Source organism: Mercenaria mercenaria, chromosome 15 (assembly GCF_021730395.1).
Source record: "Mercenaria mercenaria strain notata chromosome 15, MADL_Memer_1, whole genome shotgun sequence".
In the NCBI taxonomy this organism is placed as follows: domain Eukaryota; kingdom Metazoa; phylum Mollusca; class Bivalvia; order Venerida; family Veneridae; genus Mercenaria; species Mercenaria mercenaria.
This window is the reverse complement of record NC_069375.1, coordinates 27120581-27182119: the sequence shown is the minus strand read 5'-3', so window position 1 is coordinate 27182119 and position 61539 is coordinate 27120581. Positions and strand designations below refer to the sequence as shown.

At 32.1% G+C, this 61539-nt stretch overlaps 1 protein-coding gene across 1 annotated transcript; it reads right to left on the bottom strand.

Moving 5' to 3' along the window:
- Positions 1 to 11090: 11090 nt before the first annotated feature.
- On the bottom strand, positions 11091 to 58491 carry LOC123551156 (uncharacterized). The gene is made up of 24 exons (XM_053524145.1): positions 58272 to 58491; positions 56863 to 56957; positions 54868 to 55017; positions 53990 to 54163; positions 53575 to 53655; positions 51548 to 51718; positions 50633 to 50902; positions 48787 to 48978; positions 47841 to 47900; positions 47483 to 47602; positions 46856 to 46963; positions 45765 to 45847; positions 22282 to 22544; positions 20054 to 20148; positions 19270 to 19419; positions 18555 to 18728; positions 18312 to 18392; positions 16713 to 16886; positions 15939 to 16208; positions 14853 to 15044; positions 13699 to 13758; positions 13280 to 13399; positions 11851 to 11964; positions 11091 to 11259 (listed from the first exon to the last, which is right to left on the bottom strand). Exons 1-24 carry the CDS (start codon positions 58456 to 58458, stop codon positions 11185 to 11187), a joined length of 3459 nt encoding a protein of 1152 aa, XP_053380120.1. The 5' UTR covers positions 58459 to 58491; the 3' UTR covers positions 11091 to 11184.
- Between the last annotated feature and the right edge of the window lie 3048 nt (positions 58492 to 61539).

The window sequence follows — 61539 nt, the reverse complement described above, 5'->3', positions numbered from 1 at the left end:
ATAGTTTAAGATGAAAATATGATACAGAAATAAAGAAGGTCATACCAAATAGAGTTAGATGTAAATTTTTGAAGGTAAATATTAATCGATTAGTTTATAAACAACGTCTCCTTAAAATATACTAGCTGTCCCTATAGTTATAATCATAGCTGATATTTGCTCTTTGTCCAATACAGTGTTAGGAATACCTCTCAGTAGCACAGTTATAAGTCCTAGAATAATTGCTTGTTTAGGGTAATGTCCCAAGCATTTTTGTGAACTTAGAAAAGTTTAAATCAGGTTACCCTAAACAAACAACTTTTAATTTTAGGCGTAACAACCCTTTCAATATTTAGCTAAAACCGTAATAGGTTTGCCAGTATTTCACTCTCTAGCACACATGTCTTTAAAATGTCTAAGTACACAGGATTGGCTTGATACATTTTTATCTGCCTTTGTATGTATTCTTGTAGTTACATTGATGAGTTTCCTCCAACTTATAGCAGCTAATTATGAAATGTATTACATAATTAAAGCAAAGTACCAGTTCTCTTGGCCATTTCTAGTTGACAGGATTAGCAATGTCAGTGTATGAGCAAATGCCTGTCTACAACCTGCTTGATACAAAGATATTTGCTACATCTGTACATACGTGAACATCTCTTAGGGGGTGCTTTCAATACGTCTAATTGCTTAAGAAAATATATTCTCTGGCTTCATTTTGATATTTCTGCAAAGGTATTGAGACAGTATCACAACCAGATAATGCATTATAAAGAATGTTAGCTTTAAGTCTTCGTTCTTTCATGTGTCTTTTCCTGTTGGATTTTTGTCCTTTTTTTGCAAAAAGGACGGCTTACTACGGAATTAGTCAGCATGTACCAGAACTGTTTGAAACGGCCAAATGAAGCTACAGCTAACAACTAGCAAACTGTTTTACTATAGAAAGTAACAGTGTGTATCAGTGTTGGTTGCTCGTAACATTATGCCTTTGTGGTTTTGTTTTTATGCATCTACGGCAAACAAATGTGTACCATGTCGCATACCAGTTAGTGCACCACATGTTGTGACTTCAAACTTTTGGAACAATACATGGTCATGTTATGAACAAAGGAATCAAGCTGTAAGTAAGTAAATGGTGGCAGATAAAATTCTAGTTCCTAAAGGAAATAGACAGCATGAAAACATCTAAATTACCTGAAGTTCACATTTCTAATATTTATATATGAAGCCATGTTTGTGGAGAGACATTAAGGTATGGACATACTAAACAGCTGGCGTTCTTTATTCTAAATTGACTAATTTTAAATGGCTACAGCACAGAGCAGAACCCGTTTCAAATGTCTGTAGCTTACATTTTTTCATTTTCTTAAAGAATATTGTCAGTGCTGAAAAAAACATCAAATGGAGTCATGTACTTCAGTCAAACAAACCAACTACAATATCAACTAAAAATGATATCCCAAATTGTATGACCTACCGGTACATTTCCATAAAAAATCTGTCATGCTATCATATTATTGCGAAAATGCTTCCTATATATCAAGGATAGATCTGTTATGTGATTTCAGCAAACAAAATGTAAAAAGGGAAGGAAAAAAGCTCTACAGAGCAAAGAAAGAGACTCTTTGAATGCGCCATTTTGCAACTACCATGATTTTTTCCGCGCCAGTTTTCTATTTAGTGTCTGTATACCTTAATTGTGACCCTTGCATTGCTTAATTCTGTTGAATCTGGACTGACCAGTAATGACACTTGACTTTCATTACTATGTACACTTCATAGAACGAATTAAAGTCAGTGCAATAACACATTCATGTATAAGAAATATAAATGTGTCAAACAAATGTATTACAGAAGTACTGGGAAACCTGTTACAATTCTTAGATATCTATTGAATGGGTGTAAATATCAGTTTCTTTTATTTTAGAACCAATTAAATGCCAGTGCAATAACACATTCATGTATATGAAATATAAATGTGTCAAACAAATGTATTACAGAAGTACTGGGAAACCTGTTACAATTCTTAGATATCTATTGAATGGGTGTAAATATCAGTTTCTTTTATTTTAGAACCAATTAAATGCCAGTGCAATAACACATTCATTTATATGAAATATAAATGTGTCAAACAAATGTATTACAGAAGTACTGGGAAACCTGTTACAATTCTTAGATATCTATTGAATGGGTGTAAATATCCGTTTCTTTTATTTTAGAACCAATTAAATGCCAGTGCAATAACACATTCATGTATATGAAATATGAATGTGTCAAACAAATGTATTACAGAAGTACTGGGAAACCTGTTACAATTCTTAGATATCTATTGAATGGGTGTAAATATCAGTTTCTTTTATTTTAGAACCAATTAAATGCCAGTGCAATAACACATTCATGTATAAGAAATATAAATTTGTCAAACAAATGTATTAGAGAAGTCCTGGGAAACCTGTTACAATTCTTAGATATCTATTGAATGGGTGTAAATATTTTATGGGTCTTTGGATGAGTCATTTGATTTGAAAACATGATTATGTCATATTATACTGTTATGTAACATACAGAAATAATCATTTGAAGGGCCTCTCTTTTTATATAAATCTATTGCCCTAATAAAATACAGATATATAGGTTAACTCATGGACCTAAACATGTGAATATTTTTTACTTTTTTTGATATTTTATACATTTGATCCATGAATTCTGTTTTTTTACTTATGGTAAGTTCAGAAATATGATATTTTAACGATTGAAATAAATCAATTTGCCCTTAAAATGTGATTTTTAACAATTTCCCCTTTAAGGACCTCATATTATTTTTCCCGAGTCATGTATATTGAGTGTGTATAAAATGTAATTGAATAAATTTTGTGTCAAGGGTTATAATTTGTTTAAGTAATGAATTAACATTTTTGAAATTGTTGTAGATATATTTAATTGAAATAAATAAAAGGTAGTCCCCCTTTGGGGCCTCATGTTTTGGTCTATTCAAGCCAGCAAATCATATATGTAGTTCATTTCTGATCAGTATACTTTATAACACTTTATAATACAACTTCCATTCTTTCTTCATAAGAAACATCTCTTCACACACAGTTTTGACATTAAGGTAGTTCTGCACGTTTGATATACCGGAAGTGATGGCGTAACGTCATTTATCCGGAAAACGTAGAATAAAGCCTGGATTCGGCGTACGGAAATGAAAATCATTCTATGAATTAATCGAAGCCTGTGAGTGCATTTATTGCAGTGGCACTGTTGCTATATTTTTCAAGTCAAAATATGATACTAAAACAAAGGATTCGTTAAAATTTTCAAAATAATGTCTTAAAATTAGCGTGAAATGTCCGGTTCGCTTTAATTATGGTCAAATATCTCAAAAATAAGCACACGGACCTATACATTTTATTTCAAAAATTTATAGGCCATATGTTTATTTACAACTGGGAGAAGTTTCATCAAAATCTACATTGTAGAAAAATTTCTATTCGCGAAAATGTTATGAAAGTTATGATTTTCCCATAGACTCTCATTATAAAATATTGCGTGAGGTCCATATTTTTCAAATCAGTCTAGCAAAAAATCAAGCACACGACCCTATCTTTTTTATTTGCTGAATTTTCTAGGTATACTCTGAAGTTTTGAAAAATCGGGGTTTAATCAAATTCTACATTGTAGAAAAAAATTCGATCCAAACGTGCAGAACTACCTTAAACATACAGTAAAATCTGATTACGTCCCTTTTTAGTATTACCTTGAGAAAGAAGAGTATTTTGTAGTAAACTTTATATATCATCAATATCAAATGGTTGTTTGGCTATGCTAGTGAAATGTTATCCATGGTTAGATCATATGGAACACTACTTTATAGATAAATTTCAATTTAAAGGAAAAAATATCATTATTTTCAAGACATTTTTACCTCCCTTTTTTAAACTGATTTAAAAGGAGGTTCCAGGGCAGATATAGCGTGTCTCCTCCTCTTGTAGGATTTGGGATACCTTAAAGTAATTTCATGCAAACTTTGGTGCTTTCTTCACAAAGGGGAACATCTTTGCTATTTTTTGTTCCATATCTTACTCACTATTTGGTTAGAACAACCAACCTTCCTATACCGAGCTGAACAGTTGCTTTGCAACATTTGCGGGATTTTACGTCAACAGAGATAATGGTCCTATGTGATCCAAATTCAGCGACCCTCTCAACACCCTGAAGGAGCAGGTTTTAATTTGACTAGAGTTATAAATCTGCATAAATATCTATACGTTTTATCCTCGAAGGAAGACAAAAAAAGATGGAAGTTAGGCTTCAGTTTTTTCTTTAGTATAATTAACGGCTTGTCATTATTCATTGTTTCGGCCTGTTTAAAAAGATGAATAGTTACGGACAATATTAATCGAAACAAACTAGGTAAGAAGATGTTCTCACTTGGTAAAAATGCGTAAAGATACAGTGAAAATACAGACACCTAGACGAAATGTATAGAAAATGTAGAATGTTGTTGTTACTGCTTATTGTCATGCAAAATGCATGCATGTGATAATGATTCTGTTATCTGAAGAATGTAAGAAGATAATCCTTAGTCTAGTGACTCATGTTTACCTGACATACATGCATTGAATTAGAGATCATCCAGCTACACGGACCTATAAGTTACTTTGTTTACCGTGTAAAATAAAAACGTGGGTATGCCTTGATCGACATAATTATTAACATAGGTTATTCATGTGTACAAATGTAAGACGTTCTTTCTGAGGTTTACATTTGTCAGTCGTTCTTTCTGCGGTAATTTTTCTGCCAGTCAGTCATTCTTTCTGAGGTTTGCATTCGTCAGTCGCTCTTTCTGAGGTAATTCTTCTGCCAGTCAGTCATTATAAGATTTACATTTCTATTTCTCAGATGGAATTTGCCATGTCAGATTTGATGTGAACGGAACATGTAACCTTTACACGGGCCTCGTCAATACTGGATGATAAAATTACAGGGCTATAAATACTTACTCATATTTGTCCTCATTTTGAAACTCTCGAAGTTACCAGTTCATCAACTCTAACTTGAGTTTTGATCGTCACACTTCTAGAATGCTGTAGTATTGTAAACGCTAATATTTGCATACATTATAAAGGGTCATCGTATAGTAACTTAGTTTATTTTCTACGTTATGGTTTTACGTGACCATATCTATTGGATCTTTGTCCTTGTTTTTAACTCTTACCCTGCTAAATTTCTATAATGAACATGTCCATCTTTCAATTTGAACAGTTCCATTACCTGTTTAAAGGGTTGTTTACCAAAAAGATACTGACTGAATGGCGATCAGATCTTGATCAGACTGCACGGATTTGCAGGCTGACCATGATCTGCACTGGTCGCAAAGGTAGAATTAGGCGTGTCCAGCATGATAAAGGTTAACATAATTTATCATCAAGGCTCCGACAAGTTTGAAATAATAAAATGCTCTTGAATGAAACTTTTAAATACCTTCGGTTTAAACAATGACTGATGTAGAAATATTACAATGAGTAATAACACTAAGGATAATCGGAATTAGATAGTCTCAAATATGCTTTTTTTTGTTTTTTTTTTTTGAATTTTAAAAAAAATGTCTTCCTCCGCGAAAGCGACCTTCAACGAATGGAATCATGCCTATCACGTGTGAACTGTATGTAGCAATGCTAGTATTCGCGTGGAAGCAGCTTACGGATTAATCGAATGGAATCAGTTCCGTTTACAATCTTGCCCCTTGAGATAGAATAGATACCAAAATAGAGTTATTATTTTGCAATGGTAATACAATTAGCCAATATTAATACAATATATATATAACAAATACGCCAATACGGGCCATTTGTTATTTGTTATTTGCGCAAGTTTCGGATTTGAAACAAATCCTTTCGAAAACAATTTCCCGGGATTCTTAAAAGGTACATATATACTGGTATTTATATGCGTTTGAACATATATGAAAATATGAAATGTCACCTAAGTAATGTGTTTACAAATTGTATCAGTGCGGTCATTTTTAAATACTCCCGGCCAGCAATTCATTGAGCCATTTCATCGTTACTATTTATTAATAGTAGTGAATATTTTTTCACATGAAACAGCACATACTTTGTGTATGTATTTCCGGCATGCTGTAATACACAACGAACTGTGGTCGAATTTTGTACTATATCATTATCATCTGTACTAGACGCATGTGTACTTTAACTCTGATTACTGAAGTTGTCACACAAAGCCTGGATAAGCGTAACTCCCAAAAGTATGCAAGGGCATTTATTCAAACTGCATACAAAGACAGAGCACCTTAAGGGACAGTGCAGTGCCAATGAACCATGTGTCTGCCAGTTTTCGTTTTAGAATTATGTCCCTTTGATATATGGTACAATGCTTTTCTGGAACTTAACTGGAAAACTAATGAAGGGATTACGTTGATATTTCATACAATGATAGAAGACATTGAGAGGAAGTACAAGTACTACTGACCAAGAACTAGAACTCTGTCGAGCCATATTTCTCAATAATCTCCCTTTATTATATTTTATTATGCTTGTCCAGAGCAATACAAATTATCCAAGGGATTTTGTTGAAACTTTACACAATGAAAGGGAACATTATTATAAATGAAAGTGTCCAAGAACCATAACGCCGCCCTTTATTTTTTAAAATATCTCCCATTATAATTTGTATAAAAGTTCATAACTTGTCTGAAGTACAACACAAAAGGTTTGCAAGGGAATTTATTAAAACTGCATACAAAGACAGAGGGCCTTAACAGGCACCGCAGTGTCAAGGAACCGTAACTCCACCTTCATTTTAGAATTATCGCGCTTGGTTATACGTTATGCTTCACTGGAACTAGAAAACTAATCCAGGGATTATGTTGGTAATTCATGCGACAATAGAGGACCTCTCAACTACTGCAGTTTTCAATTGCTTGCAGTGAAATATAGCATAGTCAACATGATATGCATGAAGTTGTTTGCTTCTTCCCAATCCACTCTGTTGTCCACCAACATTGTGTATACTATCTTGTTTGTTCCACTCCAATATTATTCATTATACTGACAAAACAAGGTGCTGTCCAACTGACATTCATGATCTGCGATGAGCCCCTTGCTGTCAGCACTTTCAGTGCTTTGATTTTTGCTTATGTCGTTATTTCTGTTTCGCAGTATTTAAAGAGCAGGCATCATCTGATTGATCAATATCCTTTGAGACCGGCTTCCATATAGATCAAATTGATTCATTAAAGGAAAAAAATGCCTTTATTCCTATAGGCCATGAGCAAATGACCTTACGTTTATTGTGCTGACGTCATTATTTTACGCGTGACGAAGCGAGTAACGTTTTATTTTTTATGTTTGAAATGACATAAAATAAAAGAAAATAATAAGTTTTTTATTCAATATATTGTATTAATATCAGGCATATGATTCGAAACCTATTTGAAAGTGCTACCCCCGGTACTATGATTTCCCAACCAAAACCTTCTCGTTTTAACGCTATTCCTGTTCAACCATTTTCGACATTGTGCGCTCTGAGGTGTTCTCACTGCAAGTCAATTGAACAGGAATAGCGTTAAAACGAGAAGGTTTTGGTGGGGAAATCATAGTACCGGGGGTAGCACTTTCAAATAGGTTTCGAATCATGTGCATGATATTAACACAATATATTGAATAAAAAACTTACGCCCTGATTTATAATTTTTGCTTACCTTTCCACTTTCACTTTCGAGCTCAAAATGACGTAGCGCGATCACGTGATTGGGTACACTGATTTTAATATCGATAAACATTGAAGATTTCGTTCAATAACAAAACAACAAACAAAAAGGTAGAGGTATATAATAAAAGGGTCATTATAACTGTAGCTAGATCTGGGATTTTGTATTCGGCTCTCGTGACTTTTGCAAGGTCGGATCATACTTGGCGCTTGCGCGCCTCGTGAGATTCGATCTGGCAAAAATCCACTCGAGCCGAATCCCAGATCGGCCTACTGTTATGATAACCCTATTTTATTTCCCACAAAATCTAATCTATCGGAAGAGAAGTTGTATTGTTCAACGAAATGTCATGACAGTCAGTTATCTAATAATTCAGTCTTATATGAAAGCCATGGGTATTTTTGACCTGGAAGCAGTGAACACCTCAAATAAATCAGGTGTCGTAAACTGAGTCGTAAACCATGCATACTACTTGCCAAATGTTTCTACAAACGGGATATAAATTTAAAATATAATTTTAATCGGGCTTCTCAAGTTGTATATCCAGACACATATTATTTTCAATACCTACATGTAGGTTCCGTACAGGCCAGATAGATACTTAATTGTTACAGATTGAGCTGAGACAGGCCGCATGTAAATTATACTTGTCTTAGGGTAGGCTGAGACGGGAAGCGACAATGTTTTTCAGGGATGAATGAATAAATCTGGCGGGAAAGGGTAGTATGAGACAAACTCAACTAGGATAAAGATTAAGACAGACAGAATGATCAGTGTGAAACAAACACGGTTACACTTATTGTTACACTTATTCACAAGAATTACGTGCAATCGCGCTGAGAAGGAACAAACGGATGTACTGACTCTTTTAGCTCGTACATAAAAAGGTGTATGGTGTTGTGTTTGTGATTAGAAAAATGAATAAATTAACAAAGTTTTAAAGTTTCGCGTTTGTTTCAGCTGTCAAAAACGTGATTATGCGAGGCATGATAGTCAATAAATTTCATGATATAATATAATGTAACCATGTAAACTCAAGTCTTGGTGATGCATAAAGCTAAAACCTAGAGTAAAAAAGCAAGGATACATATCAAACAGGGAAAGCCACATTCAAAAAAGCGTCTCCCCCCAACTGCAACTCACAGCACGCGGACTTATACACGACCAACACGCACACACTCACACACATACACTCAAAGCAACAGACGGGAACAAAATGAACAAATAAGGAATTCAGTAAAGCATCGCCTTGGAACAGTCAGTGGCAGAAACACCACTGGGGAACTTAAATCGGTTTTTGGTGCATCTAACCTCACTCTTGCCCCTTACCATGTTCCAAAGTCACAAGACAATATAAATAAAAATTATCCCCGTCAGCCAGGTGAATCTCTTACACACGCAATGGCAACAGAACTCAAGCTATGTAAAACACAAAATGCTCTTGTAAATTTATATAAAAAGCAATCCTAAGGAACCAAAAGTTTTAGAATCTTGGCTTGTCCCAGAAAGTGTATTTTCAACATGGCAATGCTATTTTTAGGATAAGCTGCTTTAGCATTGATGAAAAAATAACCTCAAAAGCCAAGTGTTATTGAAAATTCCAAATTGTTTTATTAAGATCACTGTCATTTGCAATTTACGTCAGATGTTTATGATGTCGATGGTTTGATCAATTTATAAGTGACTTCACATGTTTTATAGTGCCGAAGGTTTGATCAATGATTCAGTGGCGTTACATTTTCTGGTCCTTTATAATTAGGATCATGGTGCCCATTTAGTATGTGAGTAATATAAATTACCTTAAGCTGGTGCCAGGGTCATACGGGGTGTTGCACTTTCCATTGCCGATTCTGAACAGACACATCCAAACCGAGTCTGTTATTCTTTTGCATGGTTACATTCTTAGCGTCCAAGGAAACGTTTTAAAGCTTTTGTTGATCAATACGAAATATTTATTTTTTGTCGTTATATATCAGAATAATTTGTAGTTTTGATGTATTGAAAACGCGATACATTAGTACAGATAGTGCTTGACTTAATCTGCATTCTATTATTGCTGTAATTACAGCTGAATTGTTGTAAATAATTGAAATTGAGTCATTTATGGCTGATTTGGGTTAATTACAGTAAGAGCTGGATCCTAGTATCGTTGTGAAATATTCTGTACGAATTTGGACCAATCAAAAAAAGTTCTATAAATAGCACCAATCAAAGCGCATTTCTACTAGGGCATAGATAGTTAGACAGACGACACATCGAGGATTCAACTTATAATTTATCCCAGTACCTTGATAAGTGAGCTATTGCAGCTACACTGTCAGGGCGAATAAATTATGTAAAAGAAGACGTTTGAGACTAAAGAAGAGCTGCAGTATTGTAACTAGGTCCCGGACTTTAGGGCCAGTGCATAGAAGCTAAACCTTTACGGGATAGACGATAGCAAATACAGGCTGAGCATCGGAAAGCTGAGACAGAGACATATGGTTTGGTAATCTGCTGAGACAGTAGGACAGTTCCAGCTTACAAGACGAGGTTCAAGTACAGTCAAGGCATTGGGGTCATACCTATATGGTAGTTGAATGCTATATGTTCTAGCATATAGGCGCTGAAGCATCCAGGAGTCAGGGCAATCATATCGAGTTGCGGCTTCTATTAAGAGGACACAGGCTTAACATCTATGCGATAGAAAGACATCGTCTGATGGGAACTTCAACAGAAAGATCATTCAAGTATAGTATCTCCAGCCTAAAGGAGTTTGAACTGTTTATCATTAGTTGAAGGTTGTTTGTTTGAAACATTGAGCGATTTGCCTGATACTTGAAATTATCTAGTTCATAACTGAAATCATTCACGAATCAGTGGTACACGAATCATTTAGGCGAGGTAGCCAGTGAGAGAAAAATTTTATATATGAGATATATGGTCTCACAAGCTCTATGTTTTAACAAAGGACATTCTACATAGTTTGTCAGCTAGTCTGAGACATGGTCACATTAGCGATTGGACCCAGTTCATGGCTTAAGATACTAAAGGCGTAGGTACTTCCCTGGGTCATATAACTCGTACCCTGACAGTAATACGTACAATAATTTACATGTTTGTACACGTAAAATAATTATCTCCATTTCATGTTTATTCCATAAATTGTCTTGCTTACTTTAGCTATTCTTTAACACAATAAGCTAGCTTTAAAACATCATCTTCCTCCTTTCATTTCAAACACTTTTTCACAGTTTCTGTAGTGTACAAAGTAGAATGTATATTCAGTTAAAATACAGACAAGCATAAATTCAAAGTCGATGTTTTCATTGATAAGCATTTCTGTTGGACATGAGCATAAATCTTACACCAATGAAAAATAACAGAAATTTCAAGCTTCAAAATTTCTAAAGTTTTATATGAATGTATGAAGTTCATCTGACAATAAGACAAAATATGTGGTTAAACGTTTTGCTTTTTATGCACGAAAATTACGAGCAGTCTGGTGGTGGAGGAACATACGGGTGCGCTGGCTCAGTTGGCTGATACATGTGAGGCTGGTGTGGCTGAAAGGAGAAAAGTGAATCAGTTAAGCGTACAAAGTTATAAGCATACTCATTTGTTTAATCTGTTAATGATAGACTTTATTAACTATGACAACGGCATTCTTTTAAAAGCTGGTGCTAGGGACGTGAAGGATATTTTATATATCATTACCTCTGATGAACAGACTCAAATGAACCGAGTTTTTATTGTAACTTATTTTGGTTGCGTTCTATCCCGTTTAGAAGGCGATTATGTACTTCGACTAATATGAAACTTAACCTTTATAAAATATGTTAAGGATAGACTTTATTAACTATGACAACGGCATTCTTTTAAAAGCTGGTGCTAGGGACGTGAGGGGTGTTTTATATATCATTACCTCTGGTGAACAGACTCAACTGAACCGAGTTTGTTATTGTTTTACTTGTTGTGTTCTATCCCGTTTAGAAGGCGATTGTGTACTTCGACTAATATTAAACTTACCCTTTATAAACTTATTCTGTTGTAAATGATTTGATACTTCATAACTCTGCAAAACCCGAAATTTTACGTATATTCATTAAACTGTCCTTTATGGCTTAGAAGCTCGCATTTATTTATTGAAGTCTTACCTGAAGATGCGGTCCATCACATACTTCATACACCTGACTCTTGTCGATGTGAGACACAAAGAAGTCAACCACCGTCTTGTTTTGCCAGTCAACAGTGTCAATGACATGTTTTAACTGTAAAGAGGAAAAGCATGAATCAAACAATTCAACACGCCTTTTGATTAAAGAAAACTGAATTTTGTCATTTTTTTTTCTGGCGTGAAACCCTTTATAAAGTTTTATTCACTAAGGTTTGAATCTGTTTTGTTATATTAAGGAAGTATACAAACCTATACATTTCTGGGAAGGTATTTCAAAGGTTTAAACCCTTTAACGCAGAACTGATTATATTTATCATGCCTACAAAAAGATAAGTCACGAAAGGGAATAAAATGTCTATTCTGTCATTACTTTTGGACAAGTCTTTATGCTATAAGTACCCACTATACCAAATTGTGTTATACATATTCCTTGCTTGAGGGAATGTTGCCACATTTTTAAAAATAATTTATATTAATTGTATGACATTTTTGATATGGCGAGGATGCCGGTGTCAAAAAATGTGGTCTCTATTGTGTTCATAAGCCAAAATAGCAAATTTTGGCCCTTTAAGGGGCCATAACTCTGGAACCCATGATGGGATCGGTCAGTAACTCTAATTAGTTTGAAGACTATGAAGTCGGGAATATGACATAAGAACAATAATACTTTAAGGTAAAGTGGGGGGGGGGGGGGGGGGGGGGGGGGGGGGGCACCTCTAGCTGTGAGTCGTAGTCAAAAATTGATGATAGGCGAGAGAGTTTATTCCCTTTAATGACCTTATTTTTTCTGTCGTTATAATAACTAGAATCAGTTTTGTGTTATCAGTACAGAGATTTAAATACCTTTCCAAAATGTGTAGGTTTGTATAATTTCTAAGTATGCTAAAACATACAAACATCGAATAAAATGTCGTTTTATACATTAATTTAGCGTGTATCGTTTTTTTTTTTTTTAAATCATATTAATAATGTAATACGTCCATCTATAGCTAAGACTATGTCATGTTTTATTTTATCTACGAGTAGCCCGAGTTCTACTTAGCTTACTAAAACTTCATATAGGTCTCATATTTGTTACCGCAATGCGTTTTACAATATAAGAGAAGATGTCATCTTAAAAGGTTGTTGATAAACGAGCTTGTGCATTGCTTATTGTAGGTTTAATGTCAGTTTTAACAAAATTTCAATTATAATGGCGGTGTCTCTTGACACAAGTAATATGTGAAGACCACACTTTTAAGGAAAATTGCCTGCCATCAGAAATTTAAAGAAAACATCTATTGCCTCCAAAGTGATAGCGATGTCATCCGTTTAGCTTGTCGTGTGTGTATGCGGTCAGCACAGGCAGATTTACACGGAGTATGAACATTGTATTGCCTTCAAAATAAGTTCAGTAAATAATTACAAACCTCTTGATAACTGAATGGAAAATTATCATAGATTGGCTGAGAGACGCAGTTTTCAACTTTCATTTTCGGATAGTAGTATGCGAACGTTAAACACATTTCTTCTCGGGTAGACAAACCGCCCTGAAGTGCAATATCTAACATTTTCATATTAACTTTATGATGGAATAACCTTTTAAATTTAATTTCTAGCATTTTCTGTATAATTGATATAACGTGCAAAATTTCTTTAATCAATCATTTTTGTTCAATTTGTGATTAACACATTATGAAAAAATGATAGAGAAGCGCCTGTTACGTAAACAGAGCTGTTATGTTACTACCAGAAAAAAAATTCTATATAATAAATGAATAAAAAAATAAATAAAATATGTAATTAGATACATAATTATCATGTGCATTGAATAATTAAACAAACGAACCGTGGCTACATTTGTGCGACCACTTGAGTCGTAAGTGCAGTCAACTTGGAAACTATCACCCTGGAAAAAAGCAAAATAATTCATGTATTTGTTAATCTTATATCTACATACGTAATTTAAACTATAACTTACCCCCAAATGTCATAAGGAGAGAATTTTACTTGGAGCTCTTAGATTATTTTTTTTTCTATTTACTTTGCGTGCTATAGCGTCATGTTAGGTAGAACGTGAAAAGATTATATCTCTCCCCCTTATAATGTGGTACCTAATTGTTTAGAAGAAAAATTATAAGCTTGTTTGTGTTATCGCTCAACATTTTCATAACTTATTACCAAGTACATTGCAATTTTGTCCCTTTCTTACCAAGAATGAAAATATCTAAAGAAAAACTAAGATAAAATATAAACCAGAAATGTTTTCATAAAAGTTTAAAATGTATTACAAGTATCTATATCATATTCATGTATTGCAAAAAGGCATTTTACATATATTGTCTGTTACTATGGTGATAATTTGTAATTTCGTAGATGAAATAACTCGTTGTTTAGAGGTTTAGTTCTCTTTGTTATGTGTGTCAGAGTGTGTACACGTGCACATGTATGTATCACATAGTTTTACATCAAATTATGTAAATGAACCGCACCAAGAGAAAACCAACATAGTGCATTTGCGACCAGCATGGATCCGCGCAGTCTGGTCAGGATCCATGCTGGTCGCTAACGGTTTCTCTAATTGCAATAGGCTTTGAATACGAACAGCATGGATCCTGACCAGACTGCGCGGATGCGCAGGCTGGTCTGAATCCATGCTGGTCGCAAAGCCGCTATGTTGGTTTTCTCATGGTGCGCCTCAATTTCTTTTTATGAAGTATTCTCTCCGTCACCGAGTGGTACTTAAGGTCACTGACTCCGAATCACTTGTTCCTCACTGCTGTGGGTTCGAAACTTCACATGGAGTGCGCTTCTTTCATATTAGGAATCCATCCAGCTGGCTTACGGAAGGTCTGTGGCTCTATCCAGGTGCCTGCCCGTGCCTGAAGTAATTCACGAAAGGGCACCTAGATTCTTGCTCAGCCGGAAACAGCTGAAAAGTCACCGTACTACCTATAATTGTGTCTTTGTGACAATAAAAGAGTCAACATGAAATTGCCTTACCGGGTATACGGGAACTTCCTTCGGCAACATTCGGACTTCTTGGAAGTCGAAATCATAATGCGGGTCAGTCATGAGCGGTTGAATCTCAACTCCATTTCTGTAATGTCTTGTTGTTATAGCAACCCCAAGTAAATGAGAATGTTGAAGCGCACCAATAACCTTAATTTCTGTCAGGTTGCTCTGAGTAAAACCCTGCGCATGAATAATATGTAATAAATCAGAGAAATATGTAAATAGTTAATGAAGGAACGGTACAAGTAATCAAAATTAAGAAAACCCTTCAAAATAATTACTGTACTCAGAATTTGATTACTTTTCAGTAATTATTGTACATGTTTGTCTTTTAGATTTTAGAATACTTTTAAATTACGCTTTGTTCAACAATTCTACATGCATATAATTATAAGAAATATAGCTATTAATATCTAAATGTTAGTCATCTGTATCAATTATAGCAGGGTATGTCATAGATTTGTCAGTCGCATGTGTTTATCTCTGCTTCTGACTGTGTAACTTAGGGGCCTCCGTGGCTGAGTGGTAAAAGTCGCCGATTTCAAATCGCTTTCCTATCACCACTCAGGGTTCGAGCCTTGCTCGGGGAATTGAATTCTTCATGTGGGGACCGACTCGCGTCATGGCGGATTCAATGCATGCTTGTTGTGTGCTCTGAAGAGCATTCATTTTTAAAATATTTGTCTATGTATGATTTTCTCTTGAAATGATTGAACACCAACTTTCAAGTTGGTAACTTAGATTTAACACCATAACTGCAGCTCCGATCTAAGTTTGACATATAGTATTACCATATTTTCCGTCACAGACATTTAAAGAGGATCAAGGTGTACAATGCAGGCCCCAGGAGTTGTGCACTTTTATGTGTGTTTTTTTTTTGCCTGTAATATACTATAATGTAATTTATGTAAAGTAAGGACCTCGATTTTGTATCTCCTAAAATGAATCCAAAGGCAAGTTGCACCCTTGAGTTGGCGCCACTGGTATTCAAATATTGAGAACGTTTTTTTTTTTTCTTTTTTTTTGTGAATGGTGAAAAAAATCTTGGAATGTACTAAAAGCTCAGACTTGTACCTGAGATAAACACTGGGAACTGCAGTATGATTTCGATACAAAGTTATTTAGTCCCGGCGGTATCACTTGGAAGTAGCTGACCAGGTGACCTAATTCCAACATGCCGGCCTCGTGCTGACGCAGTGTTGGTGTTATAGTTATTCGGATTCCAGAATCATCGATCATGTCCGACTTCCGGGTAGGATTATCATAATGCGTCTCCATGATGTAGAAATCATCATCGTCCGGTCCGCCAATAGAAAATCCCACGTGATCGGGGAAATAAAATGGCTGAAATATTTGATCATGATAAAGTAATGAAAAATTAAGGTAAACGTTGTACCAATATCAGTTTCAGCAGGAGTTCATACTTGAAATATACAGGTATGAACGAGGCAGGTCAAAGTTCTCTTATTTACTTTCATTTTACTTTGCATTAAATTACTTCCCTTTACCATTAAAACATGGTCAATACAGCCATATATCCAATAGACAATAATCTCCTGAATGACAGTACATCGACTCTAAAGTGATGAGAACATAATACAATAAGCATTTTAGCAGACTAGTAGCTAGCCTAGGGTATTATCATCCTAGGAGATTTGTAATAATTCATTATTTGTAACTAATAAATTAGTTGCATTTTCGGACCAGCTGTTGAAAAGCAAAGTCTATATCACTGTGTTCATTTGCTGTAACTGTCACTGTTTGAATAGTGCCGGGATTTTTTAAAAATCATATATTAATTGGTACAACATAGACAATCTACGTTACAGGAGATAAAACAGCATTTACCCCTCCGCCTATTGCCCATGCAATGACGATGTTTTGACATTCTGGAAGAGTTCTATTCTGGTAATAGCAAATGCCCGCTTTGCCATTCCAGTAGTCGGGTTTGTCAATCTTACATCGGTATAATACAATATGATGAACATTCAGTTCATTCCCTGGCGTCACAACAGCTTCATACTAGAATGTAAAGACGTGTTACACAGTCATTTAAATAATGAGCGCAAAGGCTCATGTGTAAAACTACTTTTTAAATCGAAAACAAAGTTGCAGTCAAACACATTTAGGTGGAACAAATTTGGATAGGAACGAATTAGCAAAAATGACGTCAAATTAGCCAAAATGACGTTGTGCCAGAATAATCAAATGCAATTGACCGCATAAAAACAGTCACTTATGTGAGCGTCTAAGTTTGAGGTGGATAGTTTTGTAGTTATTTACTGAAGTTATTGGTACTACAACTTATCAAGTATATTTTAAAGGTAATATGTTGTAAATTGTGTCAGTGAATTGTTACTGCTTAATATCAAAAGACCTTTAGACATACAGACTACAGTACATATATTCAATTATTTATTAATAAAAGTAAAGGACAAACATCTATAACATATGCAAGTACACACATCATTTATTATTTTGAAAGTAACTGTTGAATAAAGCAAGACTGTAAGGAATATACAAGGTCGGTAATTCAGTATACAAGTTAGTAAATAAATTTATCATATACCTATTGATTGTATTCCACAAGTAAATATGACCTGGCAGAACAATATCCGTATTTTACCTTTTGTATTGTATGTTGCCGGACTACTTTCATTGAATTTGCAGGAGCTGACACAGTTATATAAACAGCGCGCACAAAAAAATCATCAACATAAACATTTAAGATGTCATTCGATTACAAATAAACAAAAAAAAATGGAGGTATATAATAAAAGGGTCATTACAAAAGTACCTAGATCTGGGATTTTGTATTCGGCTCTCGTGGATTTTGCAAGGACGGATCACACTCGGCCTGGCAAATCCACCCGAGCCAAATACAGCATCCCAGATCGAGCTTCTGTTATGATTACCCTATTATGTAACTTATATCAATGTTTTAAAGATTAGTGATACCTACCCATTCTCATCCATCAGATGTTCGTCAAAATCCCGAGACGAACCTCTGATTTATTTCTGTCGTTTATTTGGTGAGCATGCGCACTCGTAATTACTACCGGGAGAAGTTTCAGCCAATCAATGTTCGTCACTATTTGGCACGCCGAATTGAAATTTCAAACAATATGTAAGCAAGGTAGTTGCTAACGACGGATCAAGACGATATTCCGTTTTTGCGATTAATAAAGATTTATTTCTGTTATTTGATGTTAAGAAATTTACCTGAAGAAATATTAATATTCTTCGTAAGTCGGCATCGATATGAAAGGACGCGGTCACGCTTTTCACGGACGATTTTGATTGGTTCGCTACATTTTGTCGCGAAACGACGCTGATTGGCTGAAACGTTTTACCTGTAATGTAACCAAACCACAAATATCGGCGAAATGTGCCAGAGGTTCATCCGGGGAATCACGGTAGACCTCTGGTATGCGAGAATGTACCTACCTTGATCATATGATGTTTTCCAATTGGTGGCATCTTAAATCCTCTACACCAGTAGGTCGTCGTATCTGATGGCACCAGGTACTATAATGTATTTACAGAATTAATTGCGGTTAGCCTTTAAACATAGTTTTATTACATAGTTTCATGACACTTTGTATTATATTAAGTTCTTTGGTCAAACAGAAACATTCAGCTTTATTAAACAAACAATATGCACAGAGTAAAAACGATTTTTAGACTTACATTTCCGTTTAAGAAATCGAAGTGTCTGCTGTCAGCTGGAAGGTTGTCGTTCACAGGGTTCGGGCTGAGTAATGCCACACTCTTTGTACCCCTGGTGGTTCCGTGGTAATTTATCGAGTTGTCATCGGCAGGGTCATGCTCCCCGTAAGCAAATATAATTCGATTTGTACCCTCCTGGAAATGTCGTTGAAATGTTAAAAACAGTTTTTCAAATGTTTTAAGGCACAAATGAATTAAAAAATGTAAAACTCTTATCTACTATTGTAGTTTTAACTAAGACATTTCGTCAGGTTAATAATCCCTTTCGCTCTCGGCCTACAAAATGATGTTTTTTCGATTTTTTCGTTTAAATGTGTGTTTGTTGTGTGTTTTTTGTTGGTTTGGAAGCCGTTTACCAACAATATTCAAGATATAAAAGACCCCACCAATGATTCATTGCCAGTATCGCCATGTTCTCTGCATATAAAACATTTTACCACACACATCAGTCAAAAGGCGATCAAAAAAGAGATATACGCCTCTTACTTAAAAATTGTACTCTCACTATTAACCTTACCGGGTAGACAAATGCTACTTTTTAAGTTTTACAAAAATTACTAAAATGAGTTTGAAATAATTCTTTTTCAATAAGAATCTGTATTTTTTTTTCACTTTCAAAATATTTTAAAGTTGCATTTCTTTCAATACTACGCTTCTAATAACTGATTTCTTTTACCTGAATAATTTCATCCTCGGCATCATCACACGTATTTTTCTTTCTTATAAACTTGAGTACCGTACCGAACTCATTTTCTTCTCCAAAAAGTAACTTCCAGTCCTGAGACTTGTCCATCACTGGCATTCTGTGACCGACTGTGTGACGATCCTTACAATATCAATATATTTTAAAGACACTGATACCAGACGAAGTAAATTCTTTTTCCAGCTTTGTTGTTATAAATACATTTCCCAATAACAGAATTTGTTCAAACTTTGTATATGAACACAGTGTAATGTTTGAAACAGTTATGATAAAAATCGAAGGTCACCATGCTTGCTCAGGAGTTATCTACCTTTGAATATGCAAATTTGAAGAACAATCTAGTTTTAAGGGCAGATAACTCCTAAACAAGCACTGTGACCTATGATTGATTTTGCATTTTTCTGTTTCTAACATGAAACTGTGTTCATACACAAAGTTTGAACAAATTCTATTATTGCGAAATTTTTGCCTCATCTCTCATATAAGAAACTGCAGCAGTTGTCTTTAAAAGGATTGTATAATTTAGTTATAGTGATAACAAAACTGACTTTATCAGTGAGAAGGGGAGATATGGTGCGCTTAACCATAAAATGCTGAATTTGGTTTTTAAAAACGAAAGTGAATTATGCTATAATTTCGTTACAAATATATTGACACTTCTACAACATAAAGTCGTACATTAAACTTTTGTTCTAAATAAAAGTGTAAAAATTGATCATGACATTTTAATATTGCTTGCTCCTATAACTAAACTTACGGAAAAGTGGATTTTTCCGTCATCTTTGACCCATCCGACTACTACATCACCTGGATACATATTACCATTGTTTGAGAATCCAAAGCCTACCCATCCTGAAACAAAGCAAGTGGTCGCATCAGTTTCGTATACATTAGCATATATCGTCATGTCAGTGCAGTAACTCAGTAAGTGTATATGTATTATATAAGCACTTATTGAGTTATTGCGCTGACATGACGATATAGTATACACTTGATAAATCACAGGCAGATCAGCTCTGAGATCAAAATTTAATGAAAATTTCTGATACTTCATAATCTGACATCTAAACCTAACCTTGTATCACTTAAAGAGAACACGATTTCCCAAATTCTTTTTCGCATTAAAGAGGACACGATTTCCCCCATTTTTATGCATTATAAAGTAATTGTAAAATGTGAAAAGAGTGACATGGTATGGTGTATCTTAGCAGTATTTATTTATATGAACGCTCGCGAAGTCTGTAAAGTATGTAAAACGCTTTGGAGGCAGTAAACAGTAACTGTTACTGTCAGCTGATAATGTCGAATGGGTCAAGTTTACAAATAGCAGGCATTTTATACAATGGAATGTATTTCAGTGGTAAGTGAGTAAGTTCGGTTAAATAACACTGATTTGCGAACATATACCTTCATTGAGCAAACTTTTAGAGGAGCTGAAAAATAAAAAAAATGACAAATACTACTGAGCTTATTTTAGTTTCAACAGTGCTGTTATAGTGAGACACAGTACAGCAGTTGTTGTTATCATTTGTAGTGGATTTTCAGCAGCGATATGAAAATTGGCAAACTGAGCTTTTTTTCATCGTCAGATTTCGCGATCGGGAGAATAGAAAATTCATGGCTTGCAAAATGAAGACGGAAGAGTGTTAGACGGTATGTAATAAGCTGAATACAGTTATTTAAGATAGCAAAATTTTCATTTCATGTGTGTTTTTAAGACTTAAGTGTGAGAGTTTGAGATTCACATTTTCGATTCCCGTTAGAGAAGCTTTGAAAACTGCTTATTGACTAGTCTATCTGTATAGCAAGGTAATTTAGCTTTACTAAACTCACAGATATCAAATGAGATTTATTACTTTACATATTTGTTTATAAACTTTGTTTATGTTTTAAAACAATGATATCATGATTGGATGCATTGCCTTTAAAACACATAGTAAACAACTGAACATAGCAAAACAGTAAAACAATTAGAAAATTCGGAACGTTAACTAAATGGTTATGCATGAAGAAAACTGTTAGCAAGCAAAAATGTTATTTATGGAAAGAAGTTCAGACGTTAGCAAGCAAAAATGTTATTAATGGAAAGAAGTTATGACGTTAGCAAGCAAAAAAGTTATTTATGGAAAGAAGTTTTGACGTTGGCAAGCAAAAAGGTTATTTATGGAAAGACGTTTTGACGTTAGCAAATAAAAAGGTTATTTATGGAAAGAAGTTTTGAAAAGTTTAATGCTAGCAAGCAAATTGGCAAATCATAAAGAAAATTTTAAGGTGCGTTAAAGACTTAAAAGCTTAAGTCAAAATACATCAAAACTCAAGGCCGATTGATATGCGTTTTATGTTTTCGTGAAAGATTAATAACTTTAATTATAATAAGTAATTATCCAAAGATAATTAAGTCATTATCCAAAGATAATTAAGTATTTTCCAAAGATTAAATTAAAATCATGTGCTTTCATCCCTGTTACTCATAAACTTGACAGCGTTGTTTTGTCTTGACACTGTTAGTTCTTTCTGTAAAGATAACTTACATTTCTCACACAGTTCAAAATAGAGCACAAGTATTTTGGTTGTCGAGTTTGTTAGACCCTTGCACTTTAACTTAAGTATCATACGTGATGGTAATCCGAAAGTTCGGTAACAAAATGGAAACAAATATTTAAACAAATTGGTATTATCTGAGGACTGTTTGAAATAATTAACATTCCATTTTTTCACATAGATATGACACAGTTATTTTGGAAGAGTCGTTCTTTAAAGTTTGATTGTTTGAATCAAATTTTACAAAACAGATAATAAGACAGCAATTTTGAAAAGGACATGTTGAGTTTTTTTTTTAAAACAATATCAGTTTAAAAAGTGGGTAAATAATACAGTAATATAAAGGAAAGTAATAAAAGAGTTTTTTAATCTGCAAAAACACGTGCAACTTTTACGAGAAAACTGAAAGCTTTCAGTCATTGTATTGTTCTCAGCAACACATACCTTTAGTGCGCACGTGTACCTCGAAAGTCACATGCGTATCATTGAAGTTCCAGAAAAGTATGTAGTTTCCATCTGTATCTAAAAGCACAGAGTGGTCAAATTTTTCTGATGTCTTTACTCCAGCAATGTTCGAACACCAAACCGCTTGGACAGTAGCTAAAAGGACCAAAATCGCTTCCAACTTCATCGTAAGGTCTTGATGGTCTGTTAATCGAGTGCGTATATATATGCTACGGGCGGCCAAATGAGGTTCGTCAGGCATGTATTTATTCATTTAGTAACGATAAACACTTTGCTTAGTTACATCAATTGTATAAAAGCGCTGATCGACGATTCAACATTAATTTGTACCTTACCTTAAACAGTTTATGCAGCTTTCTTAAATATTATTTAAAAAGTAAATCTTCAAACAATTCAACTTATAAATTTATATTAATTTACTCCAGCAATAAACAAGGTTAGAGAAAACCGGCGGAAGAAGGGACTACCACGAGAAGATAATACCCTGGTTTCTATTTTTTTTTTCAATTGTTTTGTGCTAATATTTTTTTAATTAAATAAATTGCACTAAATTTCAAAATTTTCGGACTTAATTTGGAACCTGTTCCAAAGAAATCATCAAAGAAAATCAAAACAGAACAGTCAATGCTAACAAATTTAAAAATACACATAGCGATGTACACCAGATAACAATTTTACTTCAGATCTGTTATTCAATAAGGAAGATAAACAAGAAAAATAAAGTACATTTTAAATTGCACATTCCTTTGAAGGTTGTGGCGTTTGTTTGGTGCTCTCTCTAATGTTTTCTTTTCAATTCAGGTGATAATGGCAATGTCATTTATTGTGTCTTGAAACAAAGGTAAAACTGAACCTTTACTCGGGCCTCAGTTTACCTATTTGTAGTTGTCCTTGTTTTAAAACTTTTATTTGGCATAGTTTGTCATTTTCAGCTGACAAGGAATGCTACAGTGTTCTAGTATTTGAACACTACTATTTATATACATTATGATTTAGTTTATCAAGGGTCACCGTTAAATTGGCTTGTTTTTGTAGCATTTGTGCTAATGCACTATCATCAAATGTCTACAATTTTGAAATACTAAAATCGACCGTCAGTAATATCTGATTATTCACGGACGTTCAAATGTTTTATCGCACACTGAGTCTGAATTCAGATATATAACATGTTGATAATTTTTACAGTTTTCTAAAAGTGAAGCCGCTCTCCTCATACTGTCATGTTTCAGCTGGATAGATATAGACGCGCACATGTGTACTGTACGCAAACCAGATATAATGATAGTGAACAAGAGCAGTCCGAGAGACAGCCATGTCCCCGCCGTGGTGTTTTATAGTGCAACGGGGGTTAATAAAGGAAGGTTTTTTTTGCAAATCCAGTCTCCGCTCAAAACATGAAAAAGGTTCCGTCCACAAAAATGTTCAGAACATTCAAAATATATTAGACCGATTTGCGGTTCTTGTGCTAGATGTGCATTTTGCGTTTCCACTTTTTTTCGCTCTATCATTACCCTATCTTTATTATTATCTATTTCAGTTCACGTATAAGTGCAGATAAAAGGGGGGAATAATTCAGAAAATTAGGAAGATATAAAGTTATGTTTGAATCACGCTGAGACGTACATTTTCTGTGACGACTGACGTCATAAGTCATCAAACCTCTGATTCAAATTGAACAGTAAATCGGAGAATTCGTCAATACTGGTTGGGAATCCAGGACATGAAACAAAACAAACAAATCAACGCATAATTTTGAAAAATTGACAATGTACTTTACATGTTCTTAGACAACATTTCATGTTAATAAGGTAACAAACAGAATGCGAGGTGCCGTTATTGTGAACTTCAGTGTAAATGCGTCGATATGAAATTCTTATCTTTCAAAACAAGACAGGTTTGTAAAGGACGTATTCGCCTGGAGATGACTTTAGTCATGATCTATGACCTACTGATCCCCAACACAATGGTGGTCATCTACTGATCACAATCAATCATTCTATGACACTCTATGAAGTTTTTGGAATGTATGCCAAGGCGTTCTGAAGGCAGGATATCAAAGGGTTCTTTTAAAGGTGCTGAGTGAAAATTATTATGTGTCTCGAGGTCACTGTTACCTTGGCCTTTGACATACCGATCCCCAAAATTACAGTCATTTATCCGAGGGCTCAACGCGAAACTAGTCTAAGTGTATAGGGAAATAGAAGCAGATAGACTAGTTTCGCGTTGAGCCCTCGTATTGTTCACTAAAACACATTCTTAACATGAAATTTGACGGATTTACAAAAAAGCGTTCGATTTTTGTTAACTGGAAACCGTTTCAGTCGCGAGGTCACTGTTAACTTGGCCTTTGACCTACTACTACTAACTTCTAATACCCCAGTCACGAATGGTGAACTACCGCCGGACGGCAAGTATTTGAGAGACAATCGGGAAAAATCTTCCCCTGCCCGTACGGCTGCAGAGGAGAAAAGACGGTGGCAGAGTTAGTTTTGGCAAATCGGACGGGGCCTGGGAAATGTTTGGACGATTTTCTGGCCTTTAGAGAGCCCGTTAACACATCGTCAGAACATAACTGGTAACTGTACAATTTCTGTTTCAGACTTTACCTTCAAATTATTCACCTCGTTGGTGCACATCTACCGTTCGATGTACAACAATCGTACGTGTATCTGATACTTGCCGTATGAGCACCTGTAGAATTTTGCCGCGCGGAATGAATTCTTTCCGGGTGGCGACCAGACGGCGCACTTTGAGGCTCTATTGAGAATAAAAGTTTTACCTCCATATCTCACCTGATCAACAGAGAAGACGGCACATGACCAACAGCAACAAATGAGAGAGACTGCGGGCGGCTCTCATACTGCACGGAAGACGCGGACGCTGGGGAGGGGCGGGGGGGGGGCCCTAAATACAATCGTCCGGCCACAGGGCACTTATGTACTGGAACCATAGCGAGAATCAATGTAATTTTGTGATGAAAGGTCATACAAAACGTTGGATCATAATCATAGAGACAGATAGATCAATGAGATGTCTTTTCAATCAGCTTTCTTATAATGCATTCCTATAGGAAAGACATTGGTATTGTCTGACCTGGAAGCATTGAACACACCAAATAAAACATTCATTGTAAATAAAGCCATTAACCGTGCATATTACCTGTTGCCAAATGCTTTTGTCAAAGGCAGAGAAATATAACATAATTAATATGAACTTCGCTGGCATAATTCAAATCTGGCCACTAAAGCTGTATATCTGGCCGCATAGTATATTCAATAACTACATTGCTTTCATGTCTTCTGTGTGAAAAAGAATTAATGAAATAATGTTGTTACCGTTCGAATAAGTATAATAAAACTCTAAAATAACTACTTTAATTAAGCTTATTTTTTATTTGTAATATCATAATTAAGTGCAGAGTTATTTTGATTTAGTTGACAAAGTGATACACATGGCAAAAGGTACAGAGATGTGATACTTGTTGGTATTTCCCAGACTAGTTTATATATTTTTGAATCTGACAGCTTTGTCTTGAACTTTTCCGGTTTAAGGTAGCAGAGCCGTAATAGCAATCGGTAATCTTCGGGCGATTACGTATTCCCCGAATGCGATCTCGGCATTATTCGGTTGCTTTGACAACGCAATGTTCTTTTAGGGCCGAACGATGCCGAAACATCATACAAGTATGTCCGCTTTCAAAACCTACTGCAATTAGTAAAAACGTTAGCGAAAAGCATGGATCCTGACAAGACGCGCGGGTGCGCAGGCTGGTCTGGATCCATGCTGGTCGCAAATGCACTATGTTGGTTTTCTCATATGTAAACACACTCCAAGATTCTGTGATATGAGTAAAATTAAATCATGTGGACAACTTAACCTATAGTTAAGTTTTGGACAACACCTTCTTTCTGGTGTCCGACACTTCTGTGTAACCTCGTTTTGATTGTTTTCAAAAAGATAATAAGGTGAGGTTTAATAAAGGATATTGTGGCAAAAGCAAAAATCGTTCAGACTTTTAAATACAAAAGTTTTATCATCATAAATAAATTGATTCAAATGCATCTTTACGATAAAATCTGAAAGGTGAATCCCTGGTTCTTAAAAACATTGGCTTTGTTTCCAATTTAAGCATGTGTAGTGTATTTTATCCTGAGAAGAAAGACTACATGCCACTAAAAATCCCTTTTGGCCCTCCTAAGGGGTTGGGGCGGCTGGGGGTTGGATAAGAAGTACTTTATAGACAGTTCTGACTGAAAACACATAAAATAATTTCTTTAGTGAATCTATCGTCTTTAATCTACTTGCATGCCTTGTCTATAGAGTTTTGGATTTTTATACATATTCAAAAGATAACAACATTTTTCATCAAGTATTTTTCACCAAGAAGACATGACCGTGGACAATATCAACACAGCCCGTCACAAGAGCGGATTTAAAGAGAATCCCTACAGTTTTTTTCCTTTCATAGATTCTTTTTTTAAATTCACATATATGATAGGAAAATTTGTGCTGAAAACAATGAACAAATAAAAACAATAGGTCACCAGGCTTGTTTTAGCGAAAAATTGTTTTGAACACACCCACTGTTGCTGAAACTGCCAGCGATTTTTCAACATTTTCATAATTTTCTGTTTTTTTTTTATATATAAATACCAACCAAAATATACATAATGAAGAATATTTTTTTTTAAATTTTGAAAAAACTCTTTCATAGAATTTTTTCCTGTTTTTCTTGTGTATAAATAATTGTATTGTGAGCATAAAAATGGCTAAAAATGTATTGGTCACCAGGCTAAATTTCATGTTAAGACCGCTAGAATACAACACCTGTTCAGACGGAAATGGCGCGAACCTGGCCAAATTGATTACATGTATGTCTGCTAAAAGTTAAAAAAAGTTTTAAAAATTCTTAATTCTTTCTATAATTGAATACTAAAAAATCTGAAAGGTGATATTGTCGTATCAGTACTACGTCAATTAAATCTAACACTGTCTTTGTTCTAAAATGCGACGTGAAAACACAACCACAAAAATAGCAAGATACCTGTCAGGCATGATACTTGTCAGTAGTAAAGTAATTGTTTGTGCGAAGTCAATCTAACCCCATTTGACCTTTTAACCCTTGGTCCGAACCGACCAATGCCGGCCAATTTAAAATCCACAGGTTTTAAACCCAATTAAAAGTTTTTAAAGTTAAATTTAAATACATATGATATAGATGAGTTTACAGATAAAATATATTGTTTGAAGAAAGGATTTACTGATAATATAACCCCCATTATGTTATAACAAAAAGGGAGAAAATGATAAAAGCTACCTGTTCATCTTGTGAAAGATGAAATCAAAGTTTGTTAAAAGTACAGGGGGTAATTTAGATATTCACAAGCAATGTTACCTTTATTACCTAAGAAGGTTTAACACTTCCAGGATATAATTATTGTGGGCCAGGAAATCCCCTAGATAATGGACCCCTGTCAATGAACTGGATGCAGTATGTATGGACCATGATTTTATGCTATGACAGTGATGTAAAAAAGGGTACATGTGATAAGCAAATGCTTTCAATTAAATAAAACTAAATCAAAAACATTTGGAGAAAAGATTGCAAAACATTTAGTGTGAAACCTATAATTAAAACGAAATACACACTTGGTCTCGGACAAAAACAAAAGTCAAAAAACGGGAAAAGGGGGTAGAGTATACCCCCGGATCACATGGAGAGCGATGAATTAGCAGAAGAATTACACAAACCAATTAAAGAAAATTTAGGAAACGAAGAGTGATGGTTAATGATATTGATGATACTTGGTCAGCTGATTTAGTCGACATGCAAGCTTTTTCAAAATATAATAAAGGAGTAAAGTACTTGTTAACCGTTATTGATATATTTAGTAAATATGCTTGAGTTATTCCATTAAAGATAAAACTGGAGAATCTGTTACTGAAGCATTTGAAAAAAATATTTTAGAAGGACGATTACCAGATAAATTTATGGGTAGATGAGGACAAGAATTTTAAATAAAAAGTTTGAATCATTTTGAATAAAAATAAAATTAATATGATCATACATTTAATGAAGGAAAGGCTTGTTATTAGAAAATTAATAGAAGTTTAAAAGAATAATGTGGAAATATTTTACAGCAAATAATACTTATACTTATTTAGATAAATTGCAGGATATGGTCGATAAATTAACAAACAAAACATTTCTAGTATAAAAATACACCAACCGAAGCCAGTAAAACTTAAATAAAGGTACTGTTTACTTTAATTTATATGGTGATTTAAAGATATCAAAGAGCAAAGCAAAATTTAAATTGGTGATCGAGTTCGTTTAAGCAAACTTAAAAGACATTTTGAAAAAGGATATACACCAAATTGGACAGAGGAAATATTTATAATTTATAAAATTAATAATACAAATCCCAGAACATACACTATTAAAGATTTAAATGATGAAATAATTCAAGGTTCATTTTATGAACAAGAACTTTTACCTACTACACAAGAAGTTTTTAGAATAGAAAAAGTTATTAGACGAGACTATAAGAAAAAACAAGCTTTAGTAAAATGGAAAGGTTATAGTGAAAAATTTAATAGTTGGGTACCATTTAGCGATCTTGAACAAATTTAATTTAGAAATAAAAAGTTTAATTATATAAATGAGCAATAAAAATCTAATTTCTAATAATAATGGAATAGAAACAATAGATCAATTAATTATTCACTTAACTAAACTAGCTGCTGCTTACAGAAAAAGTTATAAATTTTGTGGGAGAGTAAGTACTGGGTTATATATTACAGCAGGTGTCTTTGGTTGCTCAGCTGCATTAGCACTTGTTCCAGCTATTCCTGTATTTGTAGCAGTTGCTGGTGCTGTTCCATCAGTAATTACCATATTTACTAACAGACTAAAACTTGACGATCAAAAATTTAATTAAAACACATCATCACAAAATAAAACAACTTATAACAAAAGCACGGATTGGAAAAGTAAATAAGAAGAATCCAAATAAAGTTATTCAGGATATTTTTACAATACTATTAGAAATGCAGAAAGAAAAAAAATTATTCAACACCTCTTGAAATGCACATGAAGGAATTTAAACTTAACGGATATAAAAGTAAAAAAGAAGAAGAGTTGTATTAACTTTAATTAAAGATTTTTTCTATAAGTATTTTATATAAATGAGAAAAATTATATCAGTTGAAGGTAATATTGCATCAGGAAAAAGTACGTTTTAAGATATTATTAAAGAATATAATCCTAATTTGAATATAATTCCAGAACCAATTCACGAATGGCAAAATGTTATGGATCCACGTGCAACCGAAGGTTCCAGCTTCGCAAGTTATAATTCATATAACCTTTTTGAACTTGCTGCTCAAGACCTTCCAAATATTTATTTCCTTTTCAGTTAACAACTTTAAAACAGTCATATAAAAATGTTATCTTCTGCTAAACAGTTTGATGGTGTTTCTGTCCTTGAACGTTGTTATTTAACTAACAGTAACGTTTTTACAAAAACAACATCACGACAACGGTGTTATAAATGACCCCGAGTGGGCAGTATACAATCTTTCTTAACTGATCATATTATAAAACCATATGGAAAAAACCCATTGATGGATTTGTTTATGTTAAAACCGACCCAGAAATATGTTTTAAAAGACTTCAAAAAAGAAACAGAACGGAAGAAAACAAAGTTGGTTTAGATTATTTAGAAAAACTACACAAATTACACGAAGAATGGTTAAACAGAATGTTTCAAGAAGGTATTAAAATTTTAACAGTTGATAACAATTTAGAAAAAATGACTTTAAAATCTTATTCAAAAGATAATAGATAATATAAACAAATTTCTCAAATCAATATAATTCATTAGGTGCGTTTTTAAAGATTTTTTTCTATAAGTATATTATATATAGATGGTTAATAGAAAGGTAGATAGAATGATTATGTCAAAATTATCTAGCACTTTAAGAGAAATAATGAATCCAGACAAAAATTCATATAAGAAAGTTCTTAAAAGAAGAAATGTTATTAATCAAAACTTGATCAAATAGTTAGCGATGAATATAAAAATCATGTCATGATAAATTACAAAATGTTATAGATCCTTATCTTTTAAAAAATAATTTATTTGAATGGGACTGTGGTTGTCTATTAACTGAAGAAGAAAATGATGAAAGATTATAGTGATTGTCCCAGACCAAATAATTATCGAAACAATCCTAAAAAAGTTATTGTAACCGACTGTGATACTAATGAAGAAAAAATATATAGAAGCACTTACAAAGCATCTAAAGAATTTGGTATTAATGCTGGGTTAATAAAAATGTGTTGTGAAGGGACAAACGAGTAAAATGTGGAATATCAAAAGTTAATGGAAAAGATATTAAATTTAAATATTTTATTTCTTCTTAAAGATAATTTAAAACTTTATTTATTTTATTATTTTTTTAATTATTTTTTTAATTATTTTTTTAATCCTTTTTGCTTGAAGATTTTTTTTCTAAATATAATATATAGATGGAAATCGAGAGATCTTCAAAACAATATTATATAAGAAATTGAATTAAAATTTACATATAGACAAGATCCAAAAAATCAATTATATTTAACTATAAACGACTCTTATGAAATGCTTAAATCTGAACTTAAAACTTTAAAAGGTATAAAAATAAATGTTGTTTTAAAAATAACTTTTGCAAAAATGGATAAAACTGATACAATATATAAATCAGCTTATTTTCAATCAAAGGCTTTAGAAATTATTAACACAAACGAAATAAAAAAAACTTTACATCAAGCTTTTGATGAAATAATAAATAGAATTGGTAATTGGATTTCTGAAGGAAGTGGCTGGAGAATAGAGTCAGTTGATGCTCATTATATAAATAGATATAAGTATAGTCCATTGGCTGCTTCAAGTTATTTAGAATTACCAAAACCATTACAAAATTCAATGAAAGGATTAATAAATATAAAGAATGATGATAATGAATGTTTTAGTGGTGTCATTAGCTTACAAATTTCCTGTAACAAAGCATTCTGAAAGAGTTTCAAATTATAAAAAAACATATTAAACGATCTTGATTATACTGGAATTAAATTTCCTGTTACATTAAATCAAATACCTAAAATAGAAGTTTTAAATGAAATATCATTTAATATATTTGGATATGAGAAAATAGTATTTATCCATTGTACATATCAAAATATTCAATACGAAGAACACTGTGACATGTTGCTAATTACTAATGATAAAATAAATGATAAAATAAATGATAAAATAACTGATGATGACTGTAAGCCCTCAAGAACTGTAGTCCAACATTATGTTTGGATAAAAGACTTTAATAGATTAATGAATAACAAAACAAAAATACAAACAAGAAACATTTTTGTAGATCTTGCCTGCAACATTTTACTCAAGAAAGAATATTAAATGAACATATTCCAAATTGTTTAGCTATTAATGGTATCCAAGGTGTAAAAATGCCAAAAGAGGGAAGTAAAGTACAATTTAAAAATTATCATAAAGGTTTAGCAGTACCTTTTGTAATTTATGCTGATTTTGAATCAATAACTAAAAAAGTTTTAACTGCTTTACCATCAACTGAATCTTCATTTACTGAACCATATCAAAATCATATAGATTGTGGTTACGGCTATAAAGTTGTTTGTTGTTATGACGATAAATATACTAAACCAACCCAGATTTATAGAGGTCCTAATGCAGTTTATAAGTTTATTGAAAAAATGCTTGAGGAAGAGGAATATTGTAAAGAAATATTTAAAGAACATTTTAACAAAGATTTGAGAATGTCTAAAAAAGATGAAAGTGAATTTAAAAAACAAAAGTTTTGTCATATCTGTGAAAAAGAATATATAGAAGGTGAAGTGTCAGTACGTGATCATTGTCATATAACAGGAAAATTCAGAGGAAGTGCTCACTCAGAATGTAATATTAATTTTAAACTAACACATAAAATTCCTGTTATTTTTCATAATTTAAGAGGTTATGACGGTCATTTTTATTATGCAACAAATAGGAAAATTTAAAAAAGAAATTAATGTTATTCCTAACAATATGGAAAGATATATGGCATTTATGATTTCTGACTTGGTCTTTATTGATTCATTCCAGTTTATGTCTCAATCAGTTGATAACCTAGTAAAAAATATTCCAGAATTTAAATATTTATCTCAAGAATTTGATTGTGAAAGCATTAATTTATTAAAAACAAAAGGTGTTTATCCATATGATTACATGGATTCATTTAAAAAATTCAAGAAACAAAATTACCTTCAAAGAAGTTTTATTCAATTTTAAATGAAACTAATATTTCTGATAATGAATATGAAACATGCTAAAAATGTTTGGAATAATTTAAAATTAAAACAATGGGAGAATATCATGATCTATATTTAAAAACTGACGTATTACTTTTAGCTGATGTATTCGAAAATTTAAAAACTATGTTTAGAGTACTACAAATTAGATCCTTGTCATTATTTTAGTAGTCCTAGTTTAGCTTGGGATGCAATGTTAAAAATGACTGGAATTAAGTTAGATTTAATACTGATATTGATATGTATCTTTTTTATTGAAAAGGGACTGAGAGGAGAATAAGTTATATTTCAAACAGATACAGTAAAGCAAACAATAAATATATGAAGGATTATAATTCAAAAGAAGAAAGCAAATACATTATGTACCTCGACGCCAATAACCTTTACGGTTGGGCTATGTGTCAACCTTTACCCTCTGGAAACTTTAAATTTATATCCGAAAAACAATTTAAGAAATTAATTGCAAAAGGTAAAACTAACTTTATTGTTGAATGTGATCTTGAATATCCAAAAGAATTACATAAAACCCACAATGATTATCCTTTAGCTCCTGAAAAAATTAAAATACCAGATCAATGGCTTTCTGATTATAGTAAAAATATTAAAACAGAATTTGAAATAGGAAAAAGTAATGTAAAGAAGTTGGTTCCAACTTTAATGAAAAAACAAAATTATGTAGTTCATTATAAAATCTTGAACTTATACACAATTAGGATTAAAAGTTACAAAATACACAAAATATTAACTTTTGACGAAAGTCCTTGGTTAAAAAAGTATATTTGATTTTAATACTCAAAAAGATCTAAAGCAAAAAATTCATTTGAAAAGGACTTTTTTAAGTTAATGAACAATTCTGTATTCGGTAAGACGATGGAGAATTTACGCAAGAGGATTAATATTAAATTAACTCATGATGAAAACCTTTTATTAAAATATATAGCAAAACCTTCATTTGTTAGTTCAACGATGTTTAACAAGAATTTGTTTGGTATTCATAGAATAAAAGAAAGTTTGTTATTAAACAGACCTTGTTATGTTGGAATGTGCATTTTAGATTTATCAAAATATTTAATGTATGATTTTCATTATAATTACATTAAGGAAAAGTACGAGGGTAATTGTAAATTATTATTCACTGACACTGATTCATTATGTTATGAAATTAAAACCAAAGATGCATATGAGGATTTTTATAAGGACAAAGATTTATTTGATAATAGTGATTATGATAGTAATTCAAAATTTTATTTCGACAATAATAAAAAAGTAATTGGAAAATTTAAAGATGAAGCTGCCGGCATTCCCATTGTTGAATTTGTCGGATTAAGAAGTAAATGTATTCATATTTATTAGAAACGAAGTTAATATTAAAAAATGTAAGGAATTAAAAAACTTGTTGTTAAGAAAAACAATAGTTCATAAAATTACAAAGATACTTTGTTTAATTCAACCCAAACTAATCACACCTTTAAAGTTATTCGTTCTGATAAGCATAATCTTTCCAGTTATGTTATAAATAAAACATCTTTATCATGTTATGACGATAAAAGATATATTCTTGATAATGGTATTGATACATTAGCTTACTCTTAAATTTATAGAACCATAAATTGTTAACTGAATATTCGTAACGTTTAAAGAATTAATATAAAAAACATCATCCATTTTAAATTCATTTGCATAATTAATAGAAATAGATTCATTTTTTCTATTATTTTTTACATGATAACTTTGAAGAATTACACTTTCTTTATTTTTTATTTGTAATTTAGCTTCTCCTTTATCTAATTTAATTGCATCAACAAGAATAATTAAGATGCAATTAAAATTAATTGTTACATTATTACCTTTTTGAACTAAACCAGGACTAGCATTTACAGTTTTCCATTGAAATAATCCACCATCAGTATCTTGGGTATAACTTGTTAAAAACAATGGAGGTTTTCTTATTAATTGCCTTTCTATTTGTTTTTCTATTTTATTTACTTTTTCATTTATATTATTGAATATTCCCATTATATTAATTATTCCAGTTAAATTTCAGTTAAATAAATGTCCTTTTTTATTAAAATAATTTATAATAGTTTGTTCATTTACTCTTTGATTATGAATTTTTAGTATTTTATACAATAAATCATACAACGGTACTTTATCTTGTAACATTTTAATGAAAAATAAACAATAATATCCACAAAGCATACTTGTTTTGTCTTGATATTGAACATTGTTGTATTTTACATTTGGTATATACTTAATTACTTCTTTTGGTGGAGGAAGTCCAAACGGATCAAAGTATATATTATTTAAGTAACAAACCCAATGTGTTCCAGGACCAACAGAGTCGTCCAAATTTATAATTCCACATTCAACCTTTTCTTTTAATTTTAATAAATTATTTCTACTAAATACACCCCTAAAGTTTTTAATTTTTAATTGGTTTACCCATTGTTCAATTTCAAAGTTAGATATTGGTTTGTTTATAAATTTTATTTTTTTTTACTATAGGAATTCGTCTGTAAGGTCTCCGTTGAGAATCAATCTGTAGTCCTTTCCCACTTAACAAAGATGTAATCAAAGGTATTCCTAGACTAGCAGCCAACATACCTAAAAACCCACCGTCTTGTTTTTGTTTTTGTGTTAATTTAATCACTCCAGATCCTACTAGTTGCTTTCTTTGATTAGGTGTAAGATATGGTGATATCATATTTCTCTTATCATTAGCTACTGAAATCATACCATTTCCAAGTATTTTACTAACACCAGTACTGGCTAGCCCGGACAAAGCACCAATGCCTAAAGGGGCTAATATTTTTGGAGCTATTTTTGCTGCCATTGGAAGAATTGTTTTTCCTAACAAACCAGCTAAAGCTCCTAAAAATCCACCATTTTGACCTTGACTGGACATTTGTTTTTTTGAAATTGTAATTTCTAATCCCTTCTTATTTGCAACAGCTTTTTTAATTTGATTAATTTGTGTTTTTGTTAAAAGTAAAGGGAAGTTTCCATGTAATTGTTCATGTTTTAATCTAAAAGTATGCGGAATTCTATTATTATAAGCTTGTGCTAAATTTTTCTTTTGTCCATCTGTAAGGTTAATTTTATATTCAATATAATTTGATGTCATTATATATAATTTATATTTATTTTATTTAAACAATAACAAGTTCATTTCCAATAGTATTTATTTCAACTGTTTCCTCATATAATACAATTGCGTTAACACGAATATTGTGCTGGGTGAATATTTAATTTAGCTGTTAATGTAATGTGTTTAGGGTCATCTGTAGTTACTTCCTTTTTATATTCCAAGTTAAAATGAATAAATCCAAAATATTCATAAAAATTTGATCTATTTAAGAGACTTCCAGTAGTTTTGTTATTTTGTTTATAATAATAATTAATTACATCATCATATATTCTTGATATACTTGTGTATTCTGTTTCTGGATAAAAAACACCATTACCAACTTCAAGACGACAGGAGCTCAAAGTGCAATTTTCATTTGCTGCATTAACTTTAAATGTATCTAATAAATGCGGGTTATGTTGTTGTGAATTACTTTTGTCAGGTCGTTGTAAATAAACAAATACATGTTGTGGTTTTGTTACACCAGCTGTTATTCTAAAGGTTATATTATTTTGTTGTGTATCACTTGATTGCATCATCATTTCCCTAAGGTATGACCATCTTGCTTTTTTAAATCTTTCAGTAGTAATTAGATCAAACCCAAATTCATTGAAAATTAAACGTGGAACCCATAGAATTAATTTTGTTACAATTACTCTACCAGCATCAGTAGCATTAGCTCTAAAAATTAATTCATCATCATCTGTCAGCTGCAGTGTTATTTGAATTTGACTTGGAGGTAAAATATTAGTTTCTAAACCCTGAAAAAATGAATAATTATTTAATGGAATCTTAGCATTTACCTCTTTATTATCTTGGATTAATGTCTTTCTAATAGCGAAACCACTATTATATCCAGCTTGGTCATTCCTACTTTCAGCAACAGCAGTAGTATCTAAATAAATAAACTCATTTGTTCCAGTTGATTTTGCATAATCCTCAGATAGTTCAACCAAACTCTTTACATTTATTACTTTGTATAAATTATTACAATCATAAACAATTTTTCCATTTTGTTTAACCACTAACTGATCAATTAATGAAGCTGCATTATTAATTAAAGCAATTTGATTATCATCTCCACCAGCACCATAATTATTACCATTAGCAAGTTTATTTACTTTAAAACTTACTTCAAAATAAGCATTAAACCAATCAAAATATGAACTTCTATCATTAATTGTAAAGTGATATCCGTTTTTTTTGTTGTTTAACATTATTTCCCAGGACAGATATTAAAGCTGTATCTAATTGAATAGGAGTTAATTCATATCTTTCGCAATATTCTTTTGTTCTAAACATGTATATATTATATATTATTTTATTTTTTATTCTAGTTTTTATTTTAGTTTTTATTTTATTTTTTATAAATTAATCTGTTAATACGTTTTTGTTGAGCTGAAGTTCCAGCACGAGCTAAAGTCCCAGATCCTGACAATATTCTATTTATTCTCATATGAATATCCTCCTCATTATTATTTTTATTATTATTCTTTTCTTGTAATTCCTTGGCAATTAAATTACCAACTGCTGGAGCAGGTTTCTTTTTAAGTTTTTCAACAATTTTAGCTGCAGTTAAATTTCCAACTTCTGTTCCAACCTTTTTTGTTCCACTTTCAAGTGCTGCTTTTCCTGCTGTTTCCAAAGCTTTTTTTCCAGCTGTGCTAATTGAAAATGCAACTCCGCTTGAAAGCAATTTCGTTAAAGTGTCAAAGATACCTGTTCCGTGTATGATTTCTTCTCCTGTGTGAGCATCAACATAAATAAATATTCCTTTATTTTTATCATAAACTTTTTTGTACATTATATAAAACTAAATTTTAATAAAAGTTTAAAACTAAAGTTTTAATTAATTTCTTTTAAAAATAGTGTAAAACTTTTTTCAACCTCATTAAAATTAAATATTTCTACCCAATACATCTGTAATATAAATTCCAATTGAATTTATAATATATTTATTAATTTCAGAATATCCAACTCTTTGTGGTTCTTTTGTAAATGGATAAGCTCTTGTTAAATCTGCAGTACTTAAAGCATAGATAATATCACTGAAATTACCATCAACAAGTGAATTATCAATAAGATCACAATGAATGTAAATTGTATCCACAGAGTTAGTTATATTTGGTGTTGTAGTTCCCCATTCAGTTTTGTCTAATTTTTTTTTCTCAAATCCAAGCAATGTATGAAAATTTGATATTTCCAAATCCAACTTAAAATTATCTGTAATTGAAATCAAAATCTTAAAACTACTTAAATCAAATTCCAAACTTATTGGAGCAATTTCTGATTTATCAATCCATAATCACCATTATTTATTAATGTTTCCCTAATATAATTATTAATATCTGTGTAACTGTAAGAACCATTTGTAAATATGATATCTTTCCATTCTTTACCATTATGATAACGAATTCTTTTATTGTCATATTCATCACTAATATTATGAGAGTAGGTCATAGTGTTAATACTATCCAAACCAACAACATAAGTTTTATTTTTATCTAAAATTAAAGAACGACTAAATCTGATTGTAAAATCACTCGGTTTTATTTTTATTATCTTAACTGTTTCAGAACTTAATACTATTTTTTGTTCCATTTATATAATTATCCAAACATATCTTTTTAATTAAAATCTAAATTCAAGAAAAATAATTTTTATATAACTTTTCATGTTGTTCTGGTAAAAGAGAATTCATTTTTAATAGTTCATCAATTATTCTAATACCTTCATTTTTTAGTTCTTCATTATTATTTCCAGCATTAATTGAACCACAAATTAACTCCAAGTCATTAACCAATTCTTTTGGATTACATGGACAAACGTCATAACCTTGTCCCCTAATTACTTTTTTAAATTTCATAGATCTTTATTGATAGGTAATCCTGACTTTTCTGTTAATTCTTTAAATATTTTATTGAATGAATTGAATGCTTTTTCTTATTGTTATATCTTTTTTAATCAAATCAATTAAATCATCATCTACTTTAGTGTTAATTACTTCTTTTCCAGTTATTCTATCCTTAGCAATTAATTTGTTTTGGCCATAAAGTTTATTTAAGTTAATAATTAAATTACCATATTGTCCATTTGGTGAAACTTTATATGGGTTATGATGTTTTATTCCTTGTCCACTAAATATAGGAGCTAAATTAAAAGTATTTATCAACCGTTTTTTGTACTTTACCAGTTCGTTTTGTTTAGTTTTAATTCTTTTGTTATTTCTCGTTTATATGGATCTTTTGATCTTGATTTGCTAGCTATCAGACCGTTTAGCTTCACAATATTCGTAGTAACATTACCTATTGTATTTTGGACTGTGTCTTCATATATTTTATTAGGATTAGATTCATCTGCAGTAAAAAAGTCAAACATTTCAGACGGTTTGGAATATCCATATTCTTTTAAAACATCAGTATCCAAACCAGCATTCAAATCTATTTCATGTATTTTTTCCTCCCATTTTTCAAATTCCCTCAACAGGTCTTCATCTTCAGGAGACTCTGTAATTGGTATTGGTTCTTGGAATAGCTGTGGTACACCCTGGTATGTTTGTATGTCTTTCATTTCATCACCTAATAACGCTAATTGTTGTTTTATTCCAGTAATGCTTTTAACTGACTTGATAATTGTTCTTTTTGACTTTCTATTTTTTCAGTATTGGTTTATAAATTTCAGTATACATATCCCGATTTGTAGCTTTTCTTATTTTTTCTCTCATTATTTCTTCTCTAAGATTTCTCATCTTTTGCCCAACTAATTTTTTTCTTATTATCATTTCATTAAGTTTTGATTGCATTTATATAATAATGTAAGATAATGTAAAATAATGTAAAATAATGTAAGATAATGTAAGATATTGTAAAATAATGTAATATTATATAAATGGAAATTCCAAATTATGATACAAAAAATGATAAATCCAATAACTTTAAACAATTTTATCCTTTTATGCCAGATTCATGTTTTAGAATGTTAATATGTGGATCGTCAGGATCTGGAAAAACAAATACATTAATGCATATACTTCGAAAACCTCTTATATATTATGATAAATTATACTTATATGCTAAAAACCTAGAACAATCTAAATATCAAGATTTAATTAACAACTTAAACCAAATTGCAAAAAAGATTAAATTAGATCCAAATGAAATACTTGAATATTCAGCTGATCCCGACCAATTGAACCTGTGTGAACCTTGAATCAGAAAAACAAAAAGTAGTAATATTTGATGATTTTGTATGTGAAGATAAAAAGGTTCAAAATGAAATAACAAAATACTTTATTCAAGGACGCCACAAAAACTGTTGTGTTATTTATTTAAGTCAGTCTTACTATAAAACACCAAAGGATATTCGGATTAACTGTTCACATTATATTTTATTTGAAAGTCCGGGTAAAATGGAAAATAATAGGATTTGTGATGAACAAAATATAGATCGTGATACTTTTGCTAATGCAACAATCAAAAAATATGATTTCTTATATATTGACAAACCAAGGAAGTTTTTTAAAAAAAAACTTTACTGGTAATATATAATAATTATATAATGGGAGTTTTTAATGACGTTAAAACAAATAAGTGAACCTGACAGTATAAGTAAAGTTAAATTTGATATTGATTTAAGTGATTATGCTACTAAAAGCAATTCAAAAAGCTTAAAAAGGAAACGGAATCGTATCTTTACAGAAATAAGGAACTTGATAACACAATGAATAGAGCATTAGATATGGGAGGTAATGAAATAATCAACCTAGGAAATCCAGATAAACCCAACGATGCAGTTCCAAGACGGTTTGTATAAAAAAATTCAAAGTGTAATAGATGACTATAAACTTGAAGACATCAAAAGTATAAAACAAACACTAGAAGAAGAAAGTAAAGAATATTGAAGAATTAACAAAAGATTTTAAAAAGAATTCATTATTAATTAATCAATTACAAGGTAAATTGAAGAAGAAATGAAAGCTATGGTGATTCTATTAAAGAACTTGAAGAGAAATCTGATTTGACAGATGACAACATAAAAGAAGTTTTTTCGAGTTAATTTAAACATTTTTATTCACCCAAATTCAAGAATTAAAAGATAGTATGATTAAACATGAAGAACTAAAAGACAAGATTATTGAAGCTGAGAAAAAGTTACAAAATATGTATCAGTTAGAAATCAGAACAGAAATAAATAAACTAAATACTGAAACTGAAAATAAGCATAAAGATTTATTAGAATTAATTTCAAATAAACTTGCAGAATATAAATCTGATTTGGAAAAGGCAGCTTCACAAAGAGGTGATGATCATGACACAGCATTAGATAACTTAAAAAGAATTAATTCTAAAATAGATGACTTTAAAAACAAATTCGAAATTGGATTAGTATTGTTGACAACCGTCATAATTTAAAGTATGCAGACTTAAGTAATATTACAAAAAAATTACAAGATGATATTAATGAATTTAATGCTAAAGTTGAAGAACATAAAAATGAACTGGACTTTGTAGTTGAAAAATCAGTTAAACAAGGAGAGTTAATTACTGCTAATACTGAAGCAATTAACATAATTAATAATCAGCTAGAAAATTTGAGAAAACAACTTGTAAACATGATTAATAATGTCGATGCACATCACAATATAAAGTACGAAGAGTTAAGAAAACTTAAAGGTTTATTACAAAAAGATATTAATGAATTTAAAGATACATTTAATGATAAATTTAATGATAAAATTAAAAAAATAATAAATGATTTGGACTCTGTAGTTGAAATATCAGCTAAACAAGGAGAATCAATCACTGCTAATACTCAAGTAATTACTGCTAATACTAAAGCAATAACCGCTAATGTCGGAGAAATTACCACTAATACCCAAGAAATTACAAAAGTAAAAAATGTTTTCTTAAAACAAGAAACACAATTAGCTAGAACAAAGAATACTGTTGACAATCTATCTGCTTCTGAAGTTGCCACAACAAAACGACTTGATGATTTAGCTGAAATAATTCTTCAACTTAAAAAAAAAGACAGGGAAATAGAAGAAAGGCTAGAGGAAGTGGGACATGAAGTGTTTCTCTTTGAATACTATAATAACACTCTTTATGATTACGTAAAAATGAAAAAGTATTTTAACCGTGATGGTGCCTGGATATATTCAACATATGAAAATATGACCGGTCTGAACTATTTAAATGCATTTAAATTAAAACCTGGAATTATTGTAGATTATAAAGATTTTATAAACACAAACCAAGAATATAAATTATTTGCACAAGATGTGGTTTTGAGTGGTGTGTTTAAGTTAAAAAATCCGGATGTATATAATAGATATTAGATTTTATTAACGGGGGCCAGGCCCCTAGGTGAACCAAATAAACCGAATAAAAGCCCAATATCACATTTTATATTTAGGTGGTGGAATGCTGAATATCATACAATTCTTGGTAATATGATGTATTGATAATGTAAATATAACAGCTGAGGACTTTGACACTGATCAGTTAATATCTATGTATAAGAAAAAAATTAAAATTTATCTAAAACAAGGGACAGTGATTGATATTCATCCTCATGACGATTCGGCATCTACAGAAGTAACATTTTCGCTTTTGGCGGATAGTTACATCAAATTCTATATATCGGATGAACCAAAAGGACAGTGATTGATATATATACCTGGGGTTAAGTATAATAACATACAATATCAAGACAAAACAAACACATTTTGTGGTTATTATTGTTTATTTTTCATTAAAATGTTACAAAATGGTATAAACATTTATGATTTATTGTATAAAACACTGAGAGTAAACAATGTAAAACATAATAAATAATTCAATCATGCATATGCCTATGGTATACTCAAACGGTTGAGTAATTTCAGTTGTTTGTACTTAAATCTTGTAATATTTGTTTAATAGTTGTTAAAAAATGCAAAAGCCGTGTTCTGTACATTTATTTTAACCCCGACGCCAGGTAGAATTTATTACGTGCACACCCGACGCCGGGTGAACCATTAGTCTTTCCTAAGAGACCTCATCTGTAGGCTCACCATACAGCTGGTTTTTCCTAATCATCAAACCTGCCCGGTTTTGCAGCCAGAATCACCTTCAACCCCATTGTTCTTGCCTCCGAAACCTTCGAAACTAGAGACAAGAACGAAGTAAGGCAATTCAGTGCTATACAACATTGACGGAAGAATTCTTTATGTGCACAACCAGTCAATGTCATAACAGCAGGCTGTAACCGTTAACAGACAAGGCGATCCAGTACACAAACCATACTGCAAGCTACCTTTAAACAGACAAGGAAACGTCAGATTGACTTCCGGAACTAAGCATAACAGAACTCGTCTCAATGATATAAAAGTTGAAACCGGTTTATAATAGTGTATATTCTTTATTATAATAGTGTTATGGTTTTGAAATTATCATAATTTTATTTTTATGTGTTATAATTTATTCAATTACTTTTTGTTTCTAAATAATAACAACTCCTAAAGTAATTTTATTTTTCCAATATTAATTAAAATAATTGTATGAATTTCAATTATCAAAGGGAGATATTACTTGTTTTTTAATAAAAAGAGGGATAGATTTGTAAATAACCAACCTTATTATTTGTTATATTTAGCATTTGGTTTTCCCGGTCTGTGTTATTTTTAGTTGTTATATTTAGCATTTGGTTTCCGGTCTGTGTTATTTTTAGTTTGAAATTTTCTTGTTTCATGGATAATTATTAATGTATTTATTGGTATTGTGTACATTTTGTGTCATTTCTAATGTCTTTAACAGTTGTTTTTATCTATGTAGAAGGATTACAAAACAAGGAAGTAAAAGAGTTATTTAAACAGAAAATAAATGTGGTCTAAATTCAACCACATTATATTTTACTTCCTGTATGTTATATTAGGCCAAACTTATTCTACATTTTGTATCTCGGTGTAGTGTTTAAAGTTTTTAAGTGGAAACTATTTTTAAATAAAGACATATGTTTTCTTCATTTTAAATCATCTTTAATTAAATCATCTTTAGTTAAATCAGAGGTTTTTATTGGGTTTAAAACCTGTGGATTTTAAATTGTCCGGCATTGGTCGGTTCGGACCAAGGGTTAAAAGGTCAAATGGGGTTAGATTGACTTCGCACAAACAATTACTTTACTACTCTTGTCAATACAATATAAACCAGTATCAACATTTGATTACTGATAAAACTTATCAAAAATGTTATTTCGTTCAAGATTCCTCATATCTAAGATTGTCTGTAACATGTTTCAACAAATGTTGACTTCAGTTCAGTTTTCCATAGAAAGTGTCGGCTGCGCAGAAAGATGCGCATAAAATACTATAGGAATTCCCTTTAAGAGCTAGTTGTTCCATGGAGTCCCACATCTGTCCATGTATCGCATAAAGAGGTAAGTCTTGTGACCAGCTGCAAAAGGGTTGAACACTAAATACGGTCGTAAAGCGTCTTTCAATAAAACGATTGATACTATTAACAAATAATAGTAAAAAATGGCTATACCCGAGAAGTTTTCGAAGTTTGTAAATCACATCTCTTTACGATTCAGGCTGTGAAATACCTTGCAGCTGTAGAGTCTTTAGATTGCTTTTGAATTTAAACATTTATCCAGAACGGATAACGTTTATTATAAAGTTATTGACTTATGTTTCGGTCAATATGTGTTTTTACGGACCTGTAAAAATGATATTGACCAAGGACGCAGGACGCAGTCCGAGGTCAATATCACTTTTATAGGTCCGTAAAAAACACATATTGACCGAAACATAAGTCTATAATTGTTATATTATATGCCCTTCTGAAATGCATTCATTTGACTGGCCCGTATTTCATACATATCAGAAAAACTGATATCACAAGAGTCATTATCACTTTTGCAGGTCATTATCGCTTTTTGCGGACCCGCGCGTGCACTCATTTCGACCAATCAAATGAGCGCATTTGAGAAGGGTATATAATATACGGTAATAAACGATTTGTTTACGAAGTTTATGATAACGGTAGCCCTGCCGAAGAAGAAGCTTACTGTTAAATCCCAAAATAGTAACAAGATTGGAAAAATTAATCATTTTTAAAACAGCAAGGAACAATTAATGTATAAAAGTCGGAAAAAATTTGGGGTTTAGGTGGTTACTCCTAAGTGTAAAACTTGTCCAAAAATTGATAAAACATTTTATTCCCTTCAGTGCCTTTAATTATATCAGTTTGTAGGTATAATCTAAAAGATTTGGAACTTATTTTAAAAATGTATAGGTTTATATAAATTCTTAATAATCAAAGGGATTCAAATTGCAGCGAACAAACTTCATAGAACATTATACAGTACTTTAATAACGAAATTCAATTTCATTCCAAGTTTTCGCCCATTGGTGTGTACTACTGTGTATTTAACATCATATTTTGGATTTAAAAATCGGTTTTACATTTGTAAGAATATCGTTTGACATTCGTGACTCTTTTTATGACATGATGTCATTTTTACTTTTAGAACAACTAGGTTTCACTTTTTGGAATGTGTTTACATAATCATGTAACACAATTGTTTTACATTTGTAACCATTTTCACATAATGACCACTTATCTATATTAATATATTTGGGGTCCTACAAATATATCAAATTTGTTAGCCGTTGACAGAGTCTACGTAGAAATACAGAATAGCAATGTTTATTTTCGGGTAATTCTAGAAATTCGATTTTTTTGGGTTGATTTACATTATCATGAACATATCAGGTCTTTTTCAGACAGAAAAATGTTTTAACTCATTGTCAAGTTTTGGTGAAATCGATTAAAACGACACTGTATCACTAAATTATGCCAGGGATTTACCTTATTTACACCAGTTAAACAAACTACAAAAGAACACACACGAAAATGTAGCAATTTATTTCCAGGTGCATATTTTTGTATATTTATTGTCAATTGAATCAAAGACTTGACCTGGAACTCTGACTAAGGAGAGGAGCAGTCTGTAGGTGGCGGAACGTATTTCTGTACTGGTTCGGGAGGTATGAAAGTTGGGAATGGCCACTGTACCTGAAAGGGTAAATAGTATAGTCTTAGAGCATATATGCCATTAGTCTACTTGTATCACGGCGAAATATCCACTGACTAACAGAAATTCAGAAATTCGAAATAATCTATACAGAAAAGAAAACTGGACTATATTCACATAAAAATTAAACTTCCTCATCCATACAAAGCACATACGGCAAAGTCCTTTTCAGTAATTTAAACAATCCGAGTCGTTACAGGGACGTAGGAGGTGTTTTTATGATAAAAAAGAGCACAATTTCGGTTTCATGTCACTCAATTTTGAGGCATAAATGAGAGTCATTTCAAGGCTAATGAGAAATTGTTGTGTCCCGTATTACTTACAAATACCTGACCTTAAACGTATGCATATTTTATATCATGAGATAAGAGGTGAAAAGCTGTGGTGAATAAAATTAGTCATAACCGTTTACTTTTTTCACAAATTTGAGCTGTGTCTAGACGGATGGATTTTGATTGTATTTCGATACCTCAGGTAAAATGTTAGACACGATCTCTCTAGGAAGGAAAATCCATTCAATAATTCTTTTATTTTACACAACAATTTCTCATTCGTTAGAGTACTTAGAATATAAATGCCTTTGAAATACAAGTAGCTCTATTAAGAAAACGTACCCGGACAACAATATGAAGCTTGCTATTTCGGTTGAAGTATTGCTTACCGACTCGTTTAAATAAAGCTATAAACTACTTCGATTCTTAAATGTCAAATATGTAACAGAACAAACAGTTTCTAAATTCCAAAACATAGTTCGACGTAAAGTCATCTTTTACAACTCAAAAGTCATCTGTTATCATTTTAAATTTGCGATGTAATTAATTCGTACTTGGTTTTATTGGAATTTATGTATTATTCTAGAACACTTTATACATTAGTAGACAGTTTTGAATGATAAACGTTCATTTGATTGACTTCTTACACGACTTGACTCTTAAATATTGCCTTCGTTCACTTTATATAAAAATTAGAAAAAAGCAGCAATATGTTACCGGTAGTTTCGGTCCGAAGCAGTACTGTTCGAAAGTACCATTAAAAGCATGAGACATAAAGTAATCTAAATTGTTTGTCCAATCGTATGTCCCGAATGCATGATGTTTCTGAAAAAGACATCATTTGAAATAGAAAGCATTTGAAATAGACTCATTTGAAATAGATAGCATTTGAAATAGACATCATTTGAAATAGATAGCATTTGAAATAGGCATAATTTGAAAGCAAAAAATACATGCCCTTGCATAATTATACTTTAATTTATCAGGATTATCATTGCTTTCTTTCATTTTCCAGGAAGTCACATTCAAGCAAAAATTGAAAAGACACATCAAATTGAAATTATTTATACCAATATAGTGTTTGATAGATTCTACTCGGACATCATTTGTTGTAAACTTGAACAATATGGTTGAAATAAACTGTTTTATGAAGACTGTCCTCCTCGAATAGATTAAAAATGCTAAAATTATAGAATATAAGGGGACACAAAGGTCTAAGGAATACGAAACTATCAAACATGACTGAAACGTAAAGAATATTTAATATTAATGTAATAAAACATTTTTGCTTTCTTCAGGTCTGACCATTTTTATTCAGTTGTATTCAAATAGAAATTAACTTACATTCGTTGTGTCAAACGGGAAGTTGTCCAATTTAGGACGTGAAATACATGTTCCTAACTCCATCTTGGGATAATAGAACACAAATGAATAACACATTTCGTCCCGAGTCGTGAGTCCACCCTAAATTAATACAAAATTTCGCATAAATTGTATAGGGAATGTGATTTCGTTTCATGGAAAAGTTCGTATTTTTTACCGACAAATATATAATTTTCTCTTTGATGACTATTTCGACTTAGGTTTGATATTAAAAATTATCACCAGTTTTGTGAATTTACATAGATGTCGTTGTAATAAAACAAGTATAGCATTATCCAGTCGTACTCTATAAATAGAATATTTATGTATATAGACTTACAAACGTTGTTGAGTTTTTGTCTGTCGAATCGTATGTACAATCTACCTGGAAACTATCACCCTACAAAACAATGAAAGACGAAAAAAATTACAGCAAAGGATTACGAAAACAATAATATCCAGTAAATTTCAGGTTGGTGATATCCAGTTAAAATGTATGTTGTTAACTATAAGTAACAGTGAATATCAAAATACAAAACAAATGTTTATCATTCCTAGATGTCATAAGGAATTTAAAGTGTTTCGTCAATTTACGACATTTAAACTCAAAGAATAGACATCGCAAAAATCTTCACTGAAATAAAAAATGGAAAGTAGCAATAATATAAACTAGAATAGTCTGTCAAAATGTTTCTTTACTAATAGTACCTGTTAATTTGTAGCCGTGGCAATCTAGTATCAATTAACCAGATATACAGGAATATATTCATAGAATGTGCGTTTCTTACAGTAGGCAATGATAAAATGTAGACTAGCTGGCCAATATGTACCATATATTTAATACTGAGTGAGAGTGGTACGAAATGCAATGTAGACAACAACGCTTTTAAATCGTGATTTAATTACATCAGCCACTGTCGCACAACACCTTTGCTTCCAGCACGAAAGATATAGGTAGTCAACCCAATAATTATTATGTGTCACTTGCAACAGACGCTTATTTAGTGCAGGTTAGAGGAAATTACGTAGGCAAACTGGCGAAAGATCTGTATGGTTTACAGTGAATGATAATTACAACCAAATTTCTTTGGCAGACGAGGATGCTCTACAAAATGAGTGTTATTAGTAATAGACAAGGTCATTAAACATGGACATTGCATCATCAAAACGTATCAAGGATGGCTGTAAGGATGGCGGCTGTAGATACACGTTACCCTTTCAGAAGCTGGAAGCTGCATTCTTATACTATGACGTGGTATTTAAACACATTATAATAGAACTTGTACCGGATAGATTGAAACTTCTTTTGGTAGTGCTCGAGTTTGTTGGAAGTCGAAGTCATAATTGGGATCCGTGAACAAAGGTTTGATCTCTTTTCCATTTCTAAAGTGTCTTGTTTCTATTGCCGCGCCAAGTAAGTGTGCATGCTGCATTACACCAATAGCTTTAATCTCTGACATGTTGCTATGAGTGAATGCCTGAAATTGATAACAATAATTTCACAATGTTGCTCTTCTTTCAAAATCAAAGATAGCTGACTAGAAAGTCTAAGGGGGAACAACTCAACTGAAGGCAAAATAAATAATGGTCTAATGTAAAAGAAGAACTAAAAAGGTATTTTCTTTCATGAAACTGACCAGGCAGACAAAATGTTACCTCCGTTTGTTTAAACCTCTTTGCCATCGACATGATACATGCAGATATTTCTCATGTGCGGAGGCCCTGCTAGAAAGTTTAGTGTATCAAATCAAAAACGAATAAAGTTTATTCACGAATTTATACAACTTAAGGAATCGTTTTTGCATATATCTACTTTCTAGCCAAAGGTACTGTTCTACCCCTAGCGAGTATATCTTAGTTTGCGATACTGTTGACGTAGAATTTATATCCAAAAGTGAAATATTATAATACATGTAGTTAAAACTGATAATTGCAAATTTGTTACATCATACGTAGAACGTTGTAATATTCAATACATTTCTATCAATTGAAAAGTCTTTCAGATGATTTACCCACTTCGAAGCATTATTCTGACTTTTCAGGAATCGCAAGTGTAAATTCTGTAACACAAATAATCACTTTTAACAATTAAATTTTAAAGTAGTGTATCCGTAATGACACTGCAGTTTGCATCTGATTGTAGTTTCTCGTAAGCAAGCCGGCATTTTCTGACGTATCTGTAGCGCAATGCACTCGTTGATTTCCTTTAAAACCGATATATGCCGAAAAAGCATTATGAAAAATTTGTAATTGGGCGTGGATATTCATCACGGATCAAATACCGTAAACAAATTGTACGACGTCCTATTTATTGTTACAGACAATGAAACAAGGTAACTTAAGAAATTAGAAATTAATACCAAAATACAGATTAAACACTTTTTACATAGATTCTATATTTATGCGTGGAGGGAGGAGGGTGAGAGGGGGGGGGGGGGGGGGGGGGGGGGGGTGAGAGACCATTCAATTAGCACCATATCAAGACAATTCATTATAACAATTATCATCTGTACTGGATGCACCCATGAGTAGAAAATTGTTGATGGTAAACTGTTTTACGGTTTTTTTGACATTATAAAATCTTAAATAACTTATTTTATGTTAACGTTTGGTGTTGTTTTATGCTTACAGAAAAGTGCGTGTGATTCTCTTTCACTGAGATATTTTTAAGAGTTTTAGACTCTTGTATGTTTGGATTTCGAGTTTGATGATAGACAAAGGAATGTCGAGGCTTTTTCAAAGTGTTGAAGAAATAAGAGTCAAGAATTTCACTATGCCATATTTGTATAATTTGGTGTAAACTAACTTCACTATGCCTTATTTCTTAAAACAAGTATGAGCTATGACTTTCACCATGATATTTTGGTTAAATAAGCATTGGATATGAATTTTGCTATCCTAGCATTACATGTTTATTGGTTTATTGATTTCATAGTCAATTTTTCATCAAAGAAAGATAACATAGTGAATCAGATTTGTCTACTGTCATATTACGGGGTAAATGATGTTTCTTGTATGCGAATACAGTTTTTAGAGTTTATCATGAAAGAACCGGCTATAAATGATATATTTGCTATATAACATGTGTCAAACAAGTTCTTGAACATGTCTTTATTACATCATAGCAGTTACCTTATTCACACAATCCTCTGTACAATACGACTTGAATAAGTAGTTGTTTAGTCCTGGGGGTATAACTTGTGATTCGTCGGCCATCGAGCCCAGCAGTAACATACCGGCTTCGTGCTGACGTAGATTTGATGTAAGTGTTAAACGCATACCAGAATTATCTATCAAATGTGCTTTTTGGGTGGGATTGTCGTAGTGCGTCTCCAGTAAAAAGAAAGTTTCTTCATCCGGTCCACCGATCGGAAAACCAACGTGATCGGGCAAGTAATATGGCTGCAAAACATGTATTTAAGAAATTAAAATGCTTAAAATTATGAACACAATTCAGTGAAACGCAAGCTGAAAATAGCTGTTTTGAAAACACTTTTATCCGGCTATTATTTGCAACTTGACATGTGTGAAAAAGGCGAATTAAAGTCCTTAGAATATTTTTGAAAACATTAAGTTGTGTTTTAAAAGTACAAAAATGTTCGTGTCTTCAGTTTCATAATTTGACAAAAGCAAAGGCTTTGTCGTATTAAAGAACAAACAACGGTCTTAAGCGTGGCAAAGAAGAACTGAAAATAGGTCTTTCGCAGAACATATGTATATTGGCGTAAGGAAGTCACGTAATTCAAGACGCTCGCAAAGATCAGTATAAAAACGATACTGGTCAGGGCTTTTGATTCTATTTCATTCCGAAAACAGGTATTCTTCAGTCGCGATCAAAGTTAACACACATAAACCTGTTTTTTTTTTGTCAACTTAACATATGAAAGGGCATAGCCGCCAGCATTAGACCCATATAACTGGCAATATTGTTCCAGTTTGAAAAGCAATACCAAATGAATACTTCTTTTCATATTTAGTAGTTTATTCATTTTGACTTCAGTCGCAGAAACATATTCTACTGTAAAGGAATTATGATTTAAACTGTACCCCTCCTCCTACTGCATAAGCAACAGTTACAATCGGGCACTGTGGTAGAGTTCTGGCCTTGTAGCACGAGCTAGATTTTCCATCCCAATAATCAGGGTCTTTTATACTGCATCGGTATAGAATCATATGATGCACATGTAACTCGTTCCCGGGTGTTATGACTGGTTCATACTGTAACAATATACAAATAAAGTGTTTAATGTAAACTAAATAATTAAGAACTTCTATGTGAAGCGTAAAGTGTTTTGTAACATGACATCAGAAATAAATATTCATAAATTTTGCTGAACTATAGACCGGACAGTATCACATACTGTCAATCGGCAATTTATATAAAGAGCCATTTGATAATACTCTCCTCATCTGCATATACTATACCCCTGCAATACTTCGAGATAAATTGCATACAAAAGTAAATTTCAAGGAGAGATGACTTCACAACGAGGAAAAGTAAATGTTAAGGTAGTTCTGCACGTTTGATAAACCGCAAGTGATGGCGTAATGTCATTTATCCGGAAAAGGTAAAATAAAGCCTGGATTCGGCGTACGGAAATGAAAATCAGTTTATGAATTAAATGCAACCTGTGAATAAATTTGTCAAATTGTAACAGTCTCTATCTTTCTAAAGTTAAACTATGATATTAAAACATCTGACACGTTAAATAATTCAAAATAATGTTTTAAAATTAGTTTCAAATAGGCGGTTCACTTTAATCATGGCCAAATATCTAAGAATTAAGCACACAGACCTATACATTTTATTTCACTATATTACAGGTCATGTGTTCATTTTTGAGAAGTTGAATTAAAATCTACATCGTGGAAAATTTTCTATTCGGGAAAATGTTATGAAAGTTGGTATTTTCCCATAGACTCCCATTATAAAAAAATGCCCGAGGTCCAAATTTTTCAAATCAGTCTAGCAAAAAATCAAGCACACGACCCTATTATTTTTATTTGCTGAAATTTCTAGGTATATTCTGAAGTTTTGAAAAATCAGATTTTAATCGATTTCTACATTGTAGAAAAAATTTCAATCCAAACGTGCATAACTACCTTAACAATTAATTATCTCTGCATAACTTATACAAATATGGAGTATTTATGATGATTTTTATAATATCATACTGAAATTTGATTAAGCATCAGGGCGAGTTGATATGTTTGTGTTTTGATGTTCTCAATTGAAACAAATATATAACTTTCCGCCTTTAAAGGATAGGATGAGCCATGGTGTAAGTGTATCGCAGACAAAGCGTGTTTTAATTCAATGTTGTCTGAACTTTTGCAACTCCAAAGATGATTATTTTGTTAATTATCAAACATGAATCGTAATATTCGCAATCTGACTGTCTTCATGGTTTTATTTGAAATTTTAGTGTTTCCTGCATACGAGGCAGTTTTGCTTAATATAAATTGACTTTGCTTTGAAGGTATTCTTTGGACACACTTCCACACATTGAGACATCGTCCTTAACATTCAAAACGGTCAGCATTGGAAATCCATCTGAAGCAGTCAAATTGACAGGCCTCGATGCCATATAAATATTCGTCATAATTTTACAAAAAATACGATAAATTCGTCATAATTTTACACACACACACACACAAAAAAGAAAATACAAAACACACACACACAAAAAAAACACGATAACTTTTAATGTATGACTTTTGTATGATTAATTCATTTTAATCATTTTTTGTCGCTTTAATGTCATCTCTTTTAGAAAATGGTCGCCGTTTCCAACTTGTCTTTTGATATAACGGAGGCATATTTATACGATAATGCAGCTGTTTTTACCTCTTTACATTTAAAACTGTGGCTAGAATTAGGTACTTTAAGTAGAGCGACTTGTAATAGTTATCAATATTTCTTTTTTACACATTTGACCGTTGTTGATAATCGGAGATTTATATCAAAAACACGAAAGTACGAATAATAACTTTTCATTTAATATTGTTATATTCCTGAAGATCATATGTAGCCAATAATAAATTACTACTTTGTAACTAAAAGAAACATTTACCTTAATCATATGATGTTTTCCTATTGGTGGCAGCTTGAAACCTTTGCAATTGTATGTCGTCTTATCTGATGGTACTAGAAACTGTGAGAGCAAAAATGATTGACTCTAGATAATTACTAAACAAAAACGTCTCTTGTATAAAGTTAATATGTTGAAACGCTTATCTTTGGAACGGTACGAACAGTGGCATAATGGTGACATTGATTTCTAACCAAATGAAATATTTACAGAATCTGTTTGATCGAAAAACTTCATCATTGTAAACGTTACAACATTTGTATAATGTCTAATAATCCCATATTTGTGTAGTGCTAAACATATAATCATGTACAATAATGTGTTAGCAAAATAAGTAGAAGTATCATGACAATGAAAAACTTCAGTTACGTGTTTATAGACAAATAAGTATACTTACGTTACCATTGAGGAAATCGAAATACTTGACATCATCAGGAAGTTTAACATCGGTCTTGGTAGGATTTAGAAGTGACGCACTCTTTGTCCCTCGAGTGATACCATGATAAGTTATAGAGTTGTCGTCGCTAGGATCATTCTGACCGTAAGCATAGATCAGACGAACTGTCTCTTCCTGTTTTAAAGGAAACGAATACGTTATATTTAATGAGGATTTTGTAATCAAATACTTTTCACACATTTTCAATTAATTAATTCATTGAAAGTTACTTAAATGTATATTACTCAACCTGACAAAAAGTACTTATAGATCTGAAACATGAAACTACCCTGCGTTAGGTTTGAGGAGGGACGCACTTTTCGTCCTTCAAGTGGTTCAATTGCAGGGTATTACGTTGTCCTAGCTAGGATCATTCAGACAGTCAGCATTAGTTTAGCGAGCGGTTTCTGTTTCATAATGATTAGATAAAAAACAGTACGTAATAGATCTATTGTTGGCCGCGTCATATTCATGTAGAGCACGAATTTAGGAAATATATCACCACGATCTATTTTGAACGTGATAGGAAAGAAAAATGATCTTACATGTCTGCCTGTGTAAGGTAGCTGTTTTCCCATCCCTCGACACAGCTTAGATAAAAAACTCGCTAACGCTCGGGTTTTCATTCCACACTGTCCCTCGGGTAGGGAAACTGCCGTTCTCACAAGACGTCAATAACTGTCTACGTACACACTGTCATTAAAGTCTTGAACTTCTTATTTTTACAGAATGTTAAGCATATGTTCGTATCAGTGGCATTAAACCATGTCATTTTGAATTTAGACTGCACTTATCAGAAATGCATAATTATTGAAATTGAAATGGATATGTGTACTTACTGGTATGACTTTGTCCTCAGCATCGTCACACGTGTTAATCTTTCTGACAAACTTGAGGGTTGTACCGAACTCGTTTTCCTCGCCGAACAGTAGCTCCCAGTCCTGTGACTTGTCCATACCTGGCATCTTGTGTCCTACCGTGTGACGGTCCTTTAAAGATGCAAGATTATAGTACAATTTTAAGAGTAAGAAATAGACCTGTCGTAACTACATGGGATAGTCTTAAGTGTAAAATATACATTGTATCGTGTTCATGACAGTCACATGGTACTTCTGTGATATATTTAAACTGCCGAGTTAACAGTAAACAACAAGAAACCATGTAATATCTTTTTTTAGCTGTGTACATATCAAACTACTTTTATTTCAATAAAACTAGATTAACGCTGTCAGTACAAATTACCACGTACATGTATATATTAAATGAATGTTCTCTTGGCCAAGAAAAAACATCAGTGATCAAGGTTATTCTGCATGTTCGGATAACAATTATACAATTGTCTCCGAGAACTAGGAAAATCTATTCATATAAACAAAAGGGTAGTTAGATTGATATTTTTTTTCTTTCTTAGTTTATACATTTGAACGTGAAGAAGTTTTTATAATGAGTGTTTTGTGTAAATTTTCATGCGACATTTCCTCTTATGTTATATTTTGCAAAGTAGACCTTAATGTTGTAACTTCTATTTCATTATTTCAAGTGACAGTATTTTGTTTCGGATCTATTCATCAGATCAAGGGAAATGTGCAATGCCCTTAACACCTCCAAACATCTGCAAAGGCATGCCCTGAGCATGACATGACAGCTTTACTCTTTAATATACATTCTCCAGAAACTGTCGTTACTGTTTTTGCTTTATACTTTATATTCACGTGTCAAACAGATCTGATATATCTTAAAAGAGGAAAAAAAATGTTTGTGTCGGTTGAAGATCAAAAGCCAGTTCATAAAGTGAGCACCATTTATGATATTACCACCAATGACGCAGTCTCGAGTGTAAATATGAATTGTATCATTGAAAATTAAGTTTTTTCGTTTCACTACAGAACACTGCTTGATTATATATGTCGTTTTAATGGCAAAATGGTTAAAATGAAATAGCAAGGGATTTTGGGCCCATGAGGAACCCGAATTGTACAGCTATGACTTAAGGTATTGGACCCCTAATAGTAATGTTTAAGAAATGGCATATGCTTGGTATATTCTTAAAATTGACCATGTTTCGCACTGTGTTGCAAATTTTAAACAACTTTTACCGTGCCGTTTTTAGTAAATTTTGTATAATTTACTGTATTTCATCAAGCTCAAGCAGAGACAAATTTCAATATGATGGCCACTTTCTAAAACGCTTGTAGAGAATTCATTACAGCATTAATTTTGATAAAAGAAACTTCAGACTCTACCCCTCCTGATATAGAGGTAAATTCACTTTGAATGGCAAGAAATCGCTTATAAAATGAACATTTTCCACTTTTGTACAATACATCCATAGTATGTCTTGAAAGAAGTAATAAAAGGAAAATACGGAAAAAATTGCCCCCCAGTGGAGTACTCTTCAAAAAGGAGATACTCCATTACGGGTCCAATACCTTAATCACGAGTCTAGTAATTTATACCGCACATTCATTTTCTCGCATAAAAGTCTCAGATAATGACCTTATATTTGATAACCTAGCTGCTTGAAACAGGAAAATAAATTATTGATAAAACACCAAAGACAATATTTCTATGACTTTAGTTTTCTCTATATTTTATTCCATTAACGTTTCGGCCTGATGGCCTTTATCAAAATGACAAATTTCGAATAATTCTTTACATCATGGCGTCCAGTACAACAAGAATGGAAATACAAATCCGGAACTTACGTAACGTTGTTAAACGTCACCGTCAATTCCCGCTAAATATAATGTTTCTATAAATAACAGAAAAGGATGAAATTAGATTGATTCTTAGAATTCTTGGAACAAATGATAATATTACATGTATTTTCTTACAGAAAAATGAACAGTGCCATCGTCGGTAACCCAGCCTACGGCTACATCTCCAGGAAACATGTTCCCATTATCTGACAGGCCAAATCCAACCCATCCTGTAAGATACAGAAATAAACATGAGGGAGAAGATAATTCTCAAGGTTTACTTACTACTTTCAAATATTACAGTATACCTCAAATTTTAATACAAATAAAAGTATTACATAAATGCAGTGATGAAAGGTTAAGGTTTAAAGTGAATCGCAGTGTAATGCGGTCAAGGGAACTCGACGTAATGACAGATTAAAATTGAATTCCACTGTAGTTGGTGCTAGTGGGCATGGGGAGTCATTTACATGTCAAATAGACTCATTAAACCCGACTCAGTCTGCTTTTAGTGTAGAGTACATTGTTTCTCACTATGATTTATAAATTTAAATACACTCAAACACGAGGGGTCTCCGTGGCCGAGCTGTTGAGATCGCTGACTTTAAATTACTTGCACCTCACCGCTGTTGGTTTGAGCCTCGCTTGGGGCTTAAAATTTTTCATGCGTGGAAACTATTCAGGTGTCTAACGGAAGATCGGTGGTTCTATCCAGTTGTCCGTCCGTGCTGAAATAATGCCCGGAGAGGCACCTGAGCTTTTCATCTGCCACAGACAGCTGAAAACTCACCACATAATTAGTGAGATGTCAAAAAAAAAAAAAAGAAGACACAAAGCTCTTATAAATGTGTTCATAGTCCTTGAAATTTCATTGAAAAACGTGAATATAAGATGTGTGGAAGATCTTTATTTTATATCCTAAGCTACTGTTATCATTACTTAAATTTCATTTCAAACTTGGCAAGGCTGTCAACAGTTATAATGTCAATACACTAGCTGACGAAATATGTTCATTCGGCAACATTTAACATTTGTGGTCAAAGGACAAAGTTAGTCTGAAGTATACTTAACTTAATCAACATAGTTTGCATTACTTGTGCCTGAAAGTTTGTTGGTTAAAACTAAGTCATTTAAGGTTTTTAATTTGATATCAAAGAACAGTGAAGGCGCTGTCCAAATAGAAAGTATGCATAATACCATTGTTAGAAAAAACACTACTGTCAATACTGCATATGATCTTATACCATCATCTCCCGTGAGCCTTAATGTTATCAATAACGCTTCTATTACCTTCTGATTGAAAGAACTATTCAAACAGATATATGAGAAAACAATTATCTTATCGAAAGTAAGATTTAACAAAAGAAAAAAAGTAAAAAGAACAGTGTACTGTAAAGAGATTTAACACTCACTCTTTACTTTTTCTCTTCCTTTTCGAAGCAACAGTCATCAATGTTTTGTAGACATGTGTTTCAGACATATTCTCGAAAGTAATGTGCTAAGGAATAATATAAAGTAATCAAAAACAAAAAATGTTTATTTACCTTTAGTTCGTACATGCACTTCAAATGTCACGTGCGAGTCATTGAAGTTCCAGAACAACAAATAATTTCCGTTGGTATCAAGACTCAGATCATTGTCAAATTTCTCTGAAGTTTTAACCCCGGGGAAATCTGAACACCAACCCAGACCTACAAATGTAGTAAGTAGAAACACAATTATGACTTTCATATCTCATCTGAGGTTACTACAAAGGCGCAGATGATTTTATTTATATACACAGTCCTTTATGAAATAAATGAAGAAGAACTGAGGCGCTGGTTTAGGTGTTAGAAATGGTTTATAATTTTAGGACAGTATTTTGTTTTATTTTGAAAGTTTTGACTGGGAAGGAAATGTCATTTAAACTCAACTTTCACATAATATGAGTTTATTTGAAATTGTAGGGATATTACAAACTCGACAAGAATTCGTGACACACTACTGTAGTCCACAGGTAAAATTGATTGTGTTCTTCGCGATAAAGACGCAGACTTATATATTATATTATAAATTATAATATTATTTATATATGCCGAATGAAGAACAATTGTACCTCCATCCGTTAAATTGAAATTTACTTCAAGCACACGTTTTCATTGGCGTTAAAGTTAAGATAGTATTTTTTTATTGCCGTGCCATCCGTTTTGGCAGGACCAGCTATTTTGATATATGAGACACCTTTGTCATGTACATATCTACCACTTGAATCCTTTTCTTTAACGCCATGCATCCTTCAGGCAAGAAAGCACTCAGTAACTATTACACACACCAACTGGCCATATTTGAGGTGCTCAAGGGAGTCAGAAATGTTTGATCTACCATTTCGAGGCAGACGCCTTAACCACTAAACGACGGTGTAATGTATATTAGTTTTCAAGTATGCATGGCCAAATGTAGTCCAACTCGTGACGTAGCTGTCACTGGAATTTCATTTCATGGGAGTTAATTACAGTCACAAATTGTGACTTAGAGAAACTATACACATATTTGTGACTTGTTCATTCAATACGTACAAGGGTCATACACAGTTAGATATTATATTTACCTTTCAGTTCGTTATTACAATATAACAACCTTTCAGGTAATTTAGATTCTACATATCAGATGACCATTAAGGGGCCTCAAATTCAGTCGATGATCCGAACACTAAACCAGAGTTTTAAATTTCGAAATAAATATCATCGTCCTATTAACCCAAAAATAACTCGCTGCAGAGGATAAGGTAAGATTTAGTGCAATTGACAAATGTAAACAGATAAAAGTCATATGTCCTTATTTTGAAATAGCATTGAAATTTAAGTTAAAATTGAACTCATTTTTATATCTATATAAGTTTTACTCGTTTCTTTTGCAATTTTATTTTATGCAAACATAATGCTGCTAGAATTACTACGCGTATTTTTTTTTCTAATGTATATTCGATGATATAGTGACTTATTCAGAGCAGTTTTACGAAAACAATCGCAAAAGTTTTCCATTACTTTTTAAATGTATTCATATACATTACATAGAACAAGACTGTATAGGACATAGACAACATACTGCAAGAATATTTGATACATTTTTTTCTCTCTTTTATTTGTGTGTATCATTTAATATGCCAACTTGATTATACAATAAGTAACATAAAATTGAGATGTGATAGAACAAGGGGATATTGCAGGAAATGTAAAAACTATGTATACAGTCTTAGGTTTTGAAAACAAATTAGCTTCATATTTATGTTATAAAAATATACATCTGAACGTGCTCATTTGGCATGTGATAGTAAGATAGTTAAACGCTGTAAATCGAACTGCACTATACAATAAGTAACACAAAGTTGAGATGAGATAGTAAGTTACCCGAAATTGAGATGAGGAAGTAAATCAAACTGCACTTTACAATGAGTAACACAGCATTGAGATATAGTAGTATCAGAGTTAAACGCTGTTCATCAAACTGCAACAAAAATATATGATAGTAAGAGGGTTAAGTGTTGTAAAACAAACTGCATTATACAATAATAAACACAAAATTGATATGTAATAATTTCACAGTTAAACGCTGTTACTCGTGTATCACATGCATCTACATATTCATTTAACCTAAACCCATATTCAGAACCGGTATCTGTAACAGAGCTAGATGAAATCGGTTCTTTAAAATTCAGTAAGATTTGATCGTACTAGTTTAATTGTATACAGGTATAGCCTGATAGTATATAACATGTCTTCTTACAAAGTATCTAAAATATTGAGATACAATGCAGATTTAGCTGAGAGTATTGCCAGATTGTAATTATGTTTGCTTAAACATGATTTAGACTTAATACACATCCTTATCTATGAGATGTTTGCTTTATTTAATATAAACAAGAAATATATCTGTAAACTTTGTTTGACGTGCTCACAGGACTCGTGTAGTGTTCACAATAAACCATTATGTAACTTAAGGTAATCCATTATTATAATATAAATAGCAATAGGTCCTTTTTGTCCAGCTATTTTACTCAAGTAAAAAAAAATGACGCCTCCATTTTGAAATAAAGTTTTGTGGATTTCATAAACAAAAACTTGATTTTAAATTCTTTGAAATATAACACTTGCAAATACAATTTTCTTGTCGAACCCGTAATCTTTCTTAGATCTAATGAAAATCTATGTAGAGTCTCAATTACTTTGCAGTCGGTTCCTCAATCAGTATTTGAAATGACCTTAAACGATTTAAAGACTTCAAGAGTTTCTTAAATTGTTTGACGAAGAGATTTCAGAATTTTTTCGTCAAGGGTGTTTTGTCTTATGTTGTAGTAGCAGAAGAGTTATCTTATTTAGTTAGATAATCAGCATTTATAGCTTTCCTTTTCCACTTATGTTTTAAGTCATATTCTAAAGCGTTTTGATAAAACAATGTACATGTAAATTCATGTGTAGAAATGTATAAATTCCGTGACTTTTCTTCGTTTGTTCGATAGTACTTTGAGCGTTTGCTCTCAAAATATTTACTGATTGTAGTTTTCCTTCAGTTGGCCGTTTGTTGAATTGTTTCATGGCCGATCTACAGTTTTGAACATATGTTTTACACTCAACTTAAAATTATGGTTTATTTTTATGTAAACCGTTTCATGAAGTTTTTAAGATGCACTGGATAGAATAACATAAAAAAGGATCAACAGGACAAGACAAATCAGTATTGCATTATGAAGGAGATTGCAAGAACGGTTATCAGAAAATTAATTGGAAGTACTTGAGACAAAAACGCTGTCATACAAATCATGTAGTACGTTTTATT

Coding starts and splice junctions, on each gene's coding strand:
- LOC123551156 (XM_053524145.1), bottom strand. CDS start 58,458: ATGAAAGTCATAATTGTGTTTCTACTTACTACATTTGTAGGTCTGGGT. Junction 53,656..53,989: donor TCGATTTCCTCAATGGTAAC/GTAAGTATACTT, acceptor TTGCTCTCACAG/TTTCTAGTACCATCAGATAA. Junction 16,887..18,311: donor GAAAACATCATATGATCAAG/GTAGGTACATTC, acceptor TTTACATTCTAG/TATGAAGCTGTTGTGACGCC.